Source organism: Gossypium hirsutum, chromosome D04 (assembly GCF_007990345.1).
Source record: "Gossypium hirsutum isolate 1008001.06 chromosome D04, Gossypium_hirsutum_v2.1, whole genome shotgun sequence".
In the NCBI taxonomy this organism is placed as follows: domain Eukaryota; kingdom Viridiplantae; phylum Streptophyta; class Magnoliopsida; order Malvales; family Malvaceae; genus Gossypium; species Gossypium hirsutum.
In genome coordinates this window covers 25,506,581-25,578,669 of record NC_053440.1, presented here as the reverse complement: position 1 = coordinate 25,578,669, position 72,089 = coordinate 25,506,581, and the positions used below count along the sequence as shown (strand labels likewise).

At 36.4% G+C, this 72,089-nt stretch overlaps 1 non-coding gene and 1 pseudogene across 1 annotated transcript; both read right to left on the bottom strand.

Annotated features, from left to right (window-relative positions):
• Positions 1-27,642: 27,642 nt before the first annotated feature.
• LOC121216489 (uncharacterized) lies at positions 27,643-27,742 on the bottom strand (annotated as a pseudogene).
• Positions 27,743-59,715: 31,973 nt separating this feature from the next.
• LOC121216440 (small nucleolar RNA R71) lies at positions 59,716-59,822 on the bottom strand. The gene has a single exon (XR_005912623.1). It is a non-coding gene; the product is annotated as a small nucleolar RNA R71 (small nucleolar RNA).
• Positions 59,823-72,089: the final 12,267 nt, after the last annotated feature.

Below are 72,089 nucleotides of genomic sequence, written 5' to 3'. Positions count from 1 at the left end.
TCCTACTATTTGTAACCTCTGAAACATTACCGATTTTAGCTCGAATTACTGAGCTTGAATTTGTGGTCTAACTATCCTTGGATAGATCATCCAAAATTGGCACAACATGCTCTCAGATTGGTTTGTCTCAGCCATCTATCACCCTATGAATAGGAGGATCAACATCCTGACCATTCAAATTATCCTTTAGACTAGGTATCACGCTACGAATAGGAGGATCAGCGTCTTGACCATTCAAGTTATCATTCACACCAGGTATCACCCTACGAACAGGGGGATTAACATCTTGGCCATTCATATTATCATTGAGACCAGGATCATTCCCATTACTACCCATTTTTTGTAGTTCTTTCTTTCTTCGTCGTATAGTTCTTCTGATCTCTCGGTCAAAAGGATATTCTTTGTTATAAAAAATGTCTCTTCTCATGCACTGATGACAAACCTATAGAAATGAAATTAAACTAAGTTAAATAAAACTAATGGTATTAAGTAAAATAACCAAACCAGATTAGCCCAAATTTGTCGATCCCCGACAATGGCGCCAAAAACATGTCTAGTGTGAATATGATATGTGAATTGTGCAAGTATACACGTCGAAATAAACAATAAAGTGATAAGTAAGATCATCTCCACAGGGATCAGATTATGTATAAAATTGATCAAGTTATTATAATGAATTATGATTACTACTATGGCAAACAAAGATAAGTATGCAGTGGTAATTTAGAGGGATAATAATGTGTGCTAAATGTGTATTGCCTAATACTGGAAAATGCTCAGGCTAAACAAGAGTAAAAATACAATGGCAATTATGAGAATAACTACTAGTATAATATGTAACGAACAAGTAAACAACTAAATATGTTAAGGCAAGATGCTACGAAAAAGGATAGAGGATATACGATGTTGATTTGAAAGGTTGGGATTACTAAGTATCTACCCTTCCTATCAATAATGCCTCAGCAAAATCATACTCAATCTACTATTAAGAAGAGTTCTAAAGTGGTTTGCTTCTTTCGAGAGAAAAACCTCAAGTTACATTACCTCAATTGATATATGTTTATATGCCTTTAGTGTGGTATCCTATATTGTTTTCTTTATGGGCATGCTGCACAGTCGTCTATATCTAGGGATTCCATGCATAAAATTTAGAAATAAAAACAATTGAATGAAACAATAAATTAATTAAGATCTATGCTTCAACCATTAAAGTAAATAAAAGTTTCATCATGAAATCCCAACCATATGAGATTTAGTTCATGGGTTTTGCAAGTAAAATTCAAAACCAAAATATCATCCAACATCGTATCAATCAAATCAATTCACAGAGAATAATTAAGAAACGATGGAAGAACTTTGGGAAAATGGCTTTCGCCAAACTAATCCACAATCCAGTAGCACAGTGTCTTGTGGTGGCTGAGAGGGACTGCCTTTGGTTTCCTCTTTCTGTCTCTACTCAGCTGCTACCCTCTATTTTTGCCTACAGATCTCCACCCCTTATGGTTTCTTCCTTTGGCTTTTTATAAACTTTTCTTCCTAGGGTAAATCCAATAGCCCACGATATCTTCTCTTAATTTTTAGGCAGGTTTTTCTGGTACAGGTAGAGTTGGGCAGAGACGAATATGCATTGAGTGTTGACTTGGTCATCTTTCTCGAATTTTCACAATCTACAAGGGGGAAAATTGTCCAACCTTTTACCCCAAAAAATGTTCATTCCTTTATTTCTATCTCCGTATCTTGTAGCTGCCAAACCACCAAATACAACCCTTCCACACCCAATTAAAAGTACATAACATTTAAACACAGTCCAAGTTCCTAATGCAATGATAAAAATAGTAATGAAATTTTCTAAAATGCCACTAAATGTACCCCAAGTACAAGCAATTAGCTAGGTCTAAAGGCATGAAATATAACTATTTTCAAGTTAGTTGACAAAGCCAAAGCTATTGAAGAGATCCTTTCCTCAGAATTATTCTATCCTTGTACAACTTGACCCAAAAGTTTAGAGAAATTTTAAAATTACCCTACTCGTAATTTTGTGAAAATTTTTCTGATTCGAAGCAAGCCCACACTTGACAGACGTGAGCTTGAAGATACTAGAAAGACTACTTGGTCGAAGCGCTCATCATAGACGAATTGAAAAGGTAAAATTTTGATTAAGTGTTTATTACTTTAGATGTCACAACCAATATCTTGTTTTCGAAATTTTTTTTAAAACTCTGTTTTCCCTAAATTTGCTTTCCATTGCATTTTCCAAACTCATTTTTTCCAACAACACTAGTAAAGAGTTCCCCAAAAATCGTCTATCCAATAAGACACCACATTATGGCCAAGCCACTAAATATAGCAGACAAGCTGCACATTGTGGTCAAACTACTCAATAATGTTGGGGCTAAGCCACTCAATATTATAGACAAGCTGCACGTTCTGGATAAGCCATTCAATAATGTTGTGGCCAAGCCACTCAATATTTTAGATAAGCTATATGTTGTGGACAAGCAACTGAATAACGTTGTGGCCAAGCTAAATATTGCAGATAAGTTGCATAATGTTGTGGCCAAGCCACTCAATATTGTAGTAAAACTGCAAAACTGAATAAATCTAATCTACATGTTAAGTATTTTCAGTGGGCATGCTTAACATGCGAATCAGATTTATAGTCAACACAGTCAACATGCTCAACATAGTCAATATGCTTAACATGCAAATCATATTTCAATTATCATAATAGTGGCTTGATTTATATATATATCATGCATAATCAACATTCCCATAAAATCACATATCATGAGAATTGGTATGTACACATAATTTCGCAACAAGTATTAAACCAAATCAAATATCACACACGATCATAAGGTGATCAGTTTGAAGTACTTGGGTATCATATCTTTTTATGGATTTAGCATCCGATTTTGAATACATAATATATTCCCAATATTTCATATAATGGAGATTTTTAACAAGGTTTGAATTTTTAAATAACAATATATATATTGATGATAAGTCCATGTAAATTTTCTAATACATTAAACCCACACCTGATGATTAGCTTTTCCACTAATCTAAACTCTGATCTTCAGTGATGGAACAAAAAGACAAATCTCCCACTTGTTCGGATTTAAATGATGATTTAGTAGAGAAACACAATTATTAGTCTTGCCTATGAATTCAATCTCTAACTCTTAAGGGTTTTAGTAGAGAACTTACTCTTGTTTTCTTTTTATGAAGAAATTCGATTGATTTCTTATGGATGTAGATAATCCAAGTGATCAAATCAACCCTTTAAAAATAATCACATACACGATTATAAGTAATGGAGAAATTGATATTTGTTTTCCCTATTGATACTTACGGTACTAAGAATAAGTTGGAAAGATCAACAATCGCCGAAATAATTGTTCGACGAAGGAGATTTATCTAAGGAGAAGTTCATCATCGAAATAAAAGAAAATAATGGATTAGAACATAGAAATGATCTATGAAATTAGGAGAGGAGGAATACAAATTCAGTTATAAATAAAGAAATGAAGAGGAAATAAAAATAGGCGAAGAACAGTGACTAATGGCGGTGGTATTGTGGTGGCACTACGGTGGTGAGATAGTAGTGGTATGGCAGTGGTGAGGTGTGGAGGAGGCATAGAAGAGGGGAGGTTTTCATTATCGATGTGGTGGTGGTTCACTGATAATTTGATTGCAAATGGAGGTGTTTTTGTGGCAAATAGTAAAAGATGTGGTGGTTATAGGAGGAAGAAAAAGAAAGGAAAGGAGAGAAATGTTGGAAGGAAAAATAAAAGTGAATGGTGGCTGTCTAGGTGCATGGGATGACAATAGCATGGTAAGGGAAGGAAAAATGGCAAAAAGTGGGAAAAAGGCATGAAAAGTGGATCATGAGGGAACCAAGGGAGTGAAAAGGGGGCTATTGAAGGAATGTTGACTAGATAACCAATGAAAGAATCATCATTTGCATGGCAACTTTGTGTGGATGGCAAGGGGGTTTACCCACCCTTTCTAAATGTTAATTTTTTTAAAAAAATATGTGAGTGAAGGGAATTTAACCTAGGATCTTAGAGAGTTTAATTGAGCTTCTTACAACTAGGCTATTTACTTGCTTATGCATGAATTGATAAACTTAGTAATAAAAATATGGGATGCGACAATAGCAACACCCTTAACAAAGTTTCTTTAGAAGAAAGAAGAGTTTGTTTGGATAGAAGAAAGGTTGTAGAGCTTTGAAAAGGTTAAGGCAATCTTCACTAAAGTACCTACGTTGATTCAACTTAAACCAGAAAATAAGTTTGTGGTTTACAGCGACACCTCTCACATAGGGCTAGGATGTGTGCTGATGCAGGAAGGAAAAATGGTAGCTTATACTTTCAGGCAAGGTTCATGAGCATAACTACCTAGCTCACGATTTGGAGCTAGCCATAGTTGATACGATCCGCCTCGGTGTTGAGTCTAGTCGTATTTGTGTTGCTCAATCGTCTACAATGAAGTAAGGAACAATTGAATAGCTAGTAAGTAAAATAGGTGAAGGAGGCTCAATATTGTTTTAAAACAACAAAGGTTCAGAAATTGGCTAAATGAATGTGTTCGGTTATGGAAAATTGATGGAAAGAAAATCGACTCAAGAAACAAGTAAGAACCAACACTAATAAGTGTCGACCCAGCACTTATACATTTAATAAGATGGATAGAAGAAATTCAAACAAAAACCTCGATCCACTATCTAGATAGATAGGAACCTCGGTATAGGGTTCAAACGCCACACTTGTGAAAGTGATAAGTTCAGGATAAAATAAATAACGGGTTGACGCCACTAGCTTTGTAGATAAGCCAACAAGTCTTTAAACAAAGTTGGAGAAAAGAAATTCTCACCAAATGAACAAAGTTTCATTCAAAAATTCATCCAAAAAAATTCCGCTTTACAAAGTCTGAATACACCTATTTATAATGCTAAAATAAGGTATCCAAAAAGTCTCAAGCACTCACTGAATGTACTAATTAAAACTGATTTAAAAATTCAAAACTCTTGGCATTCTTGAAACAAATAACTTCTCCATTGAATTCTCTTCAATTTAGCTGAATAAATGTTCATGAAGGCTTGAAATTGACTCTTGAGTTATCCCATGGGTAGCCGAATAGTCATCACCTCCTTAAAGAAATTCTAAATGCTGAATTTATTCTTTTTAAAAGAACAAAATAATCAGCAGGAAGCTAAAGGGTTGCTGCCGAATTTAAATGGTATAAAATGCCCTTTAAAACATCCTTCAATGGTGAATTAACTCACTTTGTAACAGCTACATCATTTGTGATCAGATAGCACTTGAAAGGTCACTTCATTTAAGTTTATAATAGCTTTGTAATGTAACGGTTGTGAGCTAAAAATCTCCTGCAATTAAAACACTAAAATGAACTTATTAAGCTTATTAAACACTAATTAAACATATTAACAATAAATATTTCACTTAAATAAATAAACTAAATTCATAAATTAACTATTCCAGCAACTAGTTAATTTAAGAAGCAAAATTAAATAAACTTAACTCATGCTTCAATAAATAATTCTAGAAACTAGATTAATTAAGAGCATCACTTATTAATTAAAGTTCAACAAAAACACTTATTAATTAAACTAAGATGAGTTGATTAAATGATCAACAACTCCATTATTTAACTAAAGATGAGCTTATTAAAATTTTAGTTCAACTTGCAATAAATTGCAAGTATCGCCTCTTGGGTTACTCCTTTCATGAAGAATGGGATTAGCTTCTTGTTCTCTCCAAACTCGATCCACATAGCTTGCCAAATCTTCTTTAAAGTTCTTAGCTCGTGACCTAGTTATAGGCCCTGGTGGCAGCTCAATGGAAACATCCCGAGCTGAGATCGTATCAATAGTGGTGTTTACATTCAAGATTTGGAACTAATTGTATGGTGAGAAGTGTACTATCTACACAAACCATAAAAGTCTCAAGTATTTGCTCATGTAGAAGGAGTTGAACCTACGATAGAGAAGACGGATAGAGTTGCTGAAAGATTATTACTATGTGATAGGGTATCGCCCTGGAAAGGGAAATGTGGTAGTAGATGCATTAAATAGAAGTTAGTAAGTGAGTTGCGAGCTCTGTTTGCACAATTGTGTGTGAAAGTGATGGGTTGCAAGTGAGACCAATGTTTTCACATGAAATCAAAGAAAAACAATACTTAGATGAATAATTGACGAAGAGGGTTCGCCAAGTGGAGCAATAAGTGTGAGGGGACCTCGCACTAAATGATGAGGGGTACTCTCTTTTCATGGAAGACTTTGTGTGCCCAGGGATGAGGAGCTTCAAAGTGTTATTCTTAGGGAAGCACACAATAGTCCGTATACAATGCACCTTGGTAGTAACAAGATGTACTGTGACCTCCGTAAACTCTATTAGTGGCCTAGTTTTAAGTGAGTTATTACAGAATTTATGGTGAAGTGCCTAATTTTCCAAAAAGTCAAAGCAGAGCATCAATATCCTTCGGGACTGTTACAACCACTCAAGATTTTAGAATGGAAGTGGGAAAGGATCATTATGGATTTTATGACAGGATTACCCGTGATTGCGACTAAGAAGGATGCAATTTGGGTGACTGTATGTCGCCTAACGAAGTGTTCACACTTTTTAGCTATTCGTACAAGTTAGTCAGTACAGAGGCATGAGATCCTTGATTTACTTTTAGATTTTGGAAGATTCTGCAAGAAGTATTAGGTTCGAAACTCAACTTCAGTACTACTTATCACCCTCAAACAGATGGCCAATAAGAGAAAGTGATAGAAGTATTGGAAGACATGTTGCGTAGCTATGTTTTGGAGTTCGGAGGAAGCTGGGAACATTATTTACCTTTCTTAGAGTTCACCAATAATAATAGTTACCAAGCCAGAATTCAGATGGCACCCTTTGAAGCATTGTATGGAAAGAGGTGTCGAACACATCTATGTTGGATTGAGTTGGATAAAAAGAGAATCGTTGGACCTGAGTTGGTTCGCGAGACAGAGGATAAAGTGAAAATGATATTTGAATATTTAAAAGCTGCTTTAAATATACCAAAGTTGATGCGATCTCCGTCGCATCTTGTTTCGATACAACTCGACGACCTCAGAATTGGCCTAAGCTCGAGGGGCCTAAGTGCAAAATGAAGCTTAATTACAAGCTCATTCAGCTTACTAAGCATGCATGGTAATTTATTACAAGCTGAATTTTAATTTAATTAAACTCATTCTAGTTAATAATTGAGTTACTGGACTTTATTAAACTCATCTTAGTTAATAATTTAGTTATTGTTAAACTTTATTTAATATATGTTTCTTTTAATTAATCTAGTTGCTGGAATAATTTATTGATGCATAAATTTTTAAGTTTATTTATTTAAGTTAAGTGTTTAATGTTTTTTGTGTTTAATATGAGTTTAAATGTGATTAATGTGTTTGTTTTAATGTGTTTGTTTTAATGTGTTTGATTGCAGGTGTCTTTTTAGCTAGAAACCGTTATATTCAAGGGCTGTTACAAATTGATTAAAGTGACTTTTCAAGTAGAAATCAGTTACATACAAAGGAAGCATTATATATCAGTTAAAGGAGCTGTTATATCAATTAAAAAGGAGAGCATTATACCTCTTTAAATTGGCAGCAGCCTTTTCTTATGCCATAACTGTTTGTTGCTTAAATGGTCACTACATGAGCTTAAATTTCATTAAAAGCTGTTGGTGTCCATTCGAATGGCAAAGAGGGACTTCAAAAGTTTTCTTAGACACTTTTGGATGCTTAAGAATGAAACGTAAGCATTCAAGTGAATTGGATCAGCTGAATTAATGAATTAAATCATATTGAAGGAAGGAGTTACTTAGGCCTAGAATTTCAAAAGTTTGAAAACTTTATTTTAGCTCATTATTAGCTCATTAAGCTAAACAAAAGTGATCTTTTGGTTAGGCCTTTCATAGCATTATAAATAGTTGTATTCAGCCTATTGTAAAGGAACCTTTTGCTAAATTTATGCTAAATTTGAGTTTTGTGAGTTATCCAATTCTCTTTGATTCTTTTGGAACTGATCTGACTTATCAAGCATAGCTTGTGGCGTCTATCCTTTCCTTTGTTTGCTGAACTTATCACTTTTGAGTGTGACGTTTGTATACCTTTCATTCCTATCACCATTGATAGTGGGTTAAGGTTTCTCCATTGTTTTCTTAAACCATGAATCACCTTAGAGCCAATTGAGATTTGGGTAACAATCCAATATTGTTGGTTCTTTTTCGGCCTTAGTCAAAATTATCCGTTATCTTTGCTTAACCATTCTGTTACCTTATTTTAAACCCATTTCTTTCATTCTTTAGCCTTTTTCTTTGTTTAAAAACTTAGTTCATTTCTAAATGAATTAATGTTACTTAAATTCACGATTAGGCATCAAACGACTCGAATAATTCACGAAACAAGTTCATATCAAAAGTCCTATGCTGACTTGAAATGGCAAGATGTTGAGTACCAAGTGGGCGAGCATGTGTTTCTTAAAGTATCGCCATGGCAGAAAGTCCTAAAGTTTGGCCGTAAAGCAAAGCTAAGTCTGAGATTCATTGGTCCATATGAAGTGGTGGAAAGAATCAGTCTTGTAACATATCGATTCAAGTTTCCTTGTGAACTTGATAGAATTCATTATGTGTTTCATGTAACCATGCTGAGGAAGTATTGCACAGACCCATGCCATGTAGTGTTAACAGATGACATTGAAATGCAACCTGATATGTCATATGAAGAAAAACCAATTAGGATTTTTGCTCGTGAATTGAAAGTCCTGAGAAACAAGAGGATTCCTTTAGTCAAAGTGTTATGGTGAAATCATATACGTGCCAGTTTTATTGCGAAGTATTATTTTTTGTGACTCTTGTGTGTTTGTGACCCCTATATGCATGTTAAACCTTAAGTGCGTTAACCAAATACTTAACGAACCCTACCTAAGTTTGTAAACACATGCATGAATATCCCTTTCGTTACGAAGCCTATTTGTATGCGAACTTATGATGCTTTATTTTAAGTATGAGCTATAGTTACTTTGCGAACCCGTATTACTGTACGAACTCATGCGTTGTGTTTTTATGTGGACAATGTTTGTTACTTTGATAAGCGAATGTTTTACATGTTTATACCTTAATAATAACTTCCATGTGCTTGTATTTATTTTTGAAAGTGTGTACCCTAATACCATGTTTATACCTCTCATGCGAACCCTTAAGTCTTACTGTTTAGGTGACATGCAAAGACTTCCTCATTTTGTTTGATAAGCTCGCATGTTTTACATTCTATGTATGATATTATTCTGCTACTATGCTGTAACTTATCATAATATATGTTATAAGTAAGCGGTGTGCTTGAAGATAGGTTGAGAGTTGATAGAGAATTATTTTTGTGGCAAGTGTAGCTTGCCAAATATGGGTCAAACCTACTTAGTCGGGTTTGGGGTGCTACATTGGTTGGTATGAGAGTTAGCTAGGTTAAGGCTCATCAAATTAACATTGAGCCAGTCAGGTTCGCCAAGCTGCTTATACAGGTGAGTTCGCCATAAAGGCTAGACAAGTTCGCTAGATTTGGCAAAGTAAGCTCGCCAGAGTAGAAAGGGTATGTCTATCGTAATATGAATAAGTTTTGAAGTGCTGTGTGTGAAATTGCTTGATTGGGGTAGGATTGGGAACAAATTTGCCTTGGTTCACCTGTATCTTTTGCAGGATTACGCCTTAGATCATCCCTTTGTTGTTTTCCATTCTAGTAAGTAAGTTGTGTTTTGGCAAAATTCATTCACGTGTGTATGTCTACAAGTTGGATACCTAATTAAGTGTGTTTAATGTCTTACCTAAGCCACTGTCTTGTGTATGTTTAGAGTGAGAAAGAATGCCTCTCTGTAAAGTGAATGTAGACCCTGTGAATGAAGCTATCAACAGCTATGAAGATGACTAGAAGTTGGCTACACAAGAGCAACCTCATAAGGCAAGCATCTTGGAAGATGGCATGGAGCCAGTAGTGCAAGCCATGATAGGGACTTTTTAGTGAGTTACTAGTGCTAACACTGTGCCTATGAATCATGGATTACCATTGCAACATTTGTAAGTTCTAGGTGGTAGGGAATTCAATGGTGTCAGAGGATCTGATCCTAAAAAAATTAAGTATTCGTTTGAGGGTGTTGAGAAAATCCTTGAGCAAATGACATGTTTTGATGATGAGAAGCTTAGATGCACTATTCTTTACGGGCAAAGCCCATTGTTGGTGGAACATCGTAAAGTAAACAATTGCTATGAACAGATTGACATCGGAGTTCTTCTTGTGAACTTTTAAGAAGAAATTCATAGGTAGCTGTATTTGGAAGCTCGCAAGCATGAATTCATCAACTTTGTGCAAGGCGACTTGTTTGTGGCTGAGTACAAAGCAGAATTTGTGCGACTGAGCTAGTGCACAACAAAGATGGTCTCGCAAGAAAATGATTGTTGTTAGAGGTTTCGTTTTGATCTAAATCATGATATCCAACTCTTCCTGACGACTCACGATACTATGAACTTCGACGAGTTAGTTGACAAAGCCAAAGCTATTGAGAAGATTAAGGCTTCGCACACTAAAGCTTGAGCTAGAAAGCAATTGTTAGGGAGAGTGTCCAAAAGGGATCACAACTCACAAAATTTAGGCAGGAATATGAAGTAAAGTTTTCGATCGGACCATTCACAACAATGGAAAAATACCCAGGATGGAAAATAGGTTTCGCATAAGTCTAAGAGCTAGCTATTTTGCGAATAGTACAAACAAAGTTATCTTGGGGAATGTCGTAAGATGATTGGAGGTCTTTTCAAGTGTGATTCTAAGGATCAGTTGATAAAAGATTATCTAGAACATCGGGAGGGATCGTAAGCTCAGACTACAAACCCTACTCAAGTGCAAGGTAGTGTTCATAGTCAAGGAAGAAGTAGAGGTGGAGAAACAAGACAGGTTGGATAGTGAACGTTAGCCCATATTGTTGTGACCCAAGATGAATTAGGAGGTCTTGCACGAGTCTATGCTGTGATGGACCCTCATGAGTAAGGTGCTGCTATTATTACAGGTACCTTCACTCTACGAACTATTCCCTTATTTTCCTTGATTAAATCTAGTTTATGTCTAATGTGGTCTTGGCATTGAAGGCAAAAAAGATGTTGGGTTAAGGCTACGAAGCCTATCTCACTTTTATTATAGGTTCGCAAGATGTGGCGAAATGGATTTATGAGATATGGACTGTGAAAGACTTTCCTAATGTGTTTCTTGACGAGTTACTTGTATTACCTCTAGACTGTGAAGTCAAGTTCGCCATTAAATTGTACCTTGGTAGTTTGCCAATGTGTATTATGATGTATCACATGGCACCCAAGGAGCTTAAGGAGTTAAAGATACAACTTCAAGAGCTGCCTGATAGAGGCTTCATTCGACTAAGAATTTCACCTTGGGGTTTGCTAGTGTTGTTTGTACAGAACATGGATGGTAGATTAAGGATGTGCACCTGCTACAGGCAATTGAATAAATTGACTGTAAAAAACAAGTTCCCATTGCAAATAATTGATGATTTGTTTGACTAGTTGAGAGGAGCCACAATGTTTTTGAAGATTGATTTGCAGTTTGGTTACTAGCAGCTTAAGCTAAAGGAATTTGATGTTTTGAAGACAACATTCAGAATAAGATATGGGCATTACAAGTTTCTGGTGATGTCCTTTGCGTTGAGAAATGCACCTGCTGCTTTCATGGACCTGATGAATCGGGTGTTTCATGAATACTTGGATCGATGTGTGGTCGTGTTCATTGATAAAATCAAGCTGTATTTGCGAATTGAGGAACAACATGATACTCTTTTGTGAACTATGTTGCAAGTTCTCCGAGAGCAACAACTGTTCACAAAGTTTAGTAAGTGTGAGTTTTGGCTTAAGGAAGTTGCTTTTTTGGGGCATGTAGTGTCAGCCGAAGTGGTTCGCGTAGAGCTAAAGAAGATTAAAGTCTTTGTGGAGTGGAGATCGCCAAAGAGTGGTACTGAACTGTGAAGATTTTTAAGGTTTGCAAGGTACTGGTTCACGTCAAAATGGGCAAGTATACACGATCGTTATCAAGTAATAAGTAAGTAAAAAGAGTATGGTCTCGACATAGACTATGTTGATAATCAGTAGCTGTAAAATTAGTGTTTTACATGTTGGTTAAGAAAACACAATATTTGAAGGTGATGGATATTAAACTTAAATTAACATCTAATATTCAAATGAAATAAACTAAATGCAATGAAATAGTTTAGCAGCAATTCGCAAGTTTTAACAACAATAACAGGAATAAGCTAGAACAATTATAACTCTTAATTCAATCCATTCTTTCATGTTTAACAATGTTCTAGAAAATTTCCATGGCAGCTCGATCATTTATGAACTTGGAATTTAAATCATAACCTCTTTCAAGATCTTAGATTTGTTAGTTAGAAAAACGTGCATATTTCTATGTCACCATTTAACTAAGGATTCCTTAGAATTTATGCAAAGTAACAATGACGAGTTAGATTTGAAACAATTTAATTACATAAATCAAAAGCTATGCAAGGTAAAAATGTTATTTTGGATTTATTATGAATCTTTCATTCATTCTTGTTTGAATATAAATTAAGCATGCATCTTTCAATTATTACGTCTATTAACCACCATCTGGTTTAGATTAAGCAATTAATTCCAATGTAGTTTAACATATCTTAATGCATAAACAACATGAATGATTTTAATTGGAAGCATAAATAACTTAAGTATAGAACAATATAAACATGAATCAAATCAATACATTGCAATCATTCAGGCTAAACAAATTTAAGTCATTAAATGAAAAAGTAGTCAAATAATTTACAATCATGTTTTTAAACTAAGAAAAACTAAAAGAGAAAGGAAGAAGAAACTCTGAGATGAATTCTGTAACACCCCGAACCCGAGACCGACACCGGAGTCGGACACGAGATGTTAACAAACTTTGAAAAATTTTTCCAGACACTGCCCAGTCTGAGTACTAGTCGCTTCAAAAATCATATCTTGAGTTTCACAACTCAAAAATCAGTTTTGTGATTTTTCCCTGAAACTAGACTCATGTCCCCATCTATGGATTTTTTTCTAGAATTTTTGGTCGGGCCAATTAGTACAGTTTATTAGTCAAAGTCTCCCATGTTACAGGGGTCGACTACACTGACCTTTTCCCATTACGACTGGGATATCTCTCTGCACAGAGCTTCAATACTGATGCCGTTTGTTTCTATGGAAACTAGACTCAGAGAGGAATCCATACATATATGGTATGACCCCTAATTATCTCTGGTCAATTTATAGTGAATTTCCAAAGGCGGAACAGTGAATCCAGAAACTGTTCTGGCCCTGTTACACAAGAACCCGAATATCTCTTTCTGTACTGTTCCTATAATTGTTTCGTTACTTCCATATGAAAGTAGATTCATCAAGGTTCGATTACATAATTTATTCACTATTTAATTCCACTCCTACGAATTCTTGTGATTTTTCCAATCCACACCACTGCTGCTATCAGCTTCTGTTTTCAAAGTGAACCTTACCTAATTTGGGGTTTCATGGACCAACTAGGGCCTTGTCATACATAAGCCCACATATGATCATACTTAGCCATTCTAGTGGCTGATCATTTGCTCAACACTTCCATTCCAACATAGTTACATCATGAAACCATCTATACATTCATAAATACGAATGGTCTAATGCCATACTCCACTTCTACAAGCCATTTTCGCATGGCTGTACACTTATACATTTCATAAAGTACTCGAAAGACAACAATGGGTAGTCCTATACATGCCATATCAAAATTCAACCAAAATAGTACCCAAAAGAGCCTTTGATAGTGTGGGCGACTTCGACTTCAAGATCCCGAGTCCGATAGCTGGAGAACTAAAAATCTATAAAACAGAGGAGCAATGTAACGAGTAAGCAATTTATGCTTAGTAAGTTTGAGCAAGGAATTCCAGCATGCACAAAGAATAGCACACATTTAGCTAAACGGAATATTTCATAATACGCAATTTACCGATATCAAACTTGCTTCACAACATTAATAACCCTTATGTACATACACAATAAACTAACTTGGCCGAAGGCCGGTAGCTCGTTTATCAACTGAGCGAACATTTATTGTAAGGGCTCGATTAAATTCAACACATACGTAACATATCCCCATATTGGGATGTTTTTCGAGTATTCGCTGGAATTTTACAGCAAGCTCATTCATTACCAAATCACGTACCTTCGGGATTTAACCGGATATAGCTCCTCGTTCAAATGCCTTCGGGACATAGCCCGGTTTTAGTAACTCACACAATGCCTTCGGGACATAACCCGGATTTAACAACTCGCACGAATGCCTTCGGGACTTAACCCGGATTTAACAACTCGCACGAATGCCTTCGGGACTTAACCCGGATTTAATAACTCGCACGAATGCCTTCGGGACTTAACCCGGATTTAATAACTCGCACGAATGCCTTCGGGACTTAACCCGGATTTAGTATCTCGCACAAAGGCCTTCGGATCTTAATCCGGATATATTCACTTAGCACAAAGCCTTCGGGACTTAGCCCGGACAGCATTCAATTAATCATGCACATTCATATTTCATTTTCGTTTACGAAACTCAAACACAAGGCACATATTGTCCTTGCACATTCGGCTCAATAGCCACACATAGAGCATGATTTAATCACATCGAAATTTAAGCTCTCTTACTCAAGAACTTACCTCGGGTGTTGTCGAACGATTTCGCTAGCTATTCAACCACTTTTTCCTTCCCTTTATCGGTTTTATTTCCCCTTTGCTCTTGAGCTTAATCAAACAAATAAATTGATTTCATCATTTTAGGCATCAAAAGATGAACACAAGGCACTTAGCCCATATTTATACATTAGACATTAAAGTCTCATACATGCAAAAATCATGCATCAACACAACATATTAGCTAATTTCTTTCCCCTTGGCCGAATATGCATGTCCATTTTTGGGGTCGATTTCAACACTTAATACACACATATACACACTAGTAAAGCATCCTCCCCCTTTTCATCGATTTAACACATGCCTTGCTCATCAACATGCAAAGTTACATTCGGCCTTAGCACACATCTTGCTAGCCGATTCTTCTCCCTTTAGCAACCAATGCACATATGTGCTCACACAAAAATGCTAAAAAAGGAGGTTCAAGAATCATCAAGCCATCATCACATGCATCATTAACAAGCTTCATATTTTGCATGCAATGGCATTAACACAACCTCCACCTAGGCCGAATCTTAACTTATCCTCATGCCTCATCACCACAACATCAAACACCAACCAAGAATGATGCATCCATGGTCAAGTGCCATTTCCATCACATAGCAAGATTTAGACCATGGGCTAGGTAGAACTCAAGCTAACAACTAAAACATGCATGCATCTCATGGAACATCATTAAACATACCTTGGCCTAGCTACATGCATGGCCGAATCTCTTCACCTTTCTTCTTCTTTCCTCCTTAAAATTTTTGGCCAAGGATGAACCAAAGGATGAGAAATTTTTTTCTTTGTTTTTCTTTCTAATTTAGGCTAAAATGGAGGTGAGAAAGGATGAACACAAACTTTTCTCCTTTCTTCTCTTGAGCTCACGGCAATGGGGGGACAAACACCACACACACATTTTTTTTTCTTTTGTTTTCCATTTCTTTATTACCCATACTCCTTATTTTATTCTTCCACTAACAAAACATGTTTCATGACATGTTTTGCCCATCCTTCCTTGTCATGGCCGGCCACTACTCATTAGGGGGGAATTTGACATGCAAGTCCCCCCCTTTGTCCACATGCACTAGTAGGTCCTCACACATTGACCTATCACATTTTAGAATTTTCTCACATAAGTCCTATTGACTAAATTCACATGAAATCAACCCAATTGAAGCTTGAAATTTTCACACATTCATAATTACATATTCTACACAATAAGTATCACATTCAAACATTTCGGTGACTCGGTTTAGCGGTCCCGAAACCACTTCCCGACTAGGGTCAACTTTGGGCTGTCACAACTCTCCCCCACTTAAGAAATTTTCGTCCCCGAAAATCTTACCGGTAAATAGGTTTGGGTATCGTTCTTTCATCGAGCTCTCGGTCTCCCAAGTAGCTTCCTCGATCCCGAGTTTGAGCCATAACACCTTTACTAGCGGAACTCTTTTGTTTCGCAACTCCTTCACTTCACTAGCTAGGATACGCATCGGTTCTTCTTCATAGCTCATGTCGACTTGAATTTCAACCTCTGATGGGCTAATTATATGCGATGGATCAGATCGATAGCGTCGAAGCATCGAAACATGAAAGACATCATGAATCTTTTCAAGCTCCGGGGGCAAAATCAATCTATACGCAACCGGACCAACTCGTTTGGAGATTTCGTACGGCCCAATGAATCTTGGGCTCAACTTGCCCTTACGGCCGAACCTGAGTATCTTTTTCCAAGGTGAAACCTTAAGGAACACTTTGTCTCCCACCTGATACTCGATGTCTTTTCGTTTCAAATCTGCGTACGATTTCTGACGATCCGTGGATACCTTCAGACTTTCACGGATTACCTTTACTTTCTGTTCAGCATCTCTAATCAAATCAACTCCGAAAATTTTGCTTTCACCGAGCTCGGTCCAAAACAATGGTGTACGGCATTTACGACCGTTCAAAGCCTCATAAGGTGCCATCTTAATACTTGATTGAAAACTATTGTTGTAAGCGAATTCAATCAAAGGTAAATACCGTTCCCATGAACTACTGAACTCGAGGATGCAACATCTCAACATATCCTCAAGTATCTGAATTATCCGCTCGGATTGACCATCGGTTTGGGGGTGAAAAGCAGTGCTAAAATGCAACTTGGTACCCAGAGCTTCTTGCAATTTCTTCCAAAATCGTGAGGTGAATCTCGGATCTCTATCCGACACGATAGAAACAGGTACCCCATGTAATCTCACAATTTGATAAACGTACAATTCAGCTAGTTTATCCAATGAAAAATCCGTACGTACGGGGATGAAATGAGCCGACTTAGTCAGTCTATCAATAATAACCCATATCGCATCCTTCTTACTTGCTGACAAAGGCAGTCCGGACACAAAGTCCATTGTGACTCGATCCCATTTCCACTCGGGTATCATGATCGGCTGGAGTAATCCTGAAGACACTTGATGTTCCGCGTTCACTTGTTGACATATTAAACATCTCGAAACAAAGTCAGAGATGTCCCGTTTCATACCATGCCACCAAAATTGACGTTTCAAATCGTTGTACATTTTCGTACTCCCCGGGTGAATTGACATTCGGCTACAATGGGCTTCGTTCAGAATCATCGAAATGAGTTCCGAATTCCTTGGAACACACAAATGATTTCTGAACCTCAAACAATCATCATCATCAATTTGAAACTCCGATTCCTCGTTCGGAAAACACTTAGACCGTTTTGCAACCAATTCATCATCGACTTTCTGAGCTTCACGAATTTGGTGAGTCAATAATGGTTTAGCTTTTAATTCAGCTACTAACACACTGTCTGGTAAAACAGACAAATGCACGTTCATCGCTCGTAAAGCAAACAATGACTTCCGGCTTAAGGCGTCCGCAACCACGTTAGCCTTTCCCGGGTGGTAATCAATGACAAGCTTATAATCTTTCAACAACTCAAGCCAACGTCTTTGTCGCAGATTCAAGTCTAGTTGAGTCATCAAATATTTGAGACTTTTGTGATCCGAAAATACATGGCACTTCTCACCAAACAGATAATGTCGCCATATTTTTAAAGCAAACACGATGGCAGCTAGTTCGAGATCATGAGTCGGATAATTCCTCTCGTGTGGCTTCAATTGTCTCGACGCATAGGCCACGACTCGACCTTCTTGCATCAATACGCGACCCAACCCAAGTAGGGATGCGTCACTATAAATGACAAACTCTTTACCTGATTCGGGTTGCACCAAAATTGGAGCTTCAGTCAAATGAGTTTTCAGTTGGTTGAAACTTTTCTGACATTTCTCCGTCCACTCGAACTTAACATCCTTTTGAAGTAGCTTCGTCATTGGTGTGGCTATCATCGAGAAACCTTTCACAAATCGTCGGTAATAACCGGCGAGCCCCAAAAAGCTCCAAACTTCAGTAATATTTCTCGGAGGTTTCCAGTCAAGTATGGCTGAATTTTGTTCGGGTCAACTCGAATACCCGACGCGGATACCACATGACCCAAGAAGCTAACCTCTCTTAACCAGAACTCACACTTACTGAACTTAGCATATAACTGCTTCTCCCGCAAAATTTGCAGCACTAGCCTTAGATGCTCAGCATGTTCGGTCTCGTCTCTTGAATAGACCAAAATGTCATCAATGAACACCACTACGAACTGATCCGAATACGGTCTGAAGATCCGATTCATCAAATCCATAAATACCGCAGGGGCATTAGTGAGCCCAAACGGCATCACTAAGAATTCATAGTGACCATATCTCGTTCTGAAGGCAGTTTTTTTGGTATGTCCGATTCTCGAATTCGCAACTGATAATAGCCCGATCTCAAATCTATTTTTGAGAACACTGAGGCTCCCTTCAGTTGGTCGAACAAATCATCGATGCGCGGCAACGGATATTTGTTCTTTATCGTCACTTTATTCAGCTGACGATAGTCAATGCACAACCTCATGGTTCCGTCCTTCTTTTTCACGAACAATACTGGTGCACCCCAAGGTGAGAAACTTGGTCGAGCGAAACCTCTCTCCGTCAGTTCTTGCAACTGAGCTTTCAACTCCTTTAACTCGGTTGGTGCCATACGATACGGAGCTATCGAAATCGGCGTAGTCCCAGGTACAAGCTCAATACCAAACTCTACCTCCCGAACATGTGGTAAACCCGGTAATTCTTCCGGAAAAACATCCGGGTATTCACAAACCACCGGCACAGATTCGGGTTTCTTTTCTAATTCTTTGTCATCAAGCACATATGCAAGGTATGCTTCGCACCCTTTTCTTACATATTTCTGTGCCAACATTGCTGATATTACAGCTGGCATTCCCTCCAAGTCCGCAGACTCAATTCGGACTACTTCGTTATTTGCGCACCTCAAATCAATAGTCTTGCTCTTGCAATTCACAATCGTATCATGCGCAGTCAACCAATCCAACCCAAGGATAACATCAAATTTATCAAACGGCAAAAGCATCAAGTCCGCTGGAAAATAGGAACCTCGAATTTTCCAGGGGACATTTCTTACACACTTTGTCGACAAGCACGTAACGACCCAAGGGATTTGACACCCGAATTACAAACTCAGTAGACTCAATAGATAAAGTCTTACTGGATGCTAAGGTTTCACATATGTAAGAATGGGTAGAACCGGGGTCAATCAAAGCAATTACATTAGTATCAAAGAGGGTGAATGTACCGGTAATAACATCAGGCGAAGAAGCATCCTCGCGGGCACGTATAGCATAAGCTCTAGCAGGCGCACGGGCTTCGGATCTGGTTATATCATCTCTAGATCCTCTCTGACCACCACCAGCATTGCCCATATTTCCAGATGGTCTACCTCGAGCAGTGGTAGCACCCGGTCTCCCACTCTGATTTGCATTCTGTCCCGACAACCTCGGGCAATCTTTAATGAAGTGGTCCACTGATCCGCATTTGTAACAGGAGCGGTCAGGAAATCTACAACTCTCCGAATGCCATTTACCGCAATATCGGCATTTCGTCCTGTCTCGACGTTCATTCCCAACACTGGCGACCGAAGTGCCTCGTGTACCCACAGGGGGTCGATCACGATCTCGTCCAAAAAGGCCCGAAGTGCCTCTAAACTGGCCTGCATCATCTCGAAATCTCTTCGATGTCTGTTGAAGAGACCTCCCCGAGGATGTTTTACGAAACTCTCCAGTTCCCTCATCAACTCTTTGCTTTTCTTTTCTAAGCTCTTCGGCTTTACAAGCTCGTTCAACAAGTACCACGAACTCTTGTATTTCAAGAACGCCAACGAACATTTTTATATCTTCATTCAGCCCATCCTCGAAGCGTTTACACATAACAGCTTCGGACGAAACACATTCTCGAGCGTATTTGCTAAGTCTAACAAATTTTCGCTCGTAATCAGTAACCGACATGGAGCCTTGCTTAAGCTCAAGAAATTCCTTCCGTTTTTGATCAACAAATCTCTGACTGATATACTTTTTCCGAAACTCAGTTTGGAAAAACTCCCAAGTTACTTGCTCTCGGGGCACAATAGAAGTCAGAGTACTCCACCAATAGTAGGCAGAATCACGTAGCAAGGAGATAGCACACTTTAGGCATTCATCGGGTGTACAAGATAGCTCATCGAGTACCCGGATAGTGTTGTCCAGCCAAAATTCAGCTTGCTCGGCATCATCGCTATCCATAGCCTTAAATTCAGTAGCCCCATGTTTTCGGATTCTGTCAACTAGGGCTTATGTGACCTTATTTGGTCCGTTACCGGCGGTATTGTAGGTGCGGGGGTAGTATTTGTTCGGGAATGGAGGTTGTGGAACAGCCATATTAGTTCGAATGTATTGGTTAAACCAATCATTCATCACGCTATAGAATGCTTGTCTAGCTTCATCATTCTGATTACTAGCATTAGGTTGAGAGTTTGCCGGCACTGTCCCTTGTACGGGAGCAGGCGCTACACTCTCAAGATCATCAGCTACCTCTCGGTCACGATCGGGATCCATTACTATAAATAAACACATTTACAATTGTCGGAAATCACCACACTATCAAGTAATCACATAAAATGGCATGTATAGCTAGACCCAAAACATTACGGTAGTCCTAGAATCGACTAAACCGTAGCTCTGATACCAATAAAATGTAACACCCCGAACCCGAGACCGACACCGGAGTCGGACACGAGATGTTAACAAACTTTGAAAAATTTTTCCAGACACTGCCCAGTCTGAGTACTAGTCGCTTCAAAAATCATATCTTGAGTTTCACAACTCAAAAATCAGTTTTGTGATTTTTCCCTGAAACTAGACTCATGTCCCCATCTATGGATTTTTTTCTAGAATTTTTGGTCGGGCCAATTAGTACAGTTTATTAGTCAAAGTCTCCCATGTTACAGGGGTCGACTACACTGACCTTTTCCCATTACGACTGGGATATCTCTCTGCACAGAGCTTCAATACTGATGCCGTTTGTTTCTATGGAAACTAGACTCAGAGAGGAATCCATACATATATGGTATGACCCCTAATTATCTCTGGTCAATTTATAGTGAATTTCCAAAGGCGGAACAGTGAATCCAGAAACTGTTCTGGCCCTGTTACACAAGAACCCGAATATCTCTTTCTGTACTGTTCCTATAATTGTTTCGTTACTTCCATATGAAAGTAGATTCATCAAGGTTCGATTACATAATTTATTCACTATTTAATTCCACTCCTACGAATTCTTGTGATTTTTCCAATCCACACCACTGCTGCTATCAGCTTCTGTTTTCAAAGTGAACCTTACCTAATTTGGGGTTTCATGGACCAACTAGGGCCTTGTCATACATAAGCCCACATATGATCATACTTAGCCATTCTAGTGGCTGATCATTTGCTCAACACTTCCATTCCAACATAGTTACATCATGAAACCATCTATACATTCATAAATACGAATGGTCTAATGCCATACTCCACTTCTACAAGCCATTTTCGCATGGCTGTACACTTATACATTTCATAAAGTACTCGAAAGACAACAATGGGTAGTCCTATACATGCCATATCAAAATTCAACCAAAATAGTACCCAAAAGAGCCTTTGATAGTGTGGGCGACTTCGACTTCAAGATCCCGAGTCCGATAGCTGGAGAACTAAAAATCTATAAAACAGAGGAGCAATGTAACGAGTAAGCAATTTATGCTTAGTAAGTTTGAGCAAGGAATTCCAGCATGCACAAAGAATAGCACACATTTAGCTAAACGGAATATTTCATAATACGCAATTTACCGATATCAAACTTGCTTCACAACATTAATAACCCTTATGTACATACACAATAAACTAACTTGGCCGAAGGCCGGTAGCTCGTTTATCAACTGAGCGAACATTTATTGTAAGGGCTCGATTAAATTCAACACATACGTAACATATCCCCATATTGGGATGTTTTTCGAGTATTCGCTGGAATTTTACAGCAAGCTCATTCATTACCAAATCACGTACCTTCGGGATTTAACCGGATATAGCTCCTCGTTCAAATGCCTTCGGGACATAGCCCGGTTTTAGTAACTCACACAATGCCTTCGGGACATAACCCGGATTTAACAACTCGCACGAATGCCTTCGGGACTTAACCCGGATTTAACAACTCGCACGAATGCCTTCGGGACTTAACCCGGATTTAATAACTCGCACGAATGCCTTCGGGACTTAACCCGGATTTAATAACTCGCACGAATGCCTTCGGGACTTAACCCGGATTTAGTATCTCGCACAAAGGCCTTCGGATCTTAATCCGGATATATTCACTTAGCACAAAGCCTTCGGGACTTAGCCCGGACAGCATTCAATTAATCATGCACATTCATATTTCATTTTCGTTTACGAAACTCAAACACAAGGCACATATTGTCCTTGCACATTCGGCTCAATAGCCACACATAGAGCATGATTTAATCACATCGAAATTTAAGCTCTCTTACTCAAGAACTTACCTCGGGTGTTGTCGAACGATTTCGCTAGCTATTCAACCACTTTTTCCTTCCCTTTATCGGTTTTATTTCCCCTTTGCTCTTGAGCTTAATCAAACAAATAAATTGATTTCATCATTTTAGGCATCAAAAGATGAACACAAGGCACTTAGCCCATATTTATACATTAGACATTAAAGTCTCATACATGCAAAAATCATGCATCAACACAACATATTAGCTAATTTCTTTCCCCTTGGCCGAATATGCATGTCCATTTTTGGGGTCGATTTCAACACTTAATACACACATATACACACTAGTAAAGCATCCTCCCCCTTTTCATCGATTTAACACATGCCTTGCTCATCAACATGCAAAGTTACATTCGGCCTTAGCACACATCTTGCTAGCCGATTCTTCTCCCTTTAGCAACCAATGCACATATGTGCTCACACAAAAATGCTAAAAAAGGAGGTTCAAGAATCATCAAGCCATCATCACATGCATCATTAACAAGCTTCATATTTTGCATGCAATGGCATTAACACAACCTCCACCTAGGCCGAATCTTAACTTATCCTCATGCCTCATCACCACAACATCAAACACCAACCAAGAATGATGCATCCATGGTCAAGTGCCATTTCCATCACATAGCAAGATTTAGACCATGGGCTAGGTAGAACTCAAGCTAACAACTAAAACATGCATGCATCTCATGGAACATCATTAAACATACCTTGGCCTAGCTACATGCATGGCCGAATCTCTTCACCTTTCTTCTTCTTTCCTCCTTAAAATTTTTGGCCAAGGATGAACCAAAGGATGAGAAATTTTTTTCTTTGTTTTTCTTTCTAATTTAGGCTAAAATGGAGGTGAGAAAGGATGAACACAAACTTTTCTCCTTTCTTCTCTTGAGCTCACGGCAATGGGGGGACAAACACCACACACACATTTTTTTTTTCTTTTGTTTTCCATTTCTTTATTACCCATACTCCTTATTTTATTCTTCCACTAACAAAACATGTTTCATGACATGTTTTGCCCATCCTTCCTTGTCATGGCCGGCCACTACTCATTAGGGGGGAATTTGACATGCAAGTCCCCCCTTTGTCCACATGCACTAGTAGGTCCTCACACATTGACCTATCACATTTTAGAATTTTCTCACATAAGTCCTATTGACTAAATTCACATGAAATCAACCCAATTGAAGCTTGAAATTTTCACACATTCATAATTACATATTCTACACAATAAGTATCACATTCAAACATTTCGGTGACTCGGTTTAGCGGTCCCGAAACCACTTCCCGACTAGGGTCAACTTTGGGCTGTCACAAATTCGGTGATTTCCTGAGAACTATCTGCAGTGTCTTCCTCCTATTTTCATTGTTGCTCTGATGCATATTACTTCTCAAGGTGGCCAACGAAGATAGCTTTTCTCTTAAGAACTGCTTGCTAAGGGAACTCTAAAAATTGTGGACGGAAAAAAATGAAGGAAATGGAAGGCTAGGCATGGGAGAGAAGAGAATGAATGATTGATGAGATGATTGATTATGGGATGAGGGGTGATTTGAAAGGTGAATGAAGGTGGTATATATACATGAGGGAAGGCTTGGGAGTTAGCTAAAAAGATCATGAACATCCCTTAGAATTCTCCCACGCATGGCTGACCATATTTCATGGAGAGAGGGGTTTATTTTTTCATGATTCAAGCTTGATTTGTAGCATGGGTTGGATGAAAACTACAGGTTTTGACTGGAGTTTATTTTTACACATTGAAGGACCTTCAAATAATTATTCCAAAGTTTTTTGGATTGTTCTACCAAGTCATTGCTGAATTTGGGCTTGTTTCCCCCCTTAATGGACAGTTTGAGCTTTAATGTAGATGGCAGACTTGTTCTTTTTAGCAACCCACTTCAAAGCTGGGTTAAAATAATTTTGTTGAGTCCAAATCCCTAAGCTTGCATCCCATGCTGATTGGTTTTTAGCTCATGTGCGTGTGCCACTCATACTGGCTCCAAACATCGAACAAATCAGTGTACCAAGCTACAACAATTATATCACGAAGTATGAAATTTCAAATTGCAGCAACATAGAGTAGAATTATGTGAATTTAGCACTAAATTACTAAAAAGTTATAATCTTGCTTTAATTGTGCCAACATTCTCGATATGTACTAAAAACACACAATTAGTTATCAAAATACATGGGATTTGCATAAATTCTTAGTAAAAGGTGCTTTAAAAATCTATATCATTTAGAGTTATCACACCCCAAACTTAATCCATTCCTCATCCAGAGTGATGTTTCATGCAATTAAAAAATTTTTATAGGACAATCTTGCACAATATTAAACAGAATCAATTCTTCACATATCATGCATTAACTATTTTATGCCCACAAACCTTTCATGCTAATAAGTTGCTCGCATGTAAATATGATTCCAAAGTTTTATATCAAGTAAAAGAAGATGTTAACAATAATCATAATTCGCATAATTTTTCGAGCCATATGAAAATCTTATCATTCAATTATTCTTCCTTATTTTACCTAAGCAAAAAAATCCTAAGATTTAATAATGGTCTTCATATGTTGCACTTAGTAATTTCTCTCTCTTAATGTAGTCCGCATAATTATCAAAATCAATAGGTCTTTTACAGGGTTGTAATGGGGCCAGGCTCAAGGTAGGGATAAAGATAAGTGATTTTTAGGCTAAATAAATTTAAACTTGCCTTGGATCTTCATAGCACAATCCACCTTACTAATTGGGTTAACACCTCCAAACTTATTTTTGAACTCATGCTTATGAAAACTTTGATGAAAAAACATGATCACACATCATCATTTTTTTGAAGCATGTGCCTCCTTCTGACTTCTCCCCCAAATTTATTCACCCAAGCAAGTAAACATTGGCATAAAAATAGGTTAAAATTAATGAAAAGATGGTAAAATGGCTTATGATATAGGTAAATCAAATAACAAAGGCCATATAGCTCAAAATAAGGTTTCAAGGGATAATTATAAACAGAGTAAGCTAGAAAGGCTCAAACGAGCCAAACAAAATAAGCCTATATCATTTTTAGATTCTTATGCATACTAGGATTTTCCCTCCAAAAAGTTACTACGACAGTTTTAAAACTTAAACTTTCATGCATGCCTAATTTCTAAGGAAAAGTAAAATTCATGGCTAACATACATAAGGCTTAGAAAACACAATCATATCATGATTAAGCTAACAATATTTCAAAAAAAAACTTAATACAATCAGAAATTATCCTTTCATATGAGCTAATTTATCAACAATTACTTTCATATGAGCTAATTTATCAACAAAAATTTTCTCTAAGCATTAAATCATGATTGCAATGTGTTTTGTTATCTTTTCATCAACAATGGTAGCTTAAACCAGTTTAGCTAGGATGATTGCATTAATTCAATGAAGTTTGTTTAAATCATGCTTATCTGTTTGTGCCTCAGTTGACCATGTTTTCAATTAAACTCAGGTATGTTTATCATTCATACATGATTCGTTGCTTTAGAATTAGTTGAGCGATCTGAACCAGACGATGACTACTAGACACAATAATTGAAATGTGCATGCTTAATTTATGTTTGACCCAGAATAAATTAAGGTTCGTAATAACTTGACCGAGCTTTATTACCTTGCATGGATTTTAGGTTTATGTGATTAAATTGTTTCAAGCCAACCCAATCCCTGTTACTTCACATGAATACTAAGAAACCCTTAGTTTAATATGATCAATAAAATGCATGTTTTACTAAGTAAAAGATTCCGAAAGGACTTAATTTGGGTTCAAGCCCATGAAAGATTGAGTTTCCATGGATTATTTTTGGAACACTGTTCAGGGTTAGAAAAATGAATTAAGTTGAATGATGTAGTTATCCTAGCCTATTCATGTTATTGATTGTTGAATTTTGTGTTTTTTCTACTAAACTCATTTCATCTCATACTTTGCATTTAGATTAAAATTGCATTACAGATCATATTACATTTAAAAATTATTTCTAAATCACACCACTTAGAAATATTGTGTTTTTATCACTAGAATGTTAACTCTAATTTTACAATTAATTGATTAAAATACATAGTCCCTGTAGAGATGATAACTCTTTTACTTTTTTAGTACTTGAAATGACTGTATACACTTGTATAAACTGAGCGATACAAGTTTTTGGCACCATTGCTGGGGACTGTTGTCGTAATCATTTTTGTGAAATTATTCTTTTCAATTTGGTTGTTATTTCATTTTTATCTAACTTCTAACCTTACTAATTTATTCTTTATTCTTTATTTTTATGATTTAATTATTAGGTATTTGTGAGCATAGATCAAATTACCGATTTATTACTTGTAGACCCTGAGACCGAGTAGACATTTAGACAAAGAATATGCAAAAGATCAACTCAAAGACAAGCCAAGATGGACCTTGGAAATCAATATGATGGATAAGGAAATGGAGCCAATCATGTGCACAATCCCATCCTTATTGTTGATGAAGGGGTCGTCCCATAAGATAGTATTCTGTGCCACTCTTTAATGAATTCTATATGGGAATTAGGAGACAAGAGATTGGGGCACTGGAATTTGAATTGAAACCAGTGATGTTTCAAATGCTCCAAACGATGGGCTAGTTTAGTGGAATGCCCACGGAAGATCTACACCTTCACCTTCGATTATTCATGGAGGTGAGCGATTCGTTTAAGATAGCTGATGTGACTGATGATGCATTGAGGTTGAAGTTGTTTCCATACTCATTGCAAGATCGAGCAAGAGCATGGCTTAGTTCAATGCCACCAAGTTCAGTATCTACATGGCAAGAATTAGCAAAAAGATTTTTGGTTAAGTATTTCCCACCTAGAAAAAATGCTAACTTGCGAAATGAGATAACCACTTTTCCATAATTGGATGACGAATCCTCGTACGAGGCATGGGAGAGATTCAAAGAAGTAAGTGCCCTCATCATGGGATTGCACACTACATCTAGTTGGAGATGTTTTATAATGACCTCAACGCATACACAAGGTTGATGGTAGATGCTTCTACGAGTGCTGTGATTTTGTCTAAGTCTTATAATAATGAGGCTTACGAGATCATTGAGAGGATCGCTAGTAACAGTTATCAATGGCCAACAAATCGAGCAACTTCAGGAAGATGAGTAGTTGGAGTGCATTAAGTGAACGTAGTTACATCACTCTCAGCTCAGGTATCTTTTATTTCCTCAATGTTGAAATAATTTACCATTAATGTTTTGAATAATTTTGCAACTTGGTCACCAAGTCAAATTGATGTGCAGTAATGGAGGAGCTAGAAACCTTAGTTTCTATAGAATGGGAGAACAATATAGAAGACTGGTTGGAGAACACTTTAGGATCTAAGCAATTGGAAGATCAAAAAGGTAATGAAAACATGGCTTTGATGGAAGCCAACCCGAGGGACTATATTTAACCAGCACGGTTTGAACCACTACAATTGGAAGTTTGGGAGTTTGTGCAACCCAAGTTATCAATCGAGGAACCACCCAAACTCAAACTTAAGTTACTTCCTTCCCATTTAAAATACGTTTATTTAGGTAACTATTGTACTTTTCATGTGATTGTTTCAATAAAATTAACAGAACACCTAGAGAAGTAACTGATCAAAGTTTTAAAGAAATTTAAAAAGGCCATTAGTTGGACCATAGCTGATATTTGAGGTAGAAGTCCTTCTTTCTATAATCAAAACATTATCTTAAAGGAGGGCGAACGGGCTAGAATTGATGGGGAAAGGAGACTCAACCCTATCATGAAAGAGGTAGTTCGAAAGAAAGTGATCAAATGGTTAGATGTGGGAATTATCTACCCCATCTCAGATAGTTCATGGGTAAGTCCAGTACAATGTGTACTAGAGAAAGGCGGAATCATGATTGTTGAGAATGAACGTAATTAGTTAATCCCGACAAAAACTGGCACGGGTTAGGGAATCTATATAGACTACAAAAAAATTAGGATATAACCAAATAGTTGGGGAATTTGTATGGACCAGATGTTAGATCGACTGTCAAGTAATGCATTTTATTATTTCTTTGATGGATATTCGGGATAGAACCAAGTAGTTGTATCCCTAGAAGACCAACAAAACCACTTTTACTTGCCCGTGTGGTACATTTGCTTTTAGAGGAACGCCTTTTGGTTTATGTAATGCACCTGCCACATTTCAGCGATGCATGATGACTATATTTACTGATATGGTAGAAAATTTTGCTGAGGTTTTCATGGATGATATTTCTATTTTTGGTAATACTTAAGATGTTTGTTTGAGTAATTTGGATAAGGTACTTAAAAGATGTGATGAGACAAATCTTGTCATTAACTGGGAGAAATGTCTTTTTATAGTTAAGGAGGGAATTGTCTTAGGGCATAAAATTTTCAAAAGAGGAATTGAAGTTGATAAATAAAAAGTGGATGTGATTGAAAAATTAGTAGCATCAATTAGTGTGAAAGGTGGATGCTTTGATAAAAATACTAATGAAATGTCTTACAATGCCACTAAATGTACCCAAGTACAAGCAATTAGCTAGGTCTAAAGACATGAAATATAACTTTTTGCACGAGTTATCACACCCCCAAACCTGAGTTCTTTCTTGTCATCAAGCAAAATATGCATGAGTGCATGTAGGTAGCAATATTGCCAGTGCATATACCCATCTTGTACTGTCAATCTATTCGAAGATCAATATATACATTAGTTCTCAGCCATCTTCTTTCTCTAAAAACTTGTTCGAGTTTCAAAGGTTCAGTTTAACGATGGTAGCACAGAAAATTGCTTCCTTAAACCAAAATTTATTAAGTTCCATGTGTGTTTTGGCCATAACAAATATCTCCTAATTTACTCAGTTCATTTGTTACCTAACTCAAGTAACTCTAGCTCTAAGCATACTTGAAATTTATAAACCTTTTATATATTTTTTCACTAAAAATTATTATTATTAGGGAATTTAGCTTGTCACAAAATTCTCTGACTTGACAATCACAAAGGAGCATACACTGAATTACCAAGTACTCAATCATGTCACAATTTAAATAGAAATCACTCTTGAAGCTAGGGCTTTTGATTTAGAAGATGGATGGAGCAGACAAGTGTCTCTTTAGCTACTCAGCCTGTTACTATGATAGAGCGTCCCTAATTTATTTTTATTACACACTCTTACTTAAACTCACCTAGTCAACAACATAATGGAGAAAACAAAATGGTGCTGACTACTCAGCAATTCTAAGCATTGGAGTGCCTACTTACCTTTATTTATTAATATCGAGGCAATATGACTTAATTTGGCTCCCAAAAGTCCCTAAGTTCATCAGAAGATGCTCACTATAATCCAAAAAAAATTGAGTATAAGACATCTCATTTTTAGAAATTAATTTTCAAGCAACCAATCCTAAGCTAAATTCACCTAACCACTATCACATGTTATAGGTGTATTAAAGAGTCTAAGCTCATCATCAAACATCATAAGTACAGATTGTACTCCTCATAGGCAAACAATACTTAATAGGTACATTATAGTGGCAAAAAAAATTAAACTATACTAAAATGACTGTACTAAAATGATCATACATACTAAATATAAAATGCAACCTAAATGCACAACACACCCCCAAATCTAAGGGATGCATTGTCTTTAATATAAGAGAATAGCCAAAAGAGAAATTTGTACAACAAATGTCATGGTAAAATAAATGAAATGCAAAATGTGTGAAAGAAATATAAAACTTAATTGGCTTGGACTAGCATATAGGTACTTCATTCTACCCAACGAGTGGATTTACGGGCACTAACTTTATACTGCCACTTCCTCTTTTGGGGGTTCCTTTCTTCCCCCTCCTTGTCTGTTTCTGTGAGCTCATTATCAGATGATCGATGTCATGTTCCTGTACAATTATGAAAGTTGGTGGCGAAGGTAGAACAAGGTCCTTACCTTTGGTGGTGGCAGTAGTGGCAATGTCATGTTTTTCTTCTTTCTTATCCTTCTCAATATGTAGGGATGTCGTCTTCTTAGGCTCTTCAGCAACAGTTTGAGTGGGCTCCTCGGCAACATCAGAGAATGGGAGCAAAGTGACAGAGAAGACATGAAATTTTGGCATTGCCTTTGTAAAATTCTTTTATAGGGATCTCCTTAGAGCCAAATCCTTACTCCTCACATAAGTCCAATATTAAGCTTGTTGCTATTGGGCCTGGACCATCTCTTCAGCCAGGTGAAACTACTAAATTTTAAATAGGGACATCCTCTGCTCCAACTACTTTAAGGAGTGCAACATTTACTGTTTGAAGGCGCTATGAGAAGCTGAAGGTGTTGTCGAGGGAGAATTCGCAATAGTAGAAGTGGTGGCCTGACTATGCTGAGTTGCCTTGGAAGCATCAATGCCTTGGATCCTGGCAAAGATGGTCCTTGACAGTTCACCCTTGTAAATGGTGATAACCTCATCCGTATTAAGAGGGACTCGGGCGATTTGACATAAAGTAGTAATAAAGGAGGGGAAGTTTTAGCTACCAGCATTCTTCTCGGACCACTGGTGTACCTCCTGAAAAGGGATGCTACCAACATTAATCCTCCTCCCTTTTATGACGGAGTACAGTAAAAGCATTCTCCCCTTCAAAACAACTGTATTGTGTGGAGATGACATAAGTCAGCTTTTCAGAAAATGATACCACACTTTCCCTATAGGCTTTAATAAAGCCCTCTAAACAATATAACACTCTTGACTGGAAACAGTCAATCGTGTACCCTCAATACATAAACCATGGAATACCTAGGTTAAATCCTTAGTAGTGATATTGTCAACAAACGATGTGTGTTCATCTTACACACCAGCGACACCAAATTGTGCATTAATATGATCTTCATCAAAAGGAACAGAAGTGCCCCTTACGTAGAGGAGAATTGACATGGGCATAAAATTCTTGAAAAATTTTCCCTAAAATGTCCTTGGGGTGCAAATAGAAAATACTCCACCCATGCTTTTTTATTATGGAGGACACAGATTTGTCATATCCCATGTATGGTTTGTCATTGAACAAGAACCCTTGCTCAGAAAAAAAGGGCGCGTAGCGATGTTGTTATTGTATTTCGTGGTTGCAACAGTGTTAAAGAATGTCTTTGGCTGAGTAGCACCAGCCCTTGATGGTTTAACAGTTTTGGAGATAGTTTTGACATGAGCCATTGAAGAAGAATGGAAGAAATTTTGGAGAAGGTAGTGGAAGAAAATATAGGAGATATTGAAGAGAAAGAACAGTAAAAATGGAAACTTTTGGAGAAACTTAAGAGAAATGAGCAATTGAAAAGTGGAAAATAAGGGAGATAGTGATGACAGTTCAACAAAAATGAAACATACTAAGGGAGCTGCATGATGTGGAGGAAGACAGAAAGAAATTAAGAAGATTTGGGGGGGAAATGTGAAGTGACCTAGTCCTCAAACAAAAAGTTTAACTTCTCTTCCACGGTCTCGCCAAGTAATAAAATTGGCCCAGTTATAAAAAAAAAAAACAAATCTCTCCCTTGGACTTTTCTGCCCAGTCAACCTATATTACCTCATACCACATTATCCATTCAATTTCTCTCTGCGATATCTTATGCCCTAGAACAATCCTTTCATGAACCATGAAGTGACATTTTCCTAATTTAAATCAAAATTCATTTCTTCACAGTGGCACAGAACCAATTGTAGATTTTTCACACAATCTTCAAAATCACTACCGAACACATTGAAAAATCGTCCATGAAGACTTTAAGAAACTTTTCAACCATGTCAGAGAATATGGCCATCATACAATGTTGAAAAGTTTCCGAGTCATTACATAACACGAATGACGTCCATCTGAATGCAAAAGTACCATATGGACATGTGAAAGTTGTAAAGTTGTCGGGTCATTACATAACACAAATGACATCCATCTGAATGCAAAAGTACCATATGGACATGTGAAAGTTGTCTTATCTTGGTCATTAGGAGCTATGGCAATCTGATTATATCCCGAATAACCATAAAAAAATAGTAGAAAGGTTTCCCAATTAATCTATCCAACATCTAATCAATGAATGATAGGGGAAAATGGTCCACCCTAGTTGCCTTGTTAATTTTATAGGGGAAAATGGTCCACCCTAGTTGCCTTGTTAATTTTGCGGTAATCCATGCATACTTTTCATCCCGTGATAGTGTGAGTTGGTATGAGCTCATTGTTATCATTACTTACCATTGAGACTGCCCTTTTCTTGGGTATATATTGTACAGGACTCACCCATAAGCTATTTGAAATCAGGTAAATGATGCCAGCGTCAAGCCACTCAATAATCTCTTTCTTGACAACTTCTTTCATGATCGAATTCAGTCTTTGTTGCTGTTCAATGAAATTGCTTGGGTAATCCTCCAACAAAATTTTATGCATGCCGAATGCAGGGCTAATTCCCTTTATATCAGCCAAGGTCCATCCCAATGCCTTCTTAAATCGTCTAAGAACTTCTAACAACCTTGCCTCTTGCTTAGGTGTCAGCTTCGCAGAAATTACTATTGAAAAAGTATTGTTGTTGCCCAACTATGAATATTTCAAATGTTGTGGCAAAGGTTTTAACTCTAGTGTAGGAGGTTCCTAGATCACATAATGCCTTACCAACATAATAATTTCAAATTGAATATGGGATAATAAAACTCCTTGGGTCCTTCAACTTTGGAGGTAATTTATTTTTCAACATTGTTGTGCTCCCTTCAATGAGAGCAACAGTATCAAATTCTCCCAATCTACGATTATTTAACAATACATCTTTCATAAATTTCACGTAATTTGGCAATTTCTCCAAAGCTTTTACTAGTGGTATGTTGATATGGAGTTGCTTCAATACATCCAAAAATCTTTTGAATTGAATATCCTACTTAGAATTATGAAATCGCTGAGGAAAAGGTAAAGGTGGTCGTTCTTCAAGTTGCCGATATTGTTTTACCATGACATTTTTGTTGACAACATGATCTAATTTTGACACAACATTTTGTTGCTAACCCTTTTTAGGTGCAATATGTTTTTCAGATGAGTCAGAATTCTTTCCCTGGTTAAGACTGGAGTTGTCTTATTCTACAGTGGTACTTAAACAATGCCTTTAAGCTGAGTCCCACTTCTAAGAGTAATTGCTTTGCAATGTTCCTTTCCTTGTGTTCTTGAATTCTCTATATCACTTTACAGTACTCCTTGTGGCCTCGAATTCAAAGCATTCTCTATTTGCCCCATTTGATTCTTAAGAGCTCAGAGAGACGCAGCCTGACTCTAAATTACAACAGTCTGATTCTAAATTACAACATCATTTTTAGCCAAATATTCCTTTAACAAGGCTTCGGTGGATGTCGAGGACGATAATGTTTTACCCTGTTGAATATTTTATCTCGGTAGAGGATGATTATAACTAGGCACTGTATTCTACCTTGCAACATTGTTTTAATTCTTCACACATTGACTATTCCAACTAAAGCTCAGATGCTACTCCCACCCTGAATTATTGGTGTTAGAATAGGGATTACAATTCCGGTTAAATTTACCCATGTAGTACAAGTTGGGTTTGATGGGCATTCATCAAATACATGATCTTCACCATAATGAACACACGATAGCTTAACTACTTTCATCTCTTGAACTGTAGTGGGTTTCTTCATTGTTTTTATCATATTAGCTAAAGAAGATACCCGAACTGTCAATGAAGTGATTGCATAAAGCTCTATAGTACCAGCAGCACACTTGCCAGCTCCAACTCTTGTGGTTGGATATTGATAATCATTGTTGGAAATTTTTTCCAAAATCACATATGCTTTATTATAAGATTTATCCAACAAAGTACCATTGGCAGAAGTACGAGCTACTGTCCTCGTATGCACATTCAACAAATTATAGAGTATCTCCATCTGAGTCCAGTGTTGAAATCCATACATTGGAGATTTCTGAATTAAGTTTTCAAATCATTCCCAACCTTCATATAGTGTCTCATCTTCTGATTACTGAAAAAATGTGATGTCATTTCTAATCTTGGCATTCATATTTGGTGGATTATACCGTGGCAAAAACCTCTGGCAAAGATCATTCCATGACGCCACTATTCCCAATAGGAAAGCATTCAACCATGCTGCAGCACGATCTTTTAAAGAATATGGAAACAATTTAAGTCACAGAGCGTATTTAGGAACACCCTATTGTCTAAACAAGTCATAAACCTTTAGGAAAAGACTTAAATGCAGTCTTGGATCTTCAGTAGGTAATCCACTAAACTGTCATACTATTTGTAACCTCTGAAACATTACCGGTTTTAGCTCGAATTACTGAGCTTGAATTTGTGGTCTAACTATCCTTTGATTTAGATCATCCAAAATTGGCACGACATGCTTTCGGATTAGTTTGCCTCGGCCATCTATCACCTTATGAATAGGAGGATCAACATCCTGACCATTCAAATTATCATTTAGACCAGGTATCACCCTACGAATAGGAGGATCAGCGTCTTGACCATTCAAGTTATCATTCACACCAGGTATCACCCTACGAATAGGGGGATTAACATCTTGGTCATTCATATTATCATTGAGACCAGGATCATTCCCATTACTACCCATTTTTTGTAGTTCTTTCTTTCTTCGTCGTATAGTTCTTCTGATCTCTCGGTCCAAAGGATATTCTTTGTTATAAAAAATGTCTCTTCTCATGCACTGATGACAAACCTATAGAAATTAAATTAAACTAAGTTAAATAAAACTAATGGTATTAATTAAAATAACCAAACCAGATTACACCAATTTTTCGATCCCCGACAATGGCGCCAAAAACTTGTCTAGTGTGAATATGATATGCGAATTGTGCAAGTATACACGTCGACATAAACAATAAAGTGATAAGTATGATCGTTTCCACAGGGATCAGATTATGTATAAAAGTGATCAAGTTATTATAATGAATTATGATTACTACTATGGCAAACAAAGATAAGTATGCAGTGGTAATTTAGAGGGATAATAATGTGTGCTAAATGTGTATTTCCTAATACTGGAAAATGCTCAAGCTAAACAAGAGTAAAAATAAAATGGCAATTATGAGAATAACTACTAGTATAATATGTAACGAACAAGTAAACAACTAAATATGTTATGGAAAGATGCTACGAAAAAAAATAGAGGATATACGATGTTTATTTGAAAGGTTGGGATTACTAAGTATCTACCCTTCCTATCAATAATGCCTCAGCAAAATCATACTCAATCTACTATTCAGAAGAGTTCTAAAGTGGTTTGCTTCTTTTGAGAGAAAAACCTCAAGTTACATTACCTCAATTGATATATGTCTATATGCCTTTAGTGTGGTATCCTATATTATTTTCTTTATGGGCATGCTGCACAGTCGTCTATATCTAAGGATTGCACGCATAAAATTTAGAAATAAAAATGATTGAATGAAACAATAAATAAATTAAGATCTATTCTTCAACCATTAAAGAAAATAAAAGTTTCATCATGAAATCCCAACCATATGAGATTTAGTTCATGGGTTTTGCAAGTAAAATTCAAAACCAAAATATCATCCAACATCGTATCAATCAAATCAATTCACGGGAGAATAATTAAGAAACGATGGAAGAACTTTGGGAAAATGGCTTTCGCCAAACCAATCCACAATCCAGCAGCACAGTGTCTTGTGGTGGTTGAGAGGGACTGCCTTTGGTTTCCTCTTTCTGTCTCTACTCAGCTGCTACCCTCTATTTTTGCCTACAGATCTCCACACCTTATGGTTTCTTCCTTTGGCTTTTTATAAGCTTTTTTCCTAGAGTAAATCCAATAGCCCATGATATCTTCTCTTATTTTTTAGGCAGGTTTTTCTGGTACAGGTAGAGTTGGGTAGAGACAGATATACGTTGAGTGTTGACTTGGTCATATTTCTCGAATTTCCATTACCTACAAGGTGGAAAATTGTCCAACCTTTTACCCCGAAAAATGTTCATTCCTTTATTTCTATTTCCATATCTTGTAGTTGCCAAACCACCAAATACAACCCTTCCACACCCAATTAAAATTACATAACATTTAAACACAGTCCAAGTTCCTAATGCAATGATAAAAATAGTAATGAAATTTCCTAAAATGCCACTAAATGTACCCCAAGTACAAGCAATTAGCTAGGTCTAATGGCTTGAAATATAACTATTTTCAAGTTAGTTGACAAAGTCAAAGCTGTTGAAGAGATTATTTCTCTGCTAACTGAAGTTGAACTTGGAAAGCAATTGTCTGGGTGAGTGTTCAAAAGGGATAGCGACTAGTGAAATTTAGGAAGGAATGTCAATGGAGGTTTTTTATTAGACCATTCGCAACAATGAAACAACCCCCCGGAGGGAAAGGAGGGTTTGCATATTTTGTTAGTAATGCGAACGAAGCCATCCTAGGAAATGTCAAAAGATGACTGGAGGTTGTGTCAATTGTGGTTCTAATGATTAATTGATAAAAGATTGTCTAACATGTCGATAGGGATCGCAAGCTTAGACTATGGCCCCCACTTAAGTGCGAGTTAGTGCTCGTGGTCGAGGAATAAGCAGAGGTGGTGGGACAAGACAAGTTGGACATCGTACGTTAGCCCACATTGTTGCGACCCAAGATGAATCAAGACGCCTTACATGAGTATATTTTACGAGGGAATCTTATAAGCAAGGTGCCATCAATGTTATTATAGGTACTTTCACTCTACGAACTATTACCTTATTTTCTTATATTGACTTTGGTTCTAGGTACTCGTATATTTTGAGCGAACTAGCTAGTGAATTAGGAATTCCAATAGAAACCATAGATAAGGGTGTGAGTGTCACTAGGTCGTTTGGGGACAGTGTGTTGGTCAATAGAGTGTACCGTAGGTGTCCATTGATGTTTCAAGGTCAAATTTTCTATGCGAACTTGATGGAATTGCCATTCTATGGGATTGACGTGATCTTGGGATAGGTTGGTTGAATAAGTGTAAAGCCAAGATCGAATTCGATCTAAAAAGAGTCAACTTGCGAAGTAGTAAAGACAAGGAAGTTGTGGTGGTTGGTGAGCAAGCTCAATTTATGTCTAAAGTGGTTTCAACATTGAAGGCAGAAAAGATGTTGGGTTAAGGCTACGAATCCTATCTCACTTTTGTGATGGGTTTGCAGGATGTGGCGAAAGAGGTTCGTGAGATACAAACTATGAAAGACTTTTCTGATGTGTTTCCTTACAAGTTACATGTATTACCTCTAGACTGCAAAGTGGAGTTCACCATTGAATTGTATCCTAGTTGTTCACCAGTGTTCATTACATCATATCACATAGCACCCATGGAGCTTAAGGTGTTAAAGATATAACTTCTTGAGCTGCTTGATAGAGGCTTCATTCAACCAAGTATTTCTCCTGGGGGTTTTCCAGTGTTGTTTGTAAAGAAGAAGGATGGTAGCTTAAGGATGTGTATTGGCTACTAGTAGTTGAATAAATTGACTGTAAAAAACAAGTACCCATTACCAAGAATTGATGATTTGTTTGACCAGTTGTGAGGAGCCATAATCTTTTCGAAGATTTATTTGTGATCTGGTTACTACTAGCTTAGGGTGGAGGAATCTGATGTTTTGAAGACAATATTCAGAATAAGACATGGGCACTACGAGTTTTTGGTGATGCCCTTTGAGTTGACAAATGCATATATTGCTTTCATGGACCCAATGAATTGAGTGTTTCATGAATACCTGGATTGATGTGTGGTAGTGTTCGTCAATGACATTTTGGTGTATTCACAAAGTAGGGAAGAACACGATACTCATCTGTGAACTGTGTTGCAAGTTTTGTGAGAGTAGCAGTTGTTCGCGAAGTTCAGTAAGTGTGGGTTTTGACTTAGGGAAATTGCATTCTTGGGGCACATAATGTCAACTCGAGGGGTTTGCGTAGACCCAAAGAAGATTGAAGTCATTGTAGAGTGGAGATCGCCAAACAGTGTTACTGAAGTGTGAAGCTTTTTAGGGATCGCAAGATACTATCTCAGGTTTGTTGAGGGGTTCACCACTATAGCTATAAGCCCCTAAACCCGACGTAGACGTTATGGTCGAATCTCGAATATCACATTGGCCATGATAATGTCGTAGAAAATGTTTAGCTATTTTATTTCAAAAATTGCTATCTCTTTTATTTAAAATTGGCGTTTTATTTATTTGAGAAACTTTAAGATAATTTCAAAAATAGAATAACTTTGAAAAGTCTAAGTTTGAGCGTTTGAAGTAAATTTTTTAATTTGAAAATGTTGTAGAGAAAAAATTGACAAAAATCGTACTAGTTGGTTCAAAATCATTATTTGATATATTTCATCTACTTAACTGAATAAAAGGATTTAAGTTTAGTAAAAACGTCTTCTTGAATTTGGTATAAAATCATTGGGTTGAAATCGTAATTGTATTGAAAATTTTAGTTTTTTGTATCGATTTGATAAACCATTCTTAATAAATGTTTTGAAACCAAATCATGCAAAATCAATCCAAAACCCAAATCAATGTCCCATGCCACAGTCCACAAATAATAAATAAACAATCCCAAAATACCAAATAATAACGTATAAAAGTTTATACGTAAATGTCTAAGTAGTCCTTCGTAAGCCCAACCCTTGCCCTAACCTCGTGGGTTATCTAAAATGTCACGAAATTGAGGGGGTGAGCTTTTAAAGCCAGTGTGAATTCAACATAAAAGAAAATAATATTGAAGTCATACATTTCATAATTATAGCAACATTTATATTTCAACATAATTTTACATATAGCAAGGTGCATGAGGATGTCCATCCAAAGCCTTTTTAGAAATCAATGCAAGTTTGTCAAAAACATTCCTACGTATCTCTGCTACACACCTAATGGGAACTGTGTCCATATTGTAGTAAACATGTAACTATTTTCTATTTATTTGAACGATGAATAAATAAATAAAGTTAATTTCACATTTCACTATTATGTATTTTGTATTTTTGTCTTTTATATTTTGCATTCATAGCAACATTGTGATAAGAAAATATTAGCTCATTGTTGTCTAAGTTCAAACTGAAGATACATGGCATTCTAAGAATGTTTACATTGTAAGAAAGACAACTTACTTCAGTAGATAATCTAAATAAGTCCATAATCCCGTAAAAGAATCAAAGTGAGCATTTGATTCAGATATTGAGGAGGATTATTAAGTCGTTTACAATTTCAATTAGGGAGATGGCTAGTCTTGGCTATCGGGGCAGTTGACTCCACAGGTATAGACATAGATGTATTCATTGGTAGAATGATACATTGGACTAGACTCGAGATAAATTAATTCTGAATCCGTTTGTGAATTAATTCAATTGTGACGTTCATGGTGTGATTTACCTAAATCTTGAGTTAGTGAATGACCATGCGTATTGATCGGTTGTTTAACGTCACAACAATAATGTGCAAGCGTACACTGTCTATGCAAGTATAGTAGATAGATGTGAGTCTGTCAAATATCAATTCCACAAGGATGGTTGCCTTTTGTCTATTAATGCCGGTGCAATAACTAGATAGAAATGAGATAAATTGTGAGGATACTTGTCGGAGCAGCAACTTGAAAATAGTAAAATAAAATATGATAATGATAAACTAGGATCCCCAACATGAATCTTCAGCAGAATACTAAGTGCTCACAAGGTATAAAAGGGTAGGTGATTGTCGAGGCAATAAATTTCAATATATATCTTACCAAGTGTCACTTTTCTATTTAATCTGAGACTTGAACATGCACATTAACCTCACCTTCCGATGATGGCAATATGGCACTATTAAGAACAAATGGACTACATTCCTCTAATCCTCACTCAACTTCTGTTGTAATGCTTGTTGGCTCAAACTGTCACTGCACTTTCCAGTGTCAGTGATTGCAATAACGCTTTCATGTTAAGAAACATTCAAACCCCAAGATTAAACAATAAAATCAAGATTGAATAAGATAACATTTAACTAAGAATTCATGTGTACTTCCATACAAATAGAAAATAGAGAGTAATCACCAGCATTTAGAAATAAATAAGAAAGAATAGAGTAGAGAATACTATCCCTAGACAACTCGACTGAATCTCACTATTCCCTCTTATCTAGCACTTAAGTCTTCTTGTCAGAAGCTAATCTGCATCAATTTTCACGTTGGCTCACCCGTGAGAGGCTTAAGCTGCCATAGCCGCAAGCTTTAAGGTAGGATGAAGAAGATAATTGTCAATAAAAAGCTCTCCTCGTTATTTTTCTTCTCACGTCAACCTTTTAGACCTCTTCTAGCAGTAAAGGTGTCATTTCCTTAGAATTATTCTATCCTTGTACGTACAGGTTGGTTATACCAGATTGGACAGCTCACGCATTTTTAGTTCTTATCCAGATAGCTGTCAAGTGTGACGACAATTCTGGACGCAATCTAGAATTAACTCATGTAGCGACATTAATGCAAAAAGATAGCAAAATTAATGATAAAATAAGCTAGGATTCACTGTATTATAAAATGCAATTTACTAAACTTAAAATACTAAAATATATGCTAAGGACAACTAAATGGGAACAATTTAACCAATCAGTAAGGAAGAAAACCTATGTCCTTTCTAGTGCTGTCACGTATGCAACTCATGTGCTTTGATATAAGTAGAGGCTAATGATAAAGAATGAGGCGTATGAATACATAAGCGGATCATAAAGTTTGTTTAATTCATGGATTTGACTTAGGGTTCTAGGCGTTTTGAAAGAAACTTGGATTTTAAAACAACCTGAAACGCAAATGAATTCAAGTCAGATAAAAAAATAAAGAAAAAAATTAAAAATAAATAATCAATATGAGTAAAATATAATAATGAGATAATAGATTAGAATAATAAAGAAGAAAAGATAGAACGTGGCATGTAAAAGTCCTAAGAAGCCTTGGAAACAAGAAGAATCCACAACTCCCTTCAAGCAGCTCTAATTTCTCTTCCAAGAAAGAAAAATTGGCAAGAAAAATTTTGAAGATGATCTCCACAATCTGAAAATATTGTTAAAACTCTTCTAAAAAAACTCAAGAGAAATTCTTGAAAGAAAAACTTAAAGAGAATTTATTAACTCAAAAGAGAAGTTGAATAATAATCAATTGTGTATGTATACGGGTGGACATTCATGCTACTTATAGGCCCCCAAAATAAGTTTTTCTAACCCTAATAGAATAACTAACATGACAACTCATCAAATAAAAAAAATAATTCTAATTGTGAACTTTTAATGGGAATTCAGCCAAAGGAATTAAATAGGCTATTTGGGCTAAATTCTTACATGATGATCCACCTATTAAAATAAAATTGGACCTATAGTTTAAATATTTTACAATTTGGGCCACTTTGATAAGTTGGCTTGAAATTCAATTAAATTACTTTTCAAAGTTCAGGATGGGCTTGTAGACATCTTAATGGGCCATTTTTCAAGAACTTGGTCTTATGATTCGTTTGCTCTCAAAATTGGCTCGTTCAAGCTCGTACCTGAAATCCAATGCGCCTTGGCTACAAGATGCGATTTCTTGGACCAAGATTTCCAATATTTGAAATCTTGATTTTCTTGATTCTTTAAATTGTCTGAAATAGCAAAATTGGACCAAGATTCGGTTTCTTGATTTTCTTGAAAACAAGAAAGTGAATCTTGATTTTCTTTTTCGGTCGTGTGCATAGCTAGGGCCTTGGTAACAAAGTCTTGAATAGTCTCATTCAATCTTGATTAGATTTGCTTAGCTTTTGACCTCATTATTGGGCATTGAGAAAATTTGCGCCCATCACGTTCATGAGCTTGATTTTGGGCCTTGTGACTCGTATCATTCCCGTCTTCCTAAAAAAGATTCGTCCTTGAATCTGAAACATGACAAGGAGATAAGTCCACAATATTAAAAGTAGAACTTATATTGTGCTCACTGGCCAGATCTATTTGATAGGCATTGTCATTGATCCGCTTGAGTACTTGGAAAGACTCATGTCTATCATGGCCATTGAATTGGATCGAGCTACTCTTATCACTTATGCTCTAAATATGATCAAGCCCATAGCTGGTATGTTGGATACATGACTTATGTATGGCATGGCTTTACTATCAACAGTGGAATTCATAGCTCAATTAAAGAGTTAATGATATGTTCTCATTGATATTGTGTGGATTGATAAATATGGAACGTGGCCACGGGTTGCTTGTTCTCAAACGAGGAATTTATCAGACTCATTTGTTGTAGTGATCATATTAATCATTAAAAAGACACAATGGTGACAATTAGATAAAATAGGATTATATTGAGTGAACAGATTTAACTAAAAGGAATCAAGGATATCTTATGAGGGTAACACATACACGACAAGGTCATTGGACAAAATAGTTGGATGAATTTTTTCGTAAAGAGTATACAATAAGGGGTTTTCAATCATGGTACTTCTTGTGGGTGGACTCCATGATTAAGTAATTGTGAATTATTGAAATGATGCTTCTGGACATAATTGCAATTACTAAAGCCTGATTTTATAAGTCCGATTAGTCCCTCCGCTAGCTCAACAAAAGTTCGATCAAACTACATTTGAATAAGAAGAAAATTATATGACTTTGGAAATAATTTAATTGGGTCAATTTATTCGATGAAGAATTAAATTAAGTGGTCGTGAGAATTATTCAACTAGAGAATTTGATTAAATAATTTTGTTGAAAAATTAATTTGGAAATCTAAGTGATTTTTGGAAAAATTATTTTTGATTAAGTAAAATTAAATTAATCAAATTAATTATAATTAATATGATATTTTTGGAAATCAATTTTCAAGTCAAACAAATTGGCCCAATGGGTAATTGAACTTGAAAACTGGACCTGAGATAATAAATTGGGCCTGAGAGCCCAAAAATCAAGACCAAGACCCAAAATCTGGTCAAACTATGCCCGGTATGTGAAATCGGGGCTAACGGTCCAACTGATGGCTAGAATGAACTAGTCGAGTCGTGTAACACCCTGAAATTTGGGCCTAGAAGTATTGGGCCTTGAGGAAGGGAACGGTTTGGAAACTGTGTACAAAAGTATGTCTGCTTCAGTGGTTAAGGGTCCTGAGAAGTGTTGGAAAAGTCTTGGGTTCAAACCTGGGCTTTAGCAAAAATTTTGGTTTTAAGTGGATAAAACCCTGGATGCTTGGATGTAGGCCTTTTAAATTATTGTGTTAAAAAAAGGTCGTAAGGAAGCATGTGGTATAGTGGTTGTTGCGTCATTAAGGTTGCAAGGGAGCCTTGGTTCAAGTCTTGGCTCTTCCAATTTATTTTAGTTTTTCTTTTAAAGGAACCTAGACTTTGGCCTTTAGACCTTTTAGTTAATTGAAGACAAAATGTGACACAAAAGAGCTTGTGACAAGGAGGCAAGTGGTGTGTTGAGCTATTGAAGGGGGCTTGGGTTCAAATCCCATTGCAAGCAAAAAGGATATTTATTTTGCTAGCATGAGGCGACAGGAGTTCGAGGTGGATTCGAACTCTGTAGGGTGAGAGTTTGAATGGGTCTTGGAGGTTGTTATGGAGGATATAAAGGAAGGATATTTGGAGAGATTTAGGGAGGTTGTTGTTGTGGAGAGCTATATATCATCATCTCATTTGTTCCTTGTTCTAAATGGGGGAGATCGGTGAGGCTTTCAAGGTATTCGTCGCTTTCTCCAAACTACATTGCCTCTATTCCTAATTGGTGGTGGTCGAGGTTTATTGGCACATTGCCTGGGAAGGAACCAAGGGTTGCCTCTATTCCTAATTGGTGGTGGTCGAGGTTTATTGGCACAGTGGAAGGAACCAAGGGTGCAATGATCATTGATTTGTAGAATAAGAGTGTTCGGATCGAAGGGAATTTGTAAATCGCATCAGGTGTGTAAACTCCCCACTATAACTATAGAACGGAAAAAGCTGAAAAGTTGAAATACGATGTTTGAGACCACACGAGCATGCGATCACTCGTTTGGAAACCCGAACCTGCAAATCATGGGTGATAAACTGTGGAGGCCTCCATGAGCATTTTCATGGGCTTAGGCCGTAATGGGCGACATTGGGTCATATGGGCTCAATGGGCTTGTGGGACTCACACGGATGAAACCCACTATTTGTGGCAAATGCTAGACTGGGCTATTTAGATCTCATAGTTATGGTGAAATCTGGGCTGAAGCCACACGAGTAATGGGCCTTGGGCCCATTTACATTCTTGTGACGAATTAGGTTACTGAGTCACTCGAGGCAACTGCGGACATTTCGAGAGGTCAATATCTGGACTGAAATACCCTCGATGGGTAAAATGACCGAAATGCCCCCATAGGGTAAAACAACCGAAATACCCTCGATGAGTAAAAGGACTGCAATGCCCCTATAGGGTAAAATGATTGAAATACCCCAGTAGGGTAGAATACCGAAATACCCCCATAGGGTAAAATGATCGTAATATCCCTGTAGGGTAAAATGACCGTAATGCCCCTGTAGGGTAAAATGAACGTAATACCCCTGTAGGGTAAAATGACCGTAATACCCTGGTGGGTAAATGACTGATTTGTCTATGTTTGGTATGATTGATTTGTCTGTGATTTGAATGAATGATTATGAGCATGGCATTCTGCATACACGACATACTTTATGGGGTTGGGAAACTGTTATGGAGGAAGTATTGTACTGGTGGTTCTGCCACAATCACTGTTACTGGTGGCTTGGCCACATATACTATTACTAGCAGCTTTGCTGTGATACTGTTGTTGGCAGCTTTGCTGCGATGCTACTGATGGCTTTGTCCTGATCATAGTACCGTTACTAATGGCTTTGTACCGATCATAGTACCGTTACTGATGGCTTTGTACTGATCACATGACCATTACTGATGGCTATGTACCAATCATTTCACTGTTACTGATGGCTGTGTGCCAATCATATCACTGCTACTAATGGCTTTGTGCCAATCACATTACTTAATTATGGCTTGTAGCCATTATGTTTATAGCTTATAGCTATCTTGTTTACGGCTCTTAGCCATTCTAACTACTGGCAGCTCTACTGCATTATTACTACTGGCAGCTATGCTGCGATATTGTTGTGAGAGTTGGGTGGGTCGACTCTGTCCCCACATGGTGTGTTGGGTTGGTACGGGTGGTGTGTTGGCTAGATTGGGATGGGTTTGCATACTTGCACCATACTGATACTGTATCGGGCTTAGGCCCACCCTGTTTTTGTATTGGGCTAAGGCCCACACTATACTGTTACTGTTAAAGGGCTTTGGCCTAGACTGATTATGTTTTGTATGCCGACTGTTTGATAAGGGATTACACAATGAGTTTTCGTAAACTCACCCTATCCTCTTAACTGTGCAGGTAATCCTCAACCATAGTTGATTCGATACTACGAGGGACTCGGTGGTGGCCATACAACCGCATCAACTTTCGTTTTTAGCTTTTGATTTATAAGTAACTGAATTTGGGTATTTTTACGTAAAAAGGCCTCTTTAAAGTTCTAAACTTTAAATTGGGGTTTTTATTTATTTAGTTTGATATAAACTGATAGTTGTAGAATAAGACGGGTTTTCAAAAGGTAATCTTTTTCAAAGACACCACGTTTCCGCAATAAATGAGATTTTGGAAAATTTATAACGTTTTAAAAGTGATTAGTTTTTAATGATGCGCGCTTGGAAATGAACAACTCGTTTTGGAATCACCGTTTAATAACAAATGATTAATTGATTTTAAAGATTTCAGCAACAACAAGTTTTACGCTAAACACCTCAATGTGACACCACCAGATTCGGCCATAACTCCTAGGCTGGGTTTGGGGTGTTACAGGTCGTCACTGACCTGGACCGAACTGCCAGCAGTCAAATCAGCTTGGCCTACATCACCAGACACGGTGGTGTCGTTGATTGCATAGGTGGTGTTTCGGTGGCCGGCGGTGGTTGGTCTTCGGTGGTGGAGCAATGGAAGGGTTACACTCCTACTTTGACTTTACCAAAGAATTTGATTTTAGATTAACTATTCCAAAAATAATAGTTTAATAGTTTAATATTAAATTGAATTTAATACTTATATTAATAGTATTTTATTAATATAATATTAAAGTGATTATCTTATTATTAAATTAAATTTAATATTTATCTTGTAGATAAACATTCTATTATTTTAATAAGATAATATTAAATGTATATAATATTTATATATTAAATTTAATCTATTATTTATCGTAATAAATATTATATTAATTTAATAGTAAAGTGATTAAATTTAATCATAGTTGAACTCTGTAAACTCTTCCTATCTAAAGAGAGCCTTGGGTCATTATTTTACATAGACTTGAATTCAAAAGAAAGTTGTAGAGAGAAAATTCATTAAAGATATTATTTTAGAAAATTTATAGAGATATTTTTCTAATTTACAACTTGACCCAAAATTTTAAAGAAATTGCAAAATTACCCTATTAGTAATTTTGTGAAAATTTTTCTGATTTGAAGCAAGCCTACATTCAACAGACATGAGCTTGAGGATAATAGGGAAGACTACTCGATCGAAGCACTCATCATAGACGAATTGAAAAGGAAAAATTTTGATTAGGTGTTTATTACTTTAGATGTCACAACCAATATCTTGTTTTCAAATTTTTTTTAAAACTCTGTTTTCCCTAAATTTATTTTCCGTTACGTTTTCCAAACTCGTTTTTTCCAACAACACCAATAAAGAGTTCCCCAGAACTCGTCCATCAATAAGACAACACAATGTGGCCAAGCCACTCAATATAGCAGACAAGCTGCAGATTGTGGTCAAACAACTCAATAACGTTGGGCTAAGCCACTCAATATTGCAGACAAGCTGCACGTTCTGGATAAGCCATTCAATAACGTTGTGGCCAAGCCACTCTGATGCAATACCAGCCGCATCATGTTACGACACAACTCGTTGACATCGAGATTGGCCCAAACTCGCGGGGCCTAAGGGCAAAATGAAACTTTTAATTTTAGTTTGTTAATTTGGTTGCTGGAATAAGGACTTTAATTCATTTATTTTTGTGTCTTTAATTATGTTTTAGTTTTAATATCATTAATATGCATCTTTAATTAATGTCCTGCATTATTAATCTACATCTCTTAACTATGACATGCATTATGTAACTCACACGTTAGTTTAAGTCTGCGTCATTAAATTAAGTCTTGCATTAAGTAACTCATTTGTTCATTTAGTTTACATCCTAAACCTTGCATTTAAGCATCTTAGTTGTTTAATATGTTTGAGTTTGTTTATATAAGTATGTTATTTAATTGGCTGTTACATTTTAATGCATAAATTAATATGTGTTTATTTTAATTTTAAATAAGGTGATTTAAGTTGCATGTTCAATTAATTTGTGTGCATGAGTGTTATTAAATATGTTATTTTTTAGTGTTTTAAGTTACTATTTAATCTTAAATATCTATTTTGCAGGTGACTTTTCATATGATTAAAGACTCTTCAAAGTGGGACAGTTTCAAAGCTTTTAAAAGAACATTAAGGAGACTGTTTAATAGACCAAAAGAGACTCTTAAAGTATGAACGTTTTTGGAGTCTTAAGTCTTCATCATAGTGCCATTTAAGAGGATGTTACACAAGCTTTTATCATGTGGTTACAAGGGAGCTTAAGGGACATCAATCAAAGACATTAAGGATGCTTAAAGTCTTCATTAAGGAGAATTAACATACCTTTTCAACTACATCAGGTTCCAATGAAGAGACATGACTCATTGGCTTCCTTACATGAGTTTAATATGAAATTAAAGCTTGTAATAACTTTATTTAATTGCTGAAGGTGAAAGGTCACAAATAGACATTTGAACAATCAAAATAATGCCTATGAATAGTTTGTAAGAAGACATTGTTTGAGGTTAGATAACTTTTGAATTTTTATCAAATTTTATGAACTTTGTGTTCTTGAGTGAGTTTATCTCCTCTCCAAATTTTGTACAAGTCTCGTTGACTTATCTAGCATGCTAGTGGCGTCTCCCGACTTGTTTTCGAACTTATCACTGTAACCGGGTGTGGCGTTCAACAACTTTCTATTTTGCAAAACCACCTTAGACGATATAGGAATCAGGGTGACACTTTTTATTGTTGAATCATTCCTGACGTTTGAGTTCGATTATCCATCCCCACTATCTATCTTAAAACTTGTCTATCTTTATTTTATCCTTAAACTGAGCCATTAAACACACCACTTCCTTTGTTTCTATCCTAAGCCAAACCTACCAACACTATAACCATTCATCTAAACCCTTGAAAGCTTCCGCAACCCTTAGCCTAAATCACCCGTTTTTGACAACTCTAACTACTACTCGTCGACGATTGGGCAAACTTTGTGCAACGACTCGACTCACCTGGGTCGGATCACATCACACTCAATATTGCAGATAAGCTACATGTTGTGCACAAGCAATTGAATAACGTTGTGGCCAAGTTGAATATTGCAGACAAGCTGCATAATGTTATGGCCAAGCCACTGAATATTGTAGTAAAACTGCAAAATTGCATAAATTAGATCTGTATGTTAAGTATTTTCAGTGGGCATGCTTAACATGCGAATCAGATTTATAGTCAACACAGTCAACATGCGAATCAAATTTATAGTCAACACAGTCAACATGCTCAACATAGTCAACATGCTTAATGTAACACCCCGAATTTTGGGCCTTGAAGAAATAGGTTTTGAATAAGAGAACAATTAGGAGACTGCACATAAATGTTTAGTTGTGCAAGGAAGTGACATAAATGAATGTTTGCTTCAGTGGTTAACTGATTTAGGAGTGTTTGGAAGTGTCTGAGAAGTTAGGGGTTCAAGCCTTGGCTTATGCAAAATTTTTATTTTAAAAGAATAAAATCCTTGGATCTAGATAGTAGGTTCTTAAATTATTGTGGTTAAAATATGATACAAAGGAGTGGTTGGTCTAGTGGTAAGAGGTGTGTGGAGTATACATGGGGTCTAAGGTTCGAGTGGTGGCGTATCAAAAAGGGAGTATTTATTTTGCTGCCTAATTCAAGTGGGTGGTAGAGTTGGATTGAAATACTGCTAAATGGAGTTTGAACTGGTCATAGAGAGAATTGAAGAGGGATATTTGGAGAGATTTGAGGAGAGAACATTGGGATTTGAGGAGGTTGTTGTTGTGGAGAGATATATATCATCTCATTTGTTCATTGTTTTCGATGGGAGATTGGCGAGGTTTTCAAGGTTTTTGTTGCTTTCTCCAACCTGCATTGCTTCCATTCCTGAGAACCAAGGGTGTGATGATCATTGATTTTTGAAATAAGAGTGCTCAGAAAAAAGGGAATCTGCAACTCGCAACAGGTGTGTAACCACCCAACTATAATTGTACAACGGCAAAAGCTGAAAAGCCGAAATACGGCTTTGAGACCACACGAGTGTGCAATCGCTCATGTGGAAAGCCAAACCTGCGAATCATGGGCAATAAACTGTAGAGTTCTCCATGAGCATTTCCATGGGCTTAAGCCGTAATGGGCCACGTTGGGCTGAAATAGGTCGTGTGGGCTCATTGGGTTGTGGGCCCTACACGGATAAAATCCACAATTTGTGGAAAATATTGGACGGGGCTAAGTAGATCTCATAGTCGTGAAAAAATTTGGGCTGAATGCTGCACAAGCGTGTGGGCCCACTTGGGCCAAGTAATGGGCCTTGGGCCCATTTTCACTGTTATGACCTTTTAGGTAACCTGAGTCGCTCGAGCCGACTGTGAACCTTTCGAGAGGTCAATATCTACACCAAAACCCCAAAATAGGTAAAATGACAGAAATACCCTCATAGGATAAAATTACCAAAATACCCCCATAGGGTAAAATGATCGAAATACCCCCATAAGGTAAAATGACCAAAATACCCCCATATAGTAAAATGACCGAAACACCCCTATATGCTAAAATGACTGAAATACCTCCATAGGGTAAAATGACTAAAGTACCCCTATAGGGTAAAATGATCGAAATACCCCCATAGGGTAAAATGATCGAAATACCCCCATAGGGTAAAATGACCAAAATACCCCTATAAGGTAAAACAACCGGAATTCCCCCATAGGGTAAAATGATTGAAATACCCCTATAGAGTAAAATGACCAAAATACTCTCATAGGGTAAAATGACTGCAACCCCTAAGAGATAAAATGACTGTTATGGTCTTTATGTATGACTGATTTGCTCTATGATATGTATGACTATGATTGAGCATGACATTTTGCATACACGTATGATATTATGTCATGACATGTTTCATGGGGTTGGGTTGTTATATTTGGAAGAAGTGTACTCTACTGTTAAGGTCGTACGGGTCGCCCAAGATGACTGTGAACCTACTGGTGGCTTTGCCACATATACTATTACTAGCAGCTTTGCTGTGATATTGATACTGGCAGCTTTGCTGCGATGCTATTACTGGCAGTACTGCGATATTGGTGTGTTGGTTGGTTGGGTCGATTTTTTCCCCACATGGTTTGTTGGTGGTACGGAGTGGTGTGTTGGCTAGATTGGGATTTATTGCACTGCATTATTACTGTATTGGGCTAAGGCCCACACTGATACTGTATTGGGCTAAGGCCCACACTGATACTGTATTGGGCTAAGGCCCAAACTAATTCTGTTTGGGCTAAAGCCTACACTATTACTGTATTGGGCTAAGGCCCACACTATTATTGTATTGGGCTAAGGCCCACACTGTACTGTCACTGAATAGGGCTTAGGCCCAGACTATTATTGCATGTTGTTTACTAAATGACTGATAGGGGAATACACACTGAGTTTTCATAAACTCACCCTTCTGTTTAACTATACAGGTAATCCCAGTTGTAGGCGGGTCGGTGCTGCGAGGGACTCGGAGGTGGCCACACAACTGCAACTGTTCTACACTTGCTTTTATTTAAATTTAAAGTTTGTGTTGGGTTTTGTTTATGTAATAAGGCCATTTATGTTTTGTTTAAATTTTTAATTGGGCTGTTGGTTACTTATTTTAAATTGCTAGTTTAGGAGAAGACGAATTTTAAAAATAATTACTGTTTTCAAAGACCTGAAATTTAAACATTAGAGTTTTCAAAAGCTTCCGCAATTTTAGATCAACCTATTATAACAATAGCAGATAACAAGACAAACATTTTGGTTAGTTGATTCGTTAAATAATAACAAAGGGGATTTTAAACTTAGAAACGAAATTTTTACCAACAAGTCTAATTTTTGAAAGACACTTCAATGTGACACGCCAGATTCGACCATAACGTCTAGGCTGAGTTTTGGGTGTTACATTAAGTGGTACCAGAGCCAAGTTGCAAAACTCGGATGTGGAACGGGTTTTTAAAATATTTGGAATTTCTTAAAAACTGTTCTTGAAGTGTTTTGGAAGGTTTACAAGTGTGGCACACCGAGTCTTCAGCGTCGAATCCTTAAGTTTTCTTTATACTGTAGACTGCTTGAATTGAAATACATTGAGAGACTACTATAGATAGTAGGACTATACTGAAACTCGTTAGTTAGAGTAAACTGAGACTGTATGAAATTGGAAACTATAGGGAGACCTTGATTTGCGAAAACAAAACTCTGATTACTGCTTTTCATAAGACATCTCTTAATAATTATTGGAATTACAAACTGATTCATAAAACTTCTTAAACAGGTATTACATTATTTGATATGAGCACAAGAGGTACACATGGACGAGGTACAAGAGGCCATGGTAGAGGCCATAGAGGTGCTCGAGTTAGGTCCCCGTTGTTTGGCCATATACCTAATTTAGAACTAGAGTGCACAACAGAAGCATAGTGGTGGAGTCTTTGTTATGCGACTGATCTGATAATTGGAAATTTCAAGGAGAAAATTTCTTTAAAGAGGGGTGAATTGTATACAAGGGGCGTGTGGAGTATACATGGGGTCTAAGGTTCGAGTGGTGGCACATCAAAACGGGAGTATTTATTTTACTACCTAATTCATGTGGGTGGTAGAGTTGGATTGAAATACCGCTAAATGGAGTTTGAACTGGTCATAGAGAGAATTGAGGATGGATATTTGGAGAGTTTTGAGGAGAGAATATTGGGATTTGAGAAGGTTGTTGTTGTGGAGAGATATATATCATCTCATTTTTTCCTTGTTCTAGATGGGGGATTTGTGAGGTTTTCAAGGTTTTCGTCGCTTTCTCCAACCTTCATTGCTTCCATTTCTAACTGGTGGTGGTCGAGGTTGATTGGCATATTGCCTGGGAACCAAGGGTGCGATGATCATTGATTTTCGGAATAAGAGTTTTCGGAACAAAAGGAATCTGCAAATCGCAACAGGTGTGTAACCACCCCACTATAACTGTACAACAACAAAAGCCAAAAAGCCGAAATACGACATTGAGACACACGAGTGTACGATCACTCGTGTGGAAAGCCAAACCTGCGAATCATGGGCGATAAACTGTAAAGTCCTCCATGAGCATTTCCATGGGCTTAGGCCGTAATGGGCCACGTTGGGCCGAAATAGGCCGTGTGGGCTTATTGGGCTTGTAGGCCCCATATAGATGAAATCCACGATTTGTGGCAAATACTAGACGGGGCTAAGTAGATCTCATAGTCATGGCAAATTTTGGGCTGAACAGCTGCACAAGCGTGTGGGCCCACTTGGGCCGAGTAATGGGCCTTGGGCCCATTTTCACTGTCATGACTTTTTAGGTTACTTGAGTCGCTCAAGGCGAGTGTGGACCTTTCGAGAGGTCAATATCTACACCGAGACCCCAAAATAGGTAAAATGACCAAAATACCCCCATAGGGTAAAATGACCAAAATACCTCCATAGGGTAAAATGATCGAAATACCCCATAGGGTAAAATGATAGAAATACCCCCACAGAGTAAAATGACTAAAATACCCCCATAGGGTAAAATGACCAAAATACCCCTATAAGGTAAAATGATCGAAATACCCCCATAGGGTAAAATGGTCGAAATACCCCCATAGGGTAAAAGGACTAAAATACCCCTATAGGGTAAAATGATCGAAATACACCCATAGGATAAAATGACTGTTATACCCCTAGGAGATAAAATGACTGTTATGGCCTTATGTTATGTATGATTGATTTGCTCTATGATATGTATGACTACAATTGAGTATGACATTTTGCATACACATATGATATTATGTCACGGCATGTTGCATGGGGTTGGGTTGTTATATTTGGAGGAAGTGTACTTGGAAACACGAAAATTTATGTGTTTTTACATGCCCTTTTTAACTTAAAATATGCTATTTTGGTTAAATTCTTGTCGAAAAATAATTAAATATTATACAATAATTAAATTATGTTAAAAATATGAACATGATGAATTTTAATTAATTTTATAGTTAATTTTGATTATTTTAGACAGATTTGCACAAAGGGCGAAAATAAGCTCGACAGATAATGCTCGAAGAATAAAACCGAGAAGCAATTTGAAGCATCGAGGCAAAATTTTTTCCAGCCTAAGATGGTCCAAAAATGTGTGTTAATTCATAATATAATTAATTTTAATTTATTCCCATTTTAATTTGGGCTAAATAAATTATTATTAATTAATTATGGAAAAAATGGTCAAATTGAACCGCATTGGTTGAACCGAATCTAGTGAAGCGAACCAGCCACCAATTGGGCTGCTCAGAACTGTCCATATGCTGACCCAAATCAACATTTTAGCTGATTAAATAAGTTTGCAAAGAAGCTGTAGTAGCCCGAATTTGGGACTAGTCAGAATAGTGGTTTCGGGACCACAAATTCGACGAGAAAAAAAATTTATTTTGAATATATTTTTATGGTCTACGATTTCACAAAATGATTTCGTGAAAATTTCGTTCAAAAATTTTGATGTTTGGGCACTCAATTTAGTCAAAAGGACAAAATTGTAAAAAGTGCAAAAGTTGAGTTCTATATGTTAGAGGTGTCCAATTGCTATGAAATTTTAAATTGGAGGTCTTTATATGGTAATTAGACCATTGGTTCAGTTGGTGGACAAAAATGGGTATGGTTAGGCATGTTTCCAAAGTTTTTCAGTAAGGGTATTTTGGTCATTTAGTTATTAAAATGAATTAAAAACGAAATTATAAGCCAATTTTTGTCCATCTTCAACCCCTAGGCCGAAAATTGCATGGAGAAACCATGGCTACAATTTTTCAAGCTTCCAAGCTCAATTGTAAGTCCGTTCTATCCTCGTTTTTAATTATTTTTACGTTTTTGAAATCCTCGTAACAAGATTTACCTATTTTTACCATTGTTTTGAACTAGGGTTTGTGTTTAAAAATTTACCCATGAATGATATGCATGTATTTTGATGTTTTATGGAAGAATATGAATGTTTGGAGTTTGATAAATGATTTGTACTAAGTAATTTTCGATGAAAATGCCTAAAAGGATTAATTTGTAAAAGTTGTAAAATATGTCACAAGTGTGTGAATAAGTGAGTATTGTGGACTGCTATAGTTATGAAAATGGTTCAGCTAGGCCAAAAATGCAAGGAAATTGAATAAAAATTATTTTACGAGCCTAGGGGAAAAATCATAATTTTGTGAAACTTTAAAGGCAAAAATATAATTTTGCAAAGTATGATTTTTGGACTGGAATGAATAGTGTGAAGGTTATATAAGTTAAATGTATTGTTATAAATCAAGAAAGACTAGAAATTGAAATTGATCGATAAAAAGAAAAGTGAGAAAAAGTGAAAAATTCCCGAATGAACCTTTGGAATAAAAAGGGATACGAATGAAGTGACAGAAATGATCACATGTGTGGCACAGGTTGTGTGTAGGCCACTATGTAAAACTGAAAGTGATGGTCACGTGTGTAGTACTATGTGTAGACTACTACGTGTACCAGAATGATAGGTCGCATGTGTAGTACTTTGTGCAGGCTACTATGCGTACCGGATAGTTTCGATCACGTGTGTAGTACTATGTGCAGGCTACTATGTGAACCGAACATCATTGATTAATAAGGTGGTTGCTATGTGCTGATTCCACCGGACATCATTGATTAATAAGGTGGTTGTTATGTGCTGAATCCATCGAGTATCTGTTATTATTTCGAAGTGTTCATTGGGAAATTGACTAAGTGTAATTGAATAATGAATATAGGTGTGGAATTGAATTGAATATCGACTTAGAAATGGAAAAGTGAATTTTGAATTGAATTGTGATTGAAAGTGAAAAAGTGAAATTATGAAAGAGTACATTTAGCAATAAAATAGTTTAGACAGCAACAGTTGTGTGACTTTGAAAAATCACCAAAAATGGTGGAGGTTGAATTAGAGGCTGAATAATATATTAAATTGAAGCTGAATGAGTATATTTTCATATAAAAGAAACAGAGAAAACAAAAGAGTTATATATTTTGAGATATTTGAAGTTTAGTTAGACAGAGTCAGAATGAGTTCAGAATCCGCTGTTCTAAATTTGGAAAATTGTAAAAAATTGTAAAAAAATAATTATGGGATAAAGTTTGTATGTTTAGAATCCTTAGTGAAACTATTTTCAAGAGAAACAAACGGAAAAAATATTTGAATTCTGTACAATGAGATAATTAATTTTTAGTGAAGAGAGGTTAGAACTACCAAGAAGTGAAATCAGGGGAAACTTTAAAGAATAAACTGTACTATTTGGCTAAACCAAAAATTATGAAAACTTTATGGTAAGAAGATATGTGAATATAATTTTTGGAAAAACTTATAGATCTTAATTTGGAGTTCTGTAGCTCCAGGTAAAAATAATTTAGTGACTCTGACTCGAATAGATAGCTTTGAATATACATGTGAGTGAATAGTGAAATTGTAGTTAATGTTGTTTAAGTGTGTTATACACATTAAGGATGTGGAGTGGAGAGGAGGAGGAGGAAAATTGGAAGAACATATGAATTATTTGTGTATAATTGGTCATATGCTCGATTATAATCGATAAACAAAAGAAATGATGTTTATAATTGTGCATTATTAGTTATAGTTAAAGTTCATGTGAGAAACTAAAGTTTCATAGTATGTGTATGTGGTATACTTGGTATATGATTTGGTATGTAGCGATGTCAGAAATGGTTTATGAATTAACTCATGTTGATAAGTTTGATACATAAAAAAATATGGTGCTTATCCATGCTTATAATGCTTATACTATATGCTTATTTGGCTAGCATGTTTGGTGTGTATGCTTAGGCTTTGGCCAAGTTGTGGCTAGATTACGCCACCTAAAATTTATAAAATTATGCATTGAGATGGTAAATGTCTAGAAGGAAATATACTTGTGATCATAAAAGGGTGGTAAGGTTTAAAGTTTGTAATCTTATTAAAATGGTTTATCATGTGGTTAGTCTTCAAAAAGACTAGCTTGTGACTATGGTTGAGTGTAATGTTTATATCTTTTGTGATATGTATAGGAAATGGAAGTGGAAAGAAAATGAAATACTAGGTTCATGCTTGAAGTGTAAAATGATGCAAAAAGGGGACGTTAAGTTAAACGATAAATATGTATTAGTATTGAACTTAATGAAATTGAATTGTACGTGAATTAAATGGAAATTTCAAATGATATGATTTGAATTAAATGAATTATTGTGGTATTGAAATGTATATTGGATTGAGAAATTGAATTGAATCGTGAACATGAGAATCATGAATCAAAAGAAATGGAAATGAAGTATTGAATTGTATGAGTATGTATTGGGTCTCAGAAGCCCTATTTGTTACAAATATAGTATTTTGAAGTTATAACGTGAAGATTTATAAAAGTATGTTAAAAATTTGAAGAGTCTAAATTTGAATGAAATTTTATAACTTGGTTTAACATGTTTATAAGTATATGTGTTCTGGTAATGCCTCGTACCCTATTCCGGCGTCGAATACGGGTAAAGGGTGTTATAATGTGACATCGCCAAATTCGGTCATAATGTTTAGACCAAATTTTGGGTGTTACAGAAGCCCTTGAAGAAATTTCAACCTTGCATTCAAACCTTCAAAAAAATGTGGCTTTATGGATTAGCCCCAGGCTATTTTTAGCAAAGTTGAATCTCTCAACTTTGCCATGTGTGTGGCCAGCCAAGGGGGATCTCTTTGGCTGATGGAATTTGGTATTTTTAGCAGCCACAATCAGCTATAAAAGCCACCCCTTGCTGATCATTCAACTCATCCCTCACACTCTCATTCTCTCTTCTCCTCTCTCACTTTCTCTCAACTTTTCCTTCCCATTTTCCCTTTTGTTCAAGTGCCGATTTCTTCTCTTGGGAAAGAGGTCCTCATCATCCATTGTTGAGTAGCAATTAAAGTGTTCATAAGCCACCTTGATAGCCGAGGACAACAGAGAATGAAGAACTGAGAACTCAGTCAAGCCGCGGAGAAACACTGGATTTGCTTCTTGTTCCCTATCTCTTTAAATTTTTTTGTTGTTTTGACAAACATGTTTATGAATATTTATGCTATTGAAATTGTTACTTTAATTAATCTAGCTTGAATTTAATCTGTGTTGGGTTGATTATATTTTGCCTGCTTGAATTATTGAAATTGTGTTTGTGCTGTTATAGGCCTCGGTAAGATGCTTGATTAAGGAAAAACATGCCTAAGTTATTATTGCTATATTAATTGTTAGATAACTAATGAATTAATTATAAATCGTATTGAAATTGTAATTAGTCGACATAATACTTAATCAGTGCATGTTTATTCTTCTAAGGTAGCTAAAGTTAATTTAGCATTGTATTTGGCGATACATATGCCTTGCATAACTTGCAAGATTATTGTGATTAAACTGTTTCAAGGTAGAAATACTCTGTTACCTCACTTTATCTTTTATATGCTTGTGAAGATTGATTAATTGCTTGGATTGACATTGAAAAGTGTTCAATAGATTGGTTAATTTAATAAGTATGTATGAGTAGTAGTTAGCAAATTACCGAGTTGCCGTGAATTTATTCGTAGCAGTATAAACATAAGTTTAATAATTCTAAGTTAAAGGAATGTAATTAATCCAACACAATTATATCATCTTGATTAAACCTTACTTGAAATCATGCATTAGAATATCTTTATTTTTAATTTTTTTTCCTTAGTTTTTAATCATCTTTAAACCAAAATATTTTCCATCACCAAAGTGTTTTAACATTAATTTCATAAATATTCTTATTTACAGTCCTTGTGGGTACGATAATCGACATTTACTTGTCACTTTATTACTTGTTGCGATTGTGTACACTTGCATATTTTCGTCGTTCCAAGTTTTTGGTGCTGTTGCCGGGGACTCTTTTTTTAAAAAAAAAAGCCATTATCTGTGAATCTGTTTTTACATTTTGGTTTGTTTATTTTCCTGTTTAAATCTTTACTTAATCTTTCTGTGATTATTTCAGGTGTTTATGAGTATTGACCAGATTATCGACTTACTCCTTGTGGACCCTGAAATAAAACAAACCTTTTGACAGTGAAGAAGACAAGCAAACTAGAGAAGGAACGAAGAGACAAACTTTGAGAATATGAATCAAGGAAACGAAGAAAACCTTGTTCAGAATCCTATCCTAATTGCTGATGAGAGGGATAGAGCTTTAAGACGGTAAGTCGTACCAGTATTTAACAATTTTAATCCGGGTATTAGGAGACCCAAAATTGAGGCACAACAATTCGAGCTGAAGCCAATCATGTTCCAGATGCTTCAAACTGTGGGCCAATTCAGTGGAATGCCTACTGAAGATCCTCGTCTTCACTTAAGACTATTTATGGAAGTGAGCGATTCTTTCAAGTTAGCTAGAGTACCCAAAAATGCATTACGACTGAAGTTGTTCCCATATTCGCTAAGAGACAGAGCTCGTGCCTAGTTGAACTTATTGCCACTGAACTCTATTTCTACATGGAAAGAGTTAGTCGAGTGATTCCTCATGAAGTATTTCTCGCCGAGCAAGAATGCCAAGTTGAGGAATGAGATCACTGCCTTCCAACAAATGGATGATAAGTCCCTGTATGAGGCATGGGAAAGGTACAAAGAGTTATTTCGAAAGTGCCCTCATCATGGAATCCCACATTGCATTAACTTGAGACATTCTATAATGGTCTCAACTCTCACACGAGGATGGTAGTGGACGCCTCTGCTAATGGTGCTCTACTTTCTAAGTCTTATAATGAGGCTTAAGAAATTATTGAGAGGATTGCCAGCAACCATTATCAATGGCCAACCAAACGAGCAACGTTAGGAAGATGAGTCACTGGAATATATGAAGTGGACGCTCTCACTTCAGTCGCATCTCAGGTATCTTCAATATCCTCAATGCTTAAGAATCTTACCACTAATGGGTCTAACAATTTTGCAGCCCAACCACCTAACCAATTTGAGAATATAACCTGTGTGTATTATGGGGAAGGAAATTTGTTTGAAGAATGTCCATCGAACCCCGAATCTGTATATTACATGGGTAACCAAAACCGAGGGAGGCAAGGACTGCAATCCAACTTTTATAACTCATCGTGGCAAAATCACCCAAATTTTTCTTGGAGTAACCAAGGGGCTAGAACCAGTAACACTTACGCCCAACCTAGACCAACTCAGCTACCTAGTTTCCCCCAACAAGTTTAGAAACCAACCCAAGCGGAACCATCCAATAGCTTAGAGAATCTATTGAAGGCATACATGGCGAAAAACGATGCCACTCTAAGGAATTTGGAGAATCAAGTGGGCCAGCTTTCTACTGAACTCAGGAACCGACCACAAGATGCTCTACCTAGTGACACGGAGAATCTGAGAAATCTGGGGAAAGAACATTGTAAAGCGTTGACATTGAGGAGCGGAAAGATAGTAGAGCCCAACACTGTAGAAGTTGAAAATGAGCCAGCTGACACTCAAGATTCAGAAGAAGTTCAACCAAGTGTTGAAATTCTAGTTTCATTAGAACCAGAATCTGCAAAACCTGACAAAGTAACCTCAGGACCAGCTAATTCTGATCAACTAACAACGTCGTTAGATACAGAATTGCCGCCAAAGACGAATCAACCAGAATCAGTCCCAGTAATGAAACCACCACCACCCTACCCTCAAAGACTTCAGAAACAAAAGTAGGAGATTCAATTCAAGAAGTTCCTTGATGTACTCAAGCAACTTCACATCAACATCTCGTTGGTTGAAGCACTTGAGCAAATGTCGAACTACGTCAAGTTCATGAAATTTATCTTGTCTAAGAAACGAAGACTTGGAGAATTTGATATGGTAGCTCTGATGGAGGAATGCAGTGCATATCTTTAAAACAAACTACCCCTAAAATTGAAGGATCCTGGATGTTTTACCATACCGTTCAACATTGGAGCAACATATTGTGGTAAGGCATTATGTGACTTAGGTGCAAGTTTTGATTCCTATGTCAATATTTAGGAAGTTGGGATAGGAGAAGTTAGACCAACTATAGTTACACTTCAATTAGCAGATCGATCCTTAGCACATCCAGAAGGAGAAATCGAGGACATATTGGTACGTCTAGATAAGTTTATCTTTACTGTTGACTTTGTAATTCTAGATTTTGAAGCAGATAAAGAAGTACCAATCATCCTAGGAAGGCCGTTCCTAGCAACTAGAAGGACCTTTATTGATGTGCAGAAGGGAGAGCTCACTATGCGTTTTCAGGATGATCAGGTAACATTTAATGTCTTTAAGTGTATGCGATTTCCTGACACAATGGATGATTGCTCTGCAGTGTCCAATTTAGAGGATTTAATAGTGGAGAACGAACTCAACTGTGTTAAGGACCAACTGGAAATAATTTTAACATCAGATCCTCCAAATGATGAAGAGGAGAATGAATACTTAGATTTGCTAAAAGCTAATCAAAGGGGATTTAATCCGGAATCCCATTTTAAATCTTTGGAGTTAGAAATGAGGGACTATTATCAACCAAAAGCATCGATCGAGGAGCCACCTAAATAAGAACTCAAGGTATTACCTTCTCATTCAAAATATGTTTATTTAGGTAACGCTTCTACTCTGCCTGTGATTGTTTCAGCAGAATTGACCACTAAGCAAGAAGAGAAACTTATCTTAGTCTGAAACAATTCGAGAAGGCCATCGGATGGACCATAGCCAATATTCGCAGTACTAGTCCATCTGTATGCATGCACAAGATTATCCTATAAGAAGGAAAAAAATGGAAGATCGATGGACAACGGAGACTAAACCCCATCATGAAGGACGTAGTAAAAAAAGAGATCATCAAGTGGTTAGATACGGGTATCATCTATCCCATCTCAGACAGTTCATAGGTAAGCCCGATCCAGTGTGTGCTAAAAAAAGAGGTATCACGATCGTAGAGAATGAGAACAATGAGTTGATACCGACTAGATTAGTTACGGGATGGAGAAACTGCATCAATTACCGGAAGCTGAACAGAGAAACTAGGAAAGATCACTTTCCTTTGCCGTTCTTGGACCAGATGCTAGATAGACTCGCAGGACGAGATTACTACTATTTTCTCGATGGATCTCAGGGTATAATCAGATTACAGTAGCACCGAAAGATCAACACAAAACGACATTCACTTGCCCGTACGGTACGTTTGCATTTAGATGCATGCCATTTGGTTTATGCAATGCACTTGCTACATTTCAAAGATGTATGATGTCTATTTTTACTGACATGGTTGAGAAATAGTTGGAAGTTTTTATGGATGAGTTTTTAGTATTCGAAGATACTTACGATGATTGCTTAACCAATATAACTAAGGTACTAAGGCGATGCAAAGAAACGAATCTCGTACTCAATTGGGAAAGGTGCCATTTTATGGTACGAGAAGGAGCTGTTCTAGGGCATCGGATAATGAGACATGGGTTCGAGGTAGACAAAGCAAAGGTAGACGTTATTGAGAAACTCCCACCTCCAACATCTGTAAAGGGTGTTAGGAGCTTTTTGGGCCACGCTGATTTTTATCGAAGATTTATCAAGGACTTCTCCAATGTTGCTAAGCCCTTATGCAAATTATTGGAGAAGGACTCTATATTCAAGTTTGATGAGGAATGCTTAAAAGCCTTCAATTTTGAAGATTCGATTAGTCACGGCACCCATAATCGTCACACCAGACTGAGATTTGCCATTCAAATTGATGTGTGACACAAGTGACTTCGCAATTGGAGCTGTCTTGGGCCAGTGAAGGAACAAAGTTTTTCATCCCATCTACTACGCAAGTCAAACCCTAACAGGAGCTCAACTGAATTATACGGTAAGAGAAAAAGAGTTACTTGCTATTGTGTTTGCTTTCGACAAGTTTTGATCTTATCTGGTAGGTACCAAAGTGACTGACTATACGGACCACTCGGTAATTAAGTATTTACTTATGAAGAAAGATGCTGAGCTAAGGCTAATCCGATGTGTACTTCTACTTCAAGAGTTCAATCTAGAAATTCAAGATTGAAAGGGAGTCGAAAATCAAGTAGCAGATCACTTGTCCAGATTGGAGCTACAAGAAGGAATTCTTCTCTTATACCAATTCAGGAGACGTTTCCAGATGAACATATCCTGAAGGTAAATCATGTCCATAATACCCATTGGTTTGCTGATATTGCTAACTATTTAGCTTGTGGTTTGATGCCAATTGATAAGACGTATCAACAAAGGAAAAAGTTTCTTCACAATGTGAAGTACTATTTCTGGGAAGAGCCATATGTGTTTAAAAAGTGTGAAGATCAGATGATCAGGAGATGCGTGGTAGAAGATGAAATACCGGAGATTTTATACCACTGTCACTTAGCTCCAAGTGGGGACCACTTCGGAGGTACATGTACAACGGCCAGAGTTCGAGAATTTGAAGTAGGTCAACAAGTCTTATTGTTCAATTCCAGATTGAAGTTCTTTCCAGGGAAGCTAAAATCACATTGGTCCGGTCCATTTACGATTAACCAAGTCTACCCATACGGAGTTGTTGAACTCCAAGGTAAGGGAGGTAATTTCTGAGTTAATACTCAATGCCTGAAACATTATTGGGGAGATAAAATTGAACGGGATAGAATCTTGTTCATTTTATCGGATACTTAATTTTTCGTTTTTCTTTTTGAATAAATGATTTAGGGTATATTTTCGGGTAAACTATGTTTAAATAAATTCTGTCTAGGAGATTGGATTTTAAGCGAGACCGTTTGTGACCTCTCCAATCTTTCTTGGGAATTTATTTTGACATGATTTTCCAAGAAATTAACCCCTAAATGAAAAAATAAATTTTTAGTTTCAAATAAGAGGGTCAATTTTGATCCAAGTTTTAATTTGCAACTCAATTTTAAATTTTTATTAAGTCTAGGGACTTAATTGAATTATTTTTAAAATTTAGCTGCTCTTTTTGTAAATAATAAAAAACTAGGTGCCTTTCTTTGTGAATATTTTCAAAAAGCATCTAGAATAAATATATTTATTATTATTAATAATTTGATAAACTTTAATATATAATTATATTATTTATAATTTATATATTAATTTTTATCAACTTAGCTTAGAATTAGGAATAATTAGGAATTTTTTTATTTTTGCACAATAAAATAAGAGATGGGAATCAAAAGTAAATATGGACAAGTAGTAAAGTCTAAAGTGTGGCAATAGGTATAACATGTCTAGGATTGGATCTAGGAAGAGCTTGGTACTTAAGCAGTCAAATTGACTCACCTCCTCTTTTCTGGAATACTACCTAGTGTATAGTATCTATTCACTTTAAACAATGAGGACATTGTTCATTTTAAGTTGAGGGGACCGAAAATTGAAATTATTTCCACTCAGAATAAAATTTTTCTTTTAATTATGAATATGATATATTTTTGTTCAATAAATTTGAATTTTGTTAAGTATGCTAAATTTAAGTATGAATAAATTGATTATTTCAATAAATTGTTATGTTATCTTAATAATGACATGAAATGTATTTCTAATAAAGCATGCAAATCATACCATAAAATTTTAGTTCTTTAGGAAAGTTAGGCATGTATGAAAGTTTAAGTCTTTAGAATTGACTTAGTAGTTTCTTGAGGCGAAATCCTAGGAAGCATGGAACATTGAAAATGATTTAGGCAACTGTTGTTTGGACCATTTGAGCCTTTCAAGCCAACCATGATGAAATTTTTATCATTTGAAACCCAACTTTGAGACTTTATGGCCTAATTTTATTTGAACCCTTACAAAGTTAGCCATCACTTTTCTTAATTATCTTTAAAATGTCCCAAACACTAGACTTAGTACTATTCAGAGTATTCTTTGAAAATAAATTTGGGGAGTTACAAAGAAGTATGAAATGCTCTAAAAATTGTAGTACATACAGTAAAATACTCGAAAAAATAGCATATGTACTTGAAGTAAATTGCACTAAAGAGCATGTGAAAAGGAAAGAAAACTTGATGTATTGAAGGTAATTATTTCGAAAGGTCCGATACGAGCTGAGTCTAGGGTTTTTTTTAAACTTAAAATTATATATCTTTTACCTACCCTTAAGCCCAACCACGTTACAACCTTGTTAAAGACCTATTGATTCAAAGTTCCAATGTTACCTACATTAGTGGAGAGAAATTGCTCTATTCAACATATGAAGACATCAGTTAAGCTTAATGATTGCAGTTTAATTTTGAATAAGGGATTAAAATCAAATTGGTAGGGATTAACATGTCTTTATTACGAAACATTTAGTCTAATTTTGCTATTGTAGTAATTTTTGAGATTAATTTGAACGATATATATACTTGAGTAGCATAATTATCAAATTTCTTGTTTTTGAGCATAAGTATATTGATTTCATGATTTTGGGAAGAATGTTGTTCTGAAGGAGTTTTTCAAAAAGTGTTTTCGAGAAAATTCTTTTCAAATATGTGCATTACTCAGGATGAGCAATGAATTAAGTTTAGGGGTGTGGAAACACGGAAATTTATGTGTTTTTACATGCCCTTTTTAACTTAAAATCATGTTATTTGGGTTAAATTTTTGTCGAAAAATAATTAAATATTATAAAATAATTAAATTATGTTAAAAATATGAACATGTTGAATTTTAATTAATTTTATAGTTAATTTTGATTAATTTTGACTATTTTCGACAGATTTGCACAAAGGGAGAAAATTGGCTCGATAGGCAATGCTCGAAGAATAAAATCGAGAAGCAATTTGAAGCATAGAGGAAAATTTATTTCCAGCCTAAGATGGTCCAAAAATGTGTGTTAATTCATAATATAATTAATTTTAATTTATTCCCATTTTAATTTAGGCTAAAAAAATTATTATTAATTAATTATGGAAAAAAGGGGTCCAGTTGAACCGCATTGGTTGAACCGAATTTAGTGAATCGAACTAGCCACCAATTGGGCTGCCCAGAACCGTCCATATGCTGACCCAAATCAGAATTTTAGCTGACTGAATAAGCTTGCAAAGAAGCCCTTGAAAAACTTTCAACCTTGCATTCAAACCCCTCCAAAAAATGTGGCATGATGGATTTGCCCCAGGCTATTTTTAGCAAAGTTGAATCTCTCAACTTTGCCATGTGTGTGGCCAGTCAAGGGGTGTCTTTGGCTGATGGAATTTTCAATTTTTAGCAGCCACAATCAACTATAAAAGCCACCCCTTGCTGATCATTCAACTCACCCCTCACACTCTCATTCTCTCTTCTCTTTTCTCACTTTCTCTCAACTTTTCCTTCTCATTTTCCCTTTTGTTTCAAGTGCCGGTTTCTTCTCTTTGGAAAGAGGTCCTCATCAGCCATTATTGAGTAGCAATTAAAGTGTTCATAAGCCACTTTGATAGTCGAGGACAACGGAGAACAAAGAACGGAGAACTTAGTCAAGCCGCGGAGAAACACTGGATTTGCTTCTTGTTCCCTATCTCTTTAAATTTTGTTGTTGTTTTGACAAACATGTTTATGGATATTTATGCTATTGAAATGGTTATTTTAATAAATCTAGCTTGAATTTAATCCGTGTTGGGTTGATTATATTTTGCCTACTTGAATTATTGAAATTGTGTTTGTGCTGTTATAGACCTCAATTTGATGCTTGATTAAGTAAAAACATGCCTAAGTTATTCTTACAGTATTAAATGTTAGTAATAGAGGGTTGTGCGTAGACCAAGATCGAGTTGCCAAGTCACAAGAAAACTCCTAAGAAAACTCTAACACTCGGATCTGAAACGAAACAAAGGAATCAAACTTATCAGTACCGGATCTGAAACGAAAACCATAAAACCATGGATAATCAACTAATAATCAGAACACGAATTAAGATGGTTCCTTGGAGGCCAAGAAACGAGATCTAAATAGCAAGAATGACTCTCCAAACTAAATTTGATCTGAAGAAGACAAAACAGCAAATTAAACTCAATTGATTAAGAAACTAAATCAGAATATGTAATAGAATTCTTGGGCAGCAAGAAATCTAAAAATTATGATTAACGAACGGTTCTTGCTGTCAATGTTGTGCAAAGATAGATCTGGAACTTTGGAAATTGGTTGAAATGAACAAGAACAATGAAATCTGAAATGAAACAACAAGATCAATGTAAAACCGATCAGATCTGAGATTAAAATAACCAACACAATAAAGAGGGGTTTGGATGGTAAGAAAGAGGGCTTTGTGTCCAAAAATGTTTCTTGATGTTCAAGGATGGTGCCGAACGAAGTCTTAAATGTTGAACGGGGCTGGAACGCCACAAGAGAATTTAAACAAGTTAGATAAAGAAAACGACACAAGCAGAAAATTAAAACAAAGCGAACAGCAACAAAAGAGAGATAAAGCCTAAGAAGCCTTGAAATCGATAAAGATTTCACAACTCCCTTCAAATGGCTCTAATCTCCCCTCCAATGAAGAACAATGGCAAGAAGAAGGCTGAAGATGGCTCCCACAATAAAAAAGATTGTTAAAACTTCTAAAGAAAACTCAAGAGAAAATTCTTGGAGAAAAACTCAAGAGAATTTGCAAACAGAAAAATCTAAAAATTTAATGTATTGTAATGTGTCTAATAAGGTGGCCAGCCATGCCTATTAATAGGCCTTCTATCTATTTCCTAATCTCATTAGGAAAACTTAAAAAAGACCTAATTAATAAATTAAGAGGGAAATTCGGCCAAGGCATTTTAATGGGCTACTTGGGCCGAATTTTTACATATAATAATCCTAAAGTCTAAAAATTAAACTTAGATATTTAAACAATTAAAATTTTTACAAATTGTGCCACTTTAACAATTTGGCCTGATTTTCAATTAAGTATGGTTTGACTTCTTGGTTGGGCTTTGAATCATCTTATTAGGCCTTGCCTTCAAGAACTTGGGCTTGTAGTCCATCTCCTACCGAAATTGGTTCGTTGATGCTCGTAACGGAGATCCAATGCGCCTTGGCTGCAAGATTCGGTTTCTTGGACCAAGATTTCCAAGATTTGAAATCTTGATTTTCTTGATTCTTGAAATCGCTCCAAACAACAAAATTGGGCCAAGATTCGATTTCTTGATTTTATTGAAAATAAGAAAGTGAATCTTGATTTTCTCTTTCTTTCATGTACGCATCTAAGGCCGTGCTAACAAATTCTTGAATGGTCCCATTTAGTTTGGAACGTATTTGTCTGGCCTTTGACCTCGTTATTGGGCCTTGTGGTGATTTGAGCCCATCACGTTCTTGAGCTTGGGTTGGGCCTTTGTGACTCCTGTCAGTTAGATAACTAATGAATTAATTATTAAATTGTATTGAAATTGTAATTAGTCGACACAATATTTAATCAGTGCATGTTTATTCTTCTAAGGTAGCTGAAGTTAATTTAGCATTGTATTTGGCGATACATATGCCTTGCATAACTTGCAAGATTATTGAGATTAAATTGTTTCAAGGTAGAAATACTCTTTACCTGACTTGATCTTTTATATGCTTGTGAAGATTGATTAATCGCTTGGATTGAATTTGAAAAGTGTTCAATAGATTGGTTAATTTAATAAGTATGTATGAGTAGTAGTTAGCAAATTACCGAGTTGCCGTGAATTTGTTTGTAGCAGTACAAACATAAGTTTAATAACTCTAAGTTAAAGGAATGTAATTAATCCAACAAAATTATATCATCTTGATTAAACCTTATTTGAAATCGTGCATTAGAACCTTTTTATTTTTAATTTTTTTACTTAGTTTTTAACCATCATTAAATCAAAATATTTTCCATCACCAAATTGTTTTAACATTAATTTCATAAATATTCCTTTTTACAGTCCCTGTGGGTACGATAACTTGACATTTACTTGTCACTTTATTACTTGTTGCGATTTTGTACACTTGCACATTTTCGTCGTTCCAGTACAGTACTGTTAAGGTCGCATAGGTCACCCAAGATGACTGTGGACCTGCTGGTGGCTTTGCCACATATATTGTTACTGGCAACTTTGTTGTGATAGCGATACTGGTAGCTCTGCTACGATGCTATTACTAGCAGCTTTACTGCGATATTAGTGTGTTGGCTGGGTGGGTCAATTTTATCCCCACATGGTGTGTTGGTGGTACGGAGTGGTGTGTTGGCTGGATTGGGATGGGTTGCATTATTGTACTACACTGTTACTATATTAGGCTAAGGTCCACACTGATTCTGTACTAGGCTAAGGCCCACACTATTACTGTATTGGGCTAGGGCCCACACTATACTGTCACTGAATAGGGCTCAGGCCCAGACTGTTACTCTATGCTATTTACTGAATGACTGATAGGGGATTACACACTGAGTTTTCATAAACTCACCCCTCTATCTGTATAGGTAATCCCCAATTGTAGGCGGGTCGGTGCTGCAAGGGACTCGGAGTTGGCCACACAACTGCAACTATTTTACACTTGCTTTTATTTAAATTTAAAGTTTGTGTTGGGTTTTATTTATGTAATAAGACAATTTATGTTTGTTTAAATTTTTAATTGGGCTTTTGCTTACTTATTTTAAACTGCTAGTTTAGGAGAAGACGAATTTTCAAAATAATTATTGTTTTCAAAGACATGAAATTTATACATTAGATTTTTCAAAAGCTTCCGCGATTTTAGATCAACCTATTATAACAATAGTAGATAACAAGACAAACGTTTCGATTAGTTGATTCGTTAAATAATAACAAAGGGGTTTTCAAACATAGAAACAAAAATTTTACCAACAAGTCCAATTTTCAAAAGACACTTCAATATGACGCTAGATTCGACCATAACGCCTAGGTCGAATTTAGGGTGTTACACTTAACATGCAAATCATATTTCAATTATAATAACAGTGGCTTGATTTATATGTATATCATGCATAATCAACATTCTCATAAAATCACATATCATGAGAATTGGTATGTACACATAATTTCGCAACAAGTATTAAACCACATCAAATATCACATACGATCATAAGATGATCAGTTCGAAGTACTTGGGTATCATCTATTTTTATGGATTTAGCATCCCATTTTGAATACATAATATATTCTCAGTATTTTGTATAATGGAAATTTTTAGCAAGGTTTGAATTTTTAAATAACAATATATATATTGATGACAAGTCCATGTAAATTTTCTAATACATTAAACCCACACCTGATGATTAGCTTTTCCACTAGATTTAAACTTTGACCTTCAATGATGGAACAAAAAGATAGATCTCCCACTTGTTCTGATTTAAATGACAATTTAGTAGAGAAAAATGATTATTAGTCTTGCCCATAAATTCAATCTCTAACTCTTAAGGGTTTTAGTAGAGAACTTACTATTGTTTTCTTTTTATGAAGAAATTCGATTAATTTCTTATGGATGTAGAGAATCCAAGTGATCAAATCAACCCTTTAAAAACAATCTCGTACATGATTATAAGTAATGGAGAAATTGATATTTGTTTTTCCCATTGATACTTACGGTACTAAGAATAAGTTGGAAAGATCAACAATTGCCGGAATAATTGTTCGACGGACGAGACTTATCTAAGGAGAAGTTCGTCATCGAAATAAAAGAAAAGAATAGATTAGAACATAGAAATGATCTATGAAATTAGGAGAGGAGGAATACAAATTCAATTATAAATAAAGAAATGAAGAGGAAATGAAAATAGGCGAAGAATAGTGACTAATGGCGGTGGTAGTGTGCTGGCGCTACAGTGGCGAGATAGCGGTGGTATGGTAGTGGTGAGGTGTGGAGCAGACATGAAAGAGGGGAGGTTTTCAGTATCGATGTGGTGGTGGTTCAGTGATAATGGGGTTGCCAATGGTGGTGTTTTTGTGGTAAATAGTAAAAGATGTGGTGGTTGTAGGAGGAAGAAAAAGAAAGGAGAGGAGAGAAACATTGGAAGGAAAAAAAAGTGAATGGTGGGTGTCTAGGTGCATAGGATGACAATAGAATGGTAAGGGAAGGAAAAATGGCAAGAAGTGGTAAAAAGGCATGAAAAGTGTATCATGAGGGAACCAAGGAAGTGAAAAGGGGGCTATTGGAGGAAGGTTGACTAGATAACCAAGGAAAGAATCTTCCTTTGCATGGCAACTTGGTGTGGATGGCAAGGGGGTTTACCCACCCTTTTTAAATGTTAAATTTTAAAAACAAAAATATGTGAGTGAAGGGAATTGAACCTAGGATCTTAGAGAATTTAATTAAGCTTCTTACAACTAGGCTATTTACTTGCTTGTGCATGAATTGGAGAAATTAGTAATAAAAATATGGGATGCGAAAATAGCAACACCCTTACAAAAGTTTCTCCACAAGAAAGAAGAGTTTATATGGACAAAAGAAAGACAACAGATCTTTGAAAAGGTTAAGGCCATCCTCACTAAAGCACCTGCGTTGATTCAACCTGAACCAGAAAATAAGTTTGTGGTTTACAACGACACCTCTCACACAAGGCTAGGATGTGTGCTGATTGAGGAAGGAAAAGTGGTAGCTTATACTTCTAGGCAATTGAAGTTTCATGAGCATAACAACCTAGCTCACGGTCTGGAGCTAGCCATAGTGGTGTTTGCACTTAAGATTTGGCAACACTAATTGTATCGCGAGAAGTGTACTATCTACACAAACCACAAAAGTCTCAAGTATTTTCTCATGTAGAAGGAGTTGAACCTACAACAGAGAAGATGGATAGAGTTGCTGAAAGATTATATTACTATGAGATAAGGTATCGCCCTGGAAAGGGAAATGTGGTAGTAGATGTATAAAGCAGAAGTTAGTAAGTGAGCTGTGAGCTCTGTTCCCACAATTGAGTGTGACAAGTGATGGGGGATTTATCATGGAATTGCAAGTGAGACCAATGTTGCCACATAAAATCAAAGAAAAACAAGCCTTATATGAATAATTGATGAAGAGGGTTCGCCAACTGGAGCAATGAGT